The 72,089-nt window shown below is 37.9% G+C and overlaps 1 non-coding gene and 1 pseudogene across 1 annotated transcript; one reads left to right on the forward strand and one right to left on the reverse strand.

The window, feature by feature from the left end:
* Positions 1-12,318: 12,318 nt before the first annotated feature.
* LOC138821727 (U6 spliceosomal RNA) lies at positions 12,319-12,425 on the reverse strand. The gene has a single exon (XR_011370197.1). It is a non-coding gene; the product is annotated as a U6 spliceosomal RNA (small nuclear RNA).
* Positions 12,426-17,841: 5,416 nt separating this feature from the next.
* On the forward strand, positions 17,842-27,773 carry LOC138821690 (F-box-like/WD repeat-containing protein TBL1XR1 pseudogene; annotated as a pseudogene).
* Positions 27,774-72,089: the final 44,316 nt, after the last annotated feature.

The raw sequence follows: 72,089 nt of genomic DNA on the forward strand, positions 1-72,089 counted from the left end.
GTGCGCTCCATACTAAGAGGGATTTCATACTTACTAAGTGCTGGCCATGCTTTGTGTCCCCCTGGGGAGCCATCCCCTGCGGGCCCAACCCCCAGTTCCTCCCAAGCTCCCTCTGCCACCAATCAGGCCCAAGGGAGTAGTCAGCTCCAGGGCACACAGATACCTTGGTCTTATAATTTAATGGTGCTGAGTTCCCATCAAGCATCTCTCCCTTCCAGGTCCCCAGAACTCAGCCAGAACAGGCGGAAGTTACCAAAGGGTCCAGCACTCATTGTTACAGCCCACATCTACACACACACACACACACACACACACACACACACACACACACACACGCATGAACACACACACACACACACACACACACACACACACACACAACCAGCAGGGGTGGTTCATGTTTGTCTTCCTTGCTACTCAGAATGCTGAGGTTTGAGGATCACGTTTCAAAGCCAGCCCATGCTGGAAAGTCTGTGAGGCTCTTAACAACAGTGAACCACCATAAGCCAGAGGTGGAGCTGTGGCTCAAGTATCAGAACAATATCTTTGAGCACAAAAGCTCAGGAACAGAACCTAGGCCCTGAGTTCAAGGCCCAGGTCTTCTACCTCCAAACACACACAGACACAGACACAGACAGACAGTCAGAAAGACAGACAGACAGACACACAAGCACACACACACACACACACACACTCACACACACACACACACACACACACACACACACACACACACACACACACACACACACGGACAGCCCAAGGATTCAGCAGCTCCTGAGAACAGAACCATGAACTCTCTCCATTAGGATCACATCCCACCCTCAAGAAGGTGGCACTACAGACATCAGACCCACTATAGACAAACCAGTAAGCCTCTCACGTATCTGGAATGTCTCATAGTCCACCATGGCAGTTCCTACTGTACACACTACTATGCAGAAAACTTAGCCCCCTCTTTTTTGTAGTTGGTCATTGAAAGACCCCAGACTCCTGGGATACTTTCGTCAATGGGAGGGCACCCCAGAAAACTCAGACTCCAGGCCAGGAGATGCAATAAGCAAGAGGTGTTTATTTGACGTTTGCGCAAACGGACTCTCTGTCCCGAGCAGACAGGGAGCCCCCAGCAGCAGTTACAAGCCTTTTTAAAAGCAAAAATCACAAGATTAACGCATAACACAAAGCATCCCATGATTGGTCCATTTAAAGGTCATCATATATGCCAACAGTCACTTTGCCACGTGGGAAATTTTGTAACACTCTTTGTAAAATGACTGGCCCATGGTTGGTTTAAGGGGGGGTTTACATGGTTACAGGCCTATGATTGGTTGACATTTGGATTAGCTTGTGGTCTTGCCAGGTGGTCGTTAAATCAAGGTCCTGTCTGGGGAATTTCTAAATGGGAACTGAGGAACACATACTGTCTGTTCTTTATCTACGACCACTGACCTTGTCCTGGGGCCGGCATCTGGTCCCTGAAACTTCTTTACTCATTTTTGGGAAGGGAAGGGTCAGTGCCAGTGTAAACAAGTTTACAGAAGCAGAATCAGCAGTTAGCAAATTAGCAAATGCTAAAATGGACGCAGCCCTATTTTTTCTAATTCTTCAGTCATGAGGATTGAACTCGGCCAGGGCGCTGTCCCTCATCTCTTCAGCTGAAGGTGAGTGCTCTCCCACTTGAGCCACAGAGCCAATTCCTGTTCTCTGGTGGTCCATTGGACATCAGTTCTCACAGACTTTTCTGCCCATGATAGCCTGGAACTATGTTTTCACATCTCAGACATCTGTGTAGCGAGGATGTGAGTTGTGAGGCATCAGCGGCTTCTGGCTTCAGCCACCTTCACATACCCAGAGGAAACCCATCCTGGTCAGGCCACAAAATTCTTGCAATCCTTGACTTCAGACTTTGTCACCCAACATCCAAATCTATCCTTCAATGGAGAGAATACAGACACAACAATCCCACCCCTAAAACCATTCGCCCACTCCCTGCCTGTCACAGGCCATGACTTCTTGAAGCTGTGGCTTCAAACTGGGGCAAACTTGGGGAGTTCTTAGAAATGTTTGTATAGTGAAGCCTGCACCTTGTCTCTCAACCAAAACACCCCCCCTCCTCTTCCCCCCCACCCGGCCACACTTCCACCATCCTTTGCAGTTGTGGAGCTTGAACTCTGAGTATGGGTGCTGTCCCTGAGCTCTTCAGCTCAAGGCAAACAATCTATTACTTGAGCCACAGCACCCCTTCAGGTTTTCTGGGTGGTTCATTGGAGATAAGAGTCTCAGGATCTTTCCTGCTGAGGATAGCTTTGAACTGTGATCCTCAGCTCTCAGCTCCTGAGTACCTGAGATGACAGCCATGAGCTACTGGCACCCGGCCAAAGATACTTTTCCATTCCTTTCACCCTGTCCCCTCAGGTAATTGAGATCTAAGGATTACAGTTGAATGCCACCCGTGGCAGCAAAGTCCATGAGAACACTTTTCCTACAATTAAACACCCAAAAAGTTGGAAGTGGAGCTGTGGCTCAAATGGTAGAGTGCTAGCTTTGAGCATCAAAGACAAGGGATAAGACCCAGGCCTAGCTTCAAGATTTTTCTAGCAAAGACTCACCCAAGAAAGTGAAACAGGTGGGCACACAGGAGCTCAAAGCTCACACATAATACTCAAGACTTCCAGAACTGACCCCATTCTCTGATTCTCTAGATTCTATGTCTTACACAGTGGCAGTCTTATATGGGACTGACCATGCACCAAGTTATGATATTAAAGTACAATCTCATACTGAGGATCCCCTGACCTTATCAAGGACTCAGGATCTCTCATTGTCCTGCCTTGACACTGGGCAGCAAGGTGAGTCCTAGTTATCCAACCACAGGATGTGGGAATGGAAGGATTTCTCGGCCAAGGGACTGGAGGGATCTAGGTCCCTCTCTCTAAGGAAAAAGGAGAAAAGGGCTGATCCATCCCAAGAAAGTTCGTGGGTTTTGAGTATCCTCAAAGCAACAACACTGCTCCGAGCCCAGTTCCTCTTGTTTTCCCACCAGCCTCCCCATGCTTGCCCCACCTTCAGTCAGCCCTCTCTGAATCCCAGATCTGCCAGGTAGACTAAAGGCTGAGCCAGCAAAGAGACCCACATCTGCCTCTGAGAATGGCAGTCACGTGGTCCTAGCACCCCCTAGAGGAAGTCCCGCGTCCCAACTCCCACCTCATTCCCTGGCTGTCCTCTGCTTTGTCTCTGGTGGAGGAATGAAAACCGGGGGTGTCATCTTCAGATTCAGCCATTGAAAGTCCCAGTCCCCAAAGATGTACTGCACAGGCATCCTGCAGTGGACAACAGCCAGGCAGTCAATAGTGAACCCAAGGAGGCAGGCTCTTAATAGAAGTGTGGCTGGGTCAAGCACTCTATAACTTGTGATCTGTGTTGTCAGGCAAGGTCATGGCTCCAATGTCCTGACATACCTGACCTACGATCGTCCTCCCCCTTCATCTTCCTGCTTATCCCTTGCCCTGCCCCTGAAACTCCCTCACCCCAACACCTCCCTAGCCCTTAGACACTTTCTTATTATCTGACTAGAAAATAACTTGCTGGGGCCAGGATGATTGAAACTTGGTGACTCACCGTGAGCCCTGAGGCTGCTTCTCCCCAGCAATTGGTGACCACAGAGCTCCTGGATATCATGAAGTTGCTGAAGGTCAGTGGTTTACTCCTACATACTGGCTTTAGGCTCTGAAATGCTACCCACAGGAATTGTGAATGGATGGCTCTCTCAATCCAGGGACTCAAAACCAAGGCTCGCATGCTCTCTTCTTCCTTCCTTTCCTCTTTTTTCCCCTTCATCCTTCCCTCCACTCTCTCTGATTCCTTTTTTTCTTTTTATTTTTTTATTGTTAAAATTATGTTCAGAGGGGTTATAATTACATGGGCAAGATAATGAGTACATTTCTTTCTTTTTTTATTGTGAGAATACCATACATAGGAGTTACAATTACATGGGCAAGATAACTCGTACATTTATTATCAAACATTGCTGTCATCTACTTGTTTCCCCTTCCCATCCCTTCCCATACTCCTCCACTCCCACACCCAATCCTCCCCCCCCACTCCCAAGCAAAGTTGTTAAATTCGTTTTTTCGACATAATGACTTGTACATCTCATTGTTGCAAAGGTTCCACCTGTATACCTAGTAAAATGATTTGTTTCTTTCCCTCCACAAATTACACCAATATCAAATACAGTGAAATACATAGGGGAGGGACATTCAAAGCAAGATAGAAATCATCTGATAAATATGATAGTAACAATTGCATGAAAGGAAAAAAAAAACAAAAAAAATATTTGAATACTTATCTTGGGGTATATTCCACTAACATCAACTTCTCTGACCTTTTCTGCTTGACTCAGACATATACTAGTTATTGCAAATAAGGGAAACCATGGGACCTATGTTTCTTTGGGACTGGTTTATTTTGCATAATAGAATTTTTTCCAAGTTTTTCCATTTCCTAACAAATGGGGCAATATCATTCTTTCCGATGGAGGCATAGAATTCCATTGTGTATATATACCACATTTTCTTGATCCGTTCAACTACTGAGGGGCAACTGGGTTGCTTCCATATCTTAGCTATAGTAAATAATGCTGCAATAAACATAATTGCGTAGGTAGCTTTAGTGTGGCCTTGTTTGTGATAATTTGGGTAAATGCCCAAAAGTGGGATTGCTGGGTCATAGGGAAGCTCTATGTGGAGTCTTTTGAGGAACCTCCATACTGCTTTCGAAACTGGTTGAACATGTTTACACTCCGACCAACAAAGCAGTAAGGTTCCCTACTGTCCACATCCCCTCCAGCATCTATTGTTATTAGAGTTCTTGACTATATCCATTCTAACTGGGGTGAGGTGGCTAGGGAGGTTGAGCATTTCTTCATGTGTCTATTGGCTAGCCTTCATTTCTCTTCAGATAAGTTTTTCTTTAAGTCTTTAGCCCACTTAATTGTTGGGAAGGTGTTTCTTTGAAGATTTGTTGTTGGGGATTTATTTTTTTTTGAGTTCTAGGCATATTTTAGATATGAGACCCTTGTCTGTTGTATGGCTCGTGAAGAACTTCTCCCAATCCGTGAGCTATCTATCGATCTTGGTAGCTATGTCCTTTGCCATGCAGAAGCTCTGCAATTTCATGCAATCCCATTTGTCCAACTTTTCTTTGATGTGTTGTGTTTCTGGGTCTGTATTAAGAAAATTTCAGCCTGTGCCAAGGAGTCCTAGGGTGTCTCCTATTCAGAACCAACACTGTTTTGTTAATTCTTTTTCTTTTTTGATTCTAATTCATTTAATTCTGATTTAATTTTAATTATTTCTTTCTGTCTAGTAGATTGGGGTTTATCTTGCTTGTCTTTTTCAAGGAGGCTCAGCTGTTCATTAAATTGTTAGTTTCAGATCTCTCCAATTTGTTGATGTAGAAACTCAGAGCTATAAACTTGCCTCTGAGTATTGCCTTTCTGTGTCCCAGAGGAGCTGGTAGTTTGTGTGCTCATTTTTGTTGAATATCATGAACACTTGAATTTCCTTTCTAATATCTTCCATGACCCACTGGTGATACACAGTGAGTTGTTCAGCCTCCATGTGTTACTTTCTTTGTTGGCTTTTGTTGTTTAATTCTAATTTTATTCTCTTGTGGTCTGAGAGAATGCAAGGTATGACTTCAATGTTTCTAAATTTGGACAAGTTTGCTTTCTGGCCTAACATGTGCTCTTTTTTGGAAAATATTCCATGTGCTGGTGAGAAGAATGTGTATTCTGATGCTGCTGGGTGAAATATTCGGTAGATGTCTGTTAAATCTATTTGATCTATACAGTTATTTTTGTCTGCGGTCTCTCTGTTGATTTTTTTGCTGAGTTTATCCATGTAGTGGAGATATTGGTGTGTTTATGTCCCGGACAATTAATGTCTTTGGATCTATTTGAGATTTGATAGAAAGTGTTTCTTGCACAAATTTTGGTGCTCCATTGTTTGGAGAATAGATATTTAGAATTGTAATATTCTCCTGAAGGAGAGATCCCTTAATTAGTGTATAGCGACCTTCTTTACCCCTTCTAACTAATTTTAATTTGAAGTCTATTTTATCTGATATTAGGATTGCAACTCCTGCCTGTTTATGAGGAACTATTTGCTTGGTAGATTTTGTTCCAGCCTTTCACATTCAAAATGTGTTTGTTTTTATGGGCAAGGTGTGACTACTGAAGGCAACAGATAGAAGGATCTTGCTTTTTAATCCAACTAGACAGTATATGTTGCTTAATTGCAGAGTTAAGCCAGTTAATGTTAAGAGATAGGATTAAGAGGTATTTAGGAGTTCCTGCCATTTTATCCACTTTCTTGGGAGTTGCGGCACCTGGGTTCTTCCTATGGTTCTTGAATTCTCAGTTTGGGTGTGGTATCATTGCCTTTACTGTGGTCCTGTTGGTTTTCTATGTTTAGGACATTTTAAGTACCTTTTGTAGGGCTGGTTTGGTGGAGATATATTATTTCCATTTTTCTTTGCTATGGAAGGTTTTTATTTGACCTGAGTTTATGAAGGAGAGTTTAGTTAGGTAAAGTATTCTTGGTTGATAGTTGTTTGTCTTTAGTGCATGCCAGGCTCTTCTTGCTTTGATTGTCTCTGCTGAGAAATCTGAGGTGATTCTAATTGGTTTCCCATTATAGGTGATTTATCTTTTCTCCTTCACTGCATTAAGGATCCTTTTCTTGGTCTGAATTGATTCTTTGCGGATTATAATGTGACGGTAGGATGTCCTGTTCTGGTCTGGTCTATTTGGAGTTCTAAAAGCTTCTTGTATCTGAATGGGCCTATCTTTTTGCACGTTTGGGAAGTTCTCGGCTAGGATCTTGTTAAACAAATTTCCTAGACAATTAACTTCTGTCTCTAGGTGTACCTCTACACCCATTATGCTCACATTAGGCCTTCTGATGGTGTCTTCCAAGTGTTGAAATAGATCTATCTTATTTCTTGGACTTGTCTTGGATGGTATATTCTTTCTCTATAATATCTAGGTTGTCTTAAATCCACGAGTTTTGATCTTCTGCATTGTCTAACATACTGCCAAGACTTTCTACTTTGTTTGTTTTTTCTCTTCTAATTGATTGGCTTTAATGGCTTCAAATTCTTTGTTGTAACTTTGTTTTAGATCTTGTGAGAACTTCTCTACTTCCTTAATTTGATGTTTCGTGTTTATTCTCAAATCAGTTAGTAGATTTGTTATGGTTTCCTTGGACTCTCATTCCTTCTGACTGGCTCCACTGAGCAGCCCCTTCCCGGTCTCCCTGATTTTTTGGGGGGGAGGCATCAGGTCATGGGGCCTGAACTCTGGGCCTGGGTGCTGTCCCTCAGCTCTTCAGCTCAAGGCTAGCACTCTACCACTTGAGCCACAGCGCCTCTTCTGGTTTTTTTCTTTTTGCTTATGTGATGCTAAGGAATTGAACCCAGGACCTCATGCATGCAAGGCAAGCACTCTATCACTGAGCCCCCTTACCAGCCCATGTCTCCCTGATTTCTTTCAGCTCTCTGTTTTTGTATTCCATGAATGCCTCCATTGATATTTATCTATTCTCAGCCCTATCTCTCAGTCCCTGTATTTCTCTTTGATTAGCAACCTCATGTTCATGCATTTCCTGTAGTTCTCATTGTATGTTCTCAGCCTGTTCACACCATTGCTGACTTGCTCTTTGTCTGTTCTCAGCCAGCTCACATAATCGTTATCTATCTCTTTGACTGATCTGAACCTGCTCACACAATTCCTTTATTTCTCTTTGAGTGTTCTCAATCTGCTCAGGAAATTCCTATATCAATCTTTAAGTAGCTTCCTCATGCTCATGAGACTCCTGTACTGATCTTTGGTTTGCCTCCTCTCTCTCCCTATCATGCTCACACTGAGAACTTTGCATGTCTTCACTCTTTTCATTTATACTGTTTACATGCAGTGTTTGTAGAGCTTTTTGGGAACTCTCTTCTGCATTATTCATTATCTCATCTCTCTCCTGATTGTAAAGAGTGGGAGTTGAGATCCCCGGGATTGCCATTTTTCTTGTGTTTCTCCAGCTTGTTCCGCCCATTTGGGATGAGAATAACACCAGTTTTGTGCTAGAACACTATAAAATAGTGTTTGATAGGTAACTATCAAACAAAGTCTGTAGTTGCACAGTCAAAATCTGCAGATACAGTCTTGCTCAAGAGATACAATCTATTGAACATTAAACAACTATGTCTTAATGGCCTAAGAATAGCAAAGGAGAATTTGGCAACCAGAAATTATTGTATTTAGTGAAAATGTGGGGAAAAATAGTATTAGAGGGATGTGGGAAGATGAGGGAGAGTTGAATTAACCATGTCCTCATCTCAAAGAGGGAAATGGATTGGACAGAATGATAGCAGAGAGAGGAAAAAAGGAAAAAAGAAAAAGAAAGAAAAAATAAGGAAAAAGAAGAAAAAGAAAAAAGAGAGAGAAGAAAATAATGGAAAAACAAATATTTACAATTAAAAAGTGAAACCCTTAAAAACTGCAAGTTTGACGGAATAGTATTCAGAGAAGAATGAGGACGGGATGAGAGGAGGGAGGGATAGAAAGGAGACATGAACAAGTAGAAAAATGAAAATGTTTAAAATATTATATGTTTATAAAGTGGTAATACTGCTATTAAAAAATTAAGTCTAAGAGGTTTTGAATTAACAAATTTCTGGATTAAGTGTGTACACAATGGAGGATAAGATCTAATAATCGATGACGGGTATATTTGAGAGTCAGCAGAACAGCAATTAAGTCATGCAGAAAAGAATGACAAAGAAGAAGTGAAAATAATGAGAAAAGAAAGAAAAAGAAAAGGATCAAAAGGTCAATACAGAAAAAAAAGCACACACATATACACCTAAAATAAAATTTATATGAGGAAAAAATAATATAAAACAAAAAGTTTTAAAAATTAAAGTTAAAAAAATTAAAAATAAGGTACAAAAAAAGGTCTATTCTGTATCTCCCTTGTGTCCATAACCAGTCTCTTGGTGGAGTCTCTGGTCTGCTTGTGGTGTTTGGTTTTCCTGCGGCTTGATCGGTTAATTAAGTCAGTTTGTTTGGGCATGCTGAAAAATGCTCTGCTTTTCCCAGGATTTTGTGATCCTCCTCCCAGGCTAGTTCAGTGGGAGAGGGATCTGTTTTGAGTATCGCAGAAGAGGGAGATGGCTGTGCCATGAGGCTAGGTTCTGGGTTGAGTTGAGGCCTTTCAGCAAACAGTAGGTCTTCCTTGAGGGGCTAGCTTCTGAGACATTCTCAGAATCCAGCCTCGAGCCTTTCTCAGGGTTATGTTTACTGAATTTCAATTGATTGTCTAGGCTGCTGTAGTGAGGGGCAGCCTGTGGCTCTGTTTACCCAATGAAGAAAGCCACTCCTGGGGGGAGAATTTCCTCTGCTTGGGGTGGGTGATTATTTCCTGGGAGGGGTTGAGCCTGGTAGGTCTGGGCAGGTTCCTCTGACCTGCTAAATGACTGTCTTGTTTTCTCCCAAGGCCTGAGTTGGAGCTGGCAGCTCATCCAGGCCTTTGTGTGTATCAAGATGGAGATTAGTTTTGAGAAAATTATAATTAAAAGCACTAAGTGCATAGCCTAAAGACACACAGTGAGGAAGGAAATGAGTCAAAGTTTCCAAAAACCTTTCAGCAATACAAAAATGGTAGGTAAAATCTCTCGATTCTCTTATAGTCTCAATTCAATACTCATATTGTCCAATAAATACTAACATAACAATTATGCTCATGGTAATTGCTTTTTGTCACATTTTGTCTTCAACACAGACTGTGTTGGTGACATTGGGTTATCATGCACAAACTGAGATTATAAATTGTGGTCCAAAGAGAGCCAAATTTCTTCTGTTCCACAGTTTTAGTATCCTTTTTAAAAGCACTAAAACTTTTACATACCATCAGTTACTGTCTTGCAAGAATCCGAAAACGAAATAATTTCACATATAATCACTCCAAAATGCTTTAAAAGTAGGAAATGATAAAAGCGGACTTTGTGAAGTAAAGTTTCTTCTACTTTTAAAATTATTCTTAAAGCTATGTGCTGGTTGGTCACTCCTGTAATCCTGTCCACTCGACATATCTACTTAGGAGCTTGACATCTCTGGATAAGTGTTGGAAGCCAATCAGGGCAAAAACAAAAACAAAAAAAAAACCATAAGATTATTTTTCAAAAATTTAAATGAACTAGAAAAGGGCCAGGAATGGAGATGTAGCTAATATATTAGCTGACCAATCTAGAGAGGCAAGGCTTAGCGAGTCCTTGAAGCCCTTAGTTCAAACTCTGTGCACACCAACAATAATGTATGCACACACACAAGCATGCATGTGCACACACACAAACACACACACACACACACACACACACACATTCAAAATATCTTCTGGTCAGTGTACTGCATTCATTTCTTTGTTAACGATATTATATGGGTAAAATAATAGAAATAAACTCTTTCATCTGAGAACATTTTTAAACTTTTTTATTGTAAAAATACTGTACAGAGGGGTTACAGTTACATGAGCAACGTAATGAGTACATTTCCTATCAAGCATTGTTACCTCCCCTTTGTTTTTCCCCCACCATCCCTTCCCTTCCACCTCCACAAGTACACTCCTCACCACTCCCCATCCCAACCCGGCCTAAATTGTAAAGTTCGTTTTTCAACATAGTGTCTTGTGCATCTCATTGTTACAATGGGTCAACCTGTATCCCTATTTAAGCATTTTGCTTTTTCCCTTTCCCTCCCCAAATTAGAGAAGTGTATATACAAGATGCAGGCACAATGACATCAAATACAGTGAAAACAGGAGTTATGTTGTGTGTAAGGACCATATAAAGATTTAAAAAATCACATTGTACGTTATAATTACGTTAGAAACAACAGCAAGAAAGAAAAAAAAAAAACACCCGTGTTCCTATCTTGAAGTTCATTTAGCTTAACATTACCTTATCTAGTCATATGCACATAGTTGTGTTTTTTTTTTTTTTTTTTTTTTTTTTTTACCATTACTGCTTATACCAGACATATATTTACTTAATGCTAATAAGGGATACCATGGGTCCTATGATTCTTTGGATTTGCATTTTTTCCATTTCGTAACAAATTGGGTGATGTCATTCATTCTGATGGATGATAGAATTCCCCCCCACACACACACACCATTTTCTTGATGCATTCATCTCCTGAGGGGCATCGGGGTTTGTTCTATATCTTAGCTATGGTAAATAATGCTGCAATGAACATAGTTGTGCTGGTAGTTTTAGTAACGTCTTGTTTGTGTGGATCATTTCGGTGAATGCCCAAAAGTGGGATTGGTGGGTCATAGGGGAGCTCTATGTGGAATCTTTTTTTTGTGTGTGAAAATATTGTACAGAGGGGTTACAATTACATGGGCAAGATAATGAGTAAATTTCTTATTAAGCATTGTGGCCTCCTTCTTTGTTTCCCCTTCCCATCCCTTCCCATCTTCCTCCTGCCCCCCCATCCAATCTTCCCTGCTCCCCCACCCCCACCAAAGTTGTAAAGTTTATTTTCGAGTTGTACATCTCATTGTTGCAATTGGTCCTCCTGTATCCCTATTTAAACGATTTGTTTTTCTCCTTCCCCTCCACAAATTATAACTACATCAAATACAGTGAAAGCAGGGGTTATTCTGTGGGGGAGGGACATACAAAGCAACAAAGAAATAATCTTATAAATGTGTTAAAATCAATTGCATGAAAAAAAAACATGTGAATACATATATTAGGGTTCATTTACCTGACATCAACTTATCTGAACTTTTCTGCTTGACTCAGACCTATACTAGATACTGCAAATAAGGGAAACCATGGGACCTATGTTTCTTTGGGACTGGTTTATTTTGCATAATAGAATTTTTTCCAAGTTTTTCCATTTCCTAACAAATGGGGCAATATCATTCTTTCCGATGGAGGCATAGAATTCCATTGTGTATATATACCACATTTTCTTGATCCATTCATCTACTGAGGGGCATCTTGGTTGGTTCCATATCTTAGCTATAATAAATAGTGCTGCAATAAAAATATTCGTGCTGGTAGCTGTAGTGTGGTCTTGTTTGTAAACATTTGAGTAAATACACAAAAGTGGGATTGCTGGGTCATAGGGGAGCTCTATGTTGAATCTTTTGAGGAACCTCCATACTACTTTCCAAAGTGGTTGAACAAGTTTACACTCCCACCAAGAATGCAGTAGGGTTCCCTTCTTTCCCCATCCCCTCCAGCATCTGTTGTAAAAATGTGGACCGCCTCACGAATTTGTATGTCATCCTTGCACAGGGCCCATGCTAATCTTCTGCGTATTGTTCCAATTTTAGTGTATGTGCTGCCGAATTGAGCACAGACCATTTTTTATATATAAAGTGTAATTGATTTTCTTAAACTAGATAATTCAACAAAAAGTAAGTTCAAAAGTATTGTCGTGAAATTTTAGAACTATATATTTCTTACATAAGCACACATTTAAGAATAAAGTCAAGATTGATAATGTCAAAAACAAAATAATTCCGTATATTAGTTGTTCAAGAGATGTGTAGCTAGAGGAAATCAGTTATTCTATACAAGTCACCTGTCATAATGAACACTGCAGCAAGTGTTATAGTTTGTTAAAAATTTTAATGTTTTGGGCTGGGAAGGTGGATCAATGGTAGAGCACTTGCCTTGCTTGCATGAGGCCCATGGTTCTATTCCTCAGCACCACATAAGCAGAAAACAAAAGCCGGACATGGTGCTGTTGTGGCTCTAGTGGTAGAGTGCAAGCCTTGAGCTGAAGAGCTGAGGGATAGTACTCAGGCCCAGAGTTCAGGACTCACGACTGGACCTTCCTCCAAAAAATTTAATGTTCTAAATATGTTTAATTTTGGGAATTTGCTTATATATGCCAAAATTAAGACTTTTTGTCAGGTCATAAAACTTTTCCATAAAGTATTTAAGATTTATGGTACCAGACATATACTACTAAGTATGTCCAATTCAGAGTTTATAGAAACGCTACTAATGAGAAGTTGCAAAGTCTTGTGTAAAGAAACAGAGCAAAGAATTAAGACTTTTACTACAAAGCTTCTGTTACAACTTTAGGGCTTCCTTTCTTTATATGTTAGTGAGGAACAAATGATGACATAAGCCATATATAAATTATGAGATGAGAAATAAATAGTAATCTTAGAGGGCAACTTTAAAGACTTCTCATAGCCTATACAATTCATTGAACATCATAATTTTAGCCAGTTTTAAATGTACAGGAATATCAGAAATAGTAAAATCTAATATGTAGTACACTTGAAATACTGGAAACACTGGTATTTGGTTTTTTATTTTATTAATCATTAATATTTAATTATTGCTTTTCTTTATTTGTAGCATTGTTTTCTTGTTATAATATAATACAAATTTTTGTAAGTCGTCATTACGAGGTACTTTGAGAATGTTACTAGGATGGCCAAACTATTTTTTACAGGTGCATGTGAATTTACAAATTTACAAAATTAACGCAATATTGATTAAAAATTTTCTCAAGTAGAGTCTGAATCAGGAGTGTTGATAAATGTCCACACCGAAAATCTTAGCCCTAGGCTGAATCAGTGGTATTACAGAGTTGAGGCCACAAAAGTGACTAATGTGTTTTGGTTAGTTTTTTGTTTTTGATTTTGTTGGTTGGGGGGCTTGAACTCTGGGTCCTGGATCCTGTCCCTCAGCTCTTCAGCTCAAGGTTAGTGCTACCACTTGAGCCACAGCACCACTTCTGTCTTTTTCTCCTTATGTGATGCTGAGGAATCAAACCAAGGACCTCATGCATGCAAAGCAAGCACTCTACCCCTGAGCCACTGACCCAGCACCTGAGAGACTGTATTTTAAAACACTCATCTAAACAACATTTGCTTTCTGCTTTGGGTTATATAATGAAATATATGAATAACTTTTTATATTTTTATGTATTGTCATACTTCTAAATTTATACTAACTTCAGCCACTTTGTCCATTTAAAAGTCATGAAATATCTCTGAGTGTTTGCTTCTGTGAAGATTGTTTTTGCATTTATATTTTCTTCTGAGTAATCTTTATTTTTTATCAAAATCACTTTATATTTTATGTTGATGGGTTATCATATATCAAATATCTTCAAATGTACCTGTAGAGTCTAAAGATTTCAGTATGAATATTCTCATACAGCTCTTGTTCATCTGTTATGCACTTTAAGAATTATATTTCTCTCTCTCTTTCACTCTCTCTCATTTCCTCTCTTTCGCATTCATGCTCCATGTCTGCTTCTTAGAATATCTGCTGGTCTACTATTATCCTTCAGAATCCACTGGTTTTGTGGGAACATGATAAGGACCATTAGTTCCCCTTGCATTCTTTAAGAGTTATAACAGTGCAGTGAAATTATTCTTTGCCATTCTAAATGGCAAAACAACAGATCTAGGAATTCCGTTTCACTTTTAGTACTATTATAAATTTTATCTCATAGGAATCATTGGAACAGATAAGATACTTTAACCTGTGACCTAAAAGTTCTTTTTCTTTTACAAACATCCTTTTTCTTTTATTATCAGTAAGTAACAAAAACAAAGCTATCCTATGGAAAGTAGGCTGAAGTTGTTCACAGGGATGAAAAATAAGGTAATGGGGGAAGTGAGCACAGATGCTCAGAGCAGTTTATCATGTACATTTTGTGAGAATGACAATGTGATGTAAACTGTAGATTAAATCAATCACTGAACACCTGATATATATATATATATATATATTTGTATATGTACATTTATTTATGTATGCATATATGTGTGCAATTGTCCTTATATATGTATACATGTATGTTATACACACAAATACACACATAGATATACACATGTATACATGCACACATGAGAAAGACACATAGATACAGTCAACACAAATTTCAGTACCTGTTGAATATGCATTAGACGAAATGCTTGGAACCAAATAGGTTGACAATGTAATTGTCTCTAAGACTTCTTTTAACCCTCCTCCTATCTCTTAAAACTGGTAGGTTTTGACAGATTCGACTTGAAAAATGCAGTACATGTGACAGCAAATCACTCAGAAATCTCAGTAAGTAAAGTTCATATGGTGTCTCCTTGCTCCCCATGGAATGCTTGCTCTTGTAGACACTCTCAACAACCAAAGTAGCAGGAGAATACCCTGGTAAAGAATAAAGTTTTAAGGCTTTAAATGATATCCTTCCTTGAGCTCTTTTCCAACAGCCAACATCAATTCCTAAGCAGATGAATGAGTTCTCAGAAGACTGGAGATCAGGTCAACATTCAACCAACCCATGTGAAAAGTTCTATGAGAGAAATGTTGACTGAGGTTTTGCTGATTTCCTGGCCAAGAAAAAAAGAAAGTTTTTTAATTTATTAAAAATTCAGAATAATTGGTAACTAGTCAATAAATGTGTAGAATACAATTATACTACCTGATGGATAAAATGGTAGAAACTCCCAAATACCTCTCAGTCCTATCTCTCAACATTAACGGACTTAACTCTTCAATTAAGCAACGTAGACTGTCTAGTTGGCTTAAAAAGCAAGATCCTTCTATCTGCTCCATTCAGGAGTCACATCTTCCCATAAAAACAAACACATTTTGAATGTGAAAGGCTGGAACAAAATCTACGAAGCAAATGGGCCTAATAAACAGGCGGGAGTTGCAATCCTAATATCATATGAAATTGACTTCAAATTACAATTAGTGAGAAGAGATAAAGCAGATCGCTACATACTAATTAAGGTATCTCTCTTCAGGAGGATATTACAATCTAAATATCTATTCGCTAAAAAACTGAACACCCAAATTCAACCAAGGAACACTACTTTCCCTCAAATCCCACATAGATCCAAAGACATTAATTGTTGGGGACTTTAACATACCACTTTCCTCACTAGATAGATCAACTTGGCAAAACCTCAACAGAGAAACCGCAAATCTAAACAACTGCATGGATCAACTAGATTTAACAGACATCTACTGAATATTTCACCCAGCAGCATCAGAACACACGTTCTTCTCAGCAACAATGGAATATTTTCTAAAATAGACCACATTTTAGGTGGCAAACTTGTGCAAATTTAAAAACATTGAAGTTATGCCTTGCATTCTCTCAGACCACAAGGGAATAAAATTAAAACTCAACAGAAAAAGTCACCAAAGAAATTCCTGTAACACATGGAGGCTGAACAACACACTGATGAACCATTAGTGTGTCAGGGAAGAGAATAGAAAGGAAATTTAATGTTCATGATATTCAACAGAAATGAGCACACAAATTACCAGCTCATCTGGGACACAGCAAAGGCACTACTTAGGGGCAAGTTTATAGGTTTGAGTTCCTACATCAACAAATTGGAGAGATCTGAAACCAACAATATAATGAGACAGCTGAGCCTCCTTGAAAAAGAGCAGCAAGATAAACCCCAATCCATTAGACGGAAAGAAATAATTAAACTTAAATCAGAATTAAATGAATTAGAATCCAAAAACAACCACAGAAAGAATCAACAAAACAAAGATTTGGTTCTTCGAAAAAATTAACAAAATTGACAGACCCTTAGCAAATCTTATCAGGAAAAGAAGAGAACACACCCAAATAAATAAACTCAGAGATGAGAATGGAAACATCACAACAGAAACAACCAAGATTCAGAACATTATAAGGGAATAATTCTCAAAACTTTATGCTAAGAAGTTCGAGAACTTGGCAGAAATGGACCTTTTCCTAGTAAATATTGACATGCCATAATTAAACCAAGATGAGTTAAACCATCTTATGAGCCCTAAATCAAGCATTGAAATAGAAACAGCAATAAGAGACCTCCCATCTAAGAAAAGCCCAGGAGCAGATGGTTTTACATTGCAACAATGAGATGTACAACACATTATGACAAAAAACGATCTTTAAAACTTTGGTGGTGGTGGTGGGAGATGGGAAGGGATGGCAAAGGGAAACAAAGGAGGAGACAACAATGCTTCATAAGCAATGTACTCATTACTTTGCTCATGTAATTGTAATTTCTCTGTATGTTATTTTCACAATTAAATAAAAATTGACATAACGTTTTGTACATCTCATTGTTGTAATAGGTCCACATGTAACCCTATTTAAAACTATTTTCCCTTCCCCTCCACTAATTATATCAACATCAAATACAGTGAAAGCAGGGCTTACACCCTGGGAGAGGTACATACAAAGCAATAAAGATATCCTCTTATAAATATGTTGGAAACAATCTCAAGAAAGAAAAAAAAAACATTTGAATGCTTATCTTGGAGTTCATTTTGCCTAACATCAACTTGTAGGGGGGGTGTGGGGTTGGGGGGGTGGCGAGGGGAAGGGATGATTTTGGGAAACAAAGGAGGAGGCAACAATGCTTGATAAGAAATGTTCTCACCATCTTGCCCGTGTAATTGTAACCCCTCTTTATAGTATTTTCACATTAATAAAAATATTTAAAAAATAAAGATTCTATGCAGAATTATAGTTTAAATGATGAGTTAGTACATATGTTTTGTAGATTCTGACCTCACATGTGTCAGAAAAATATCCATGGATTCATAACTAGAAACTCTGAAGTATAAGTTATAATAATTAGGTAAGTTTCATTAGATAGTTAATGAAGAGAACACCATATGATATTCAGTCAGGTCAAGTAGTTTATATACTGATCTGCTGCCTATGCCATACATGGTGGAGAGGTATGTAAACAAAAGGGGGGGGAAGCGAAACAACCTTGGGCCAGGATGTATCTAGGCCAAGGACGGAATGAGGTATTGCCAGGTGGGGGAGAATTCTGCCACACTGCATCTGGATGTGACCTCAGGGCCTGGGACTCTCCTTTGGTCAGATGGAAAGTGTGATGAGAGGCTGACCAGGTTGTGACATAGCAGGAAGGACAAGTGGCTGCCTCCAGGTGTGCCAGATGCCTAGGTAACACATAAAGAGTGGAAATGTAGCCAAGACATGTACAGGTGTCTGCATAGGGTCTGCATGGCTGGGGCAGACCTAATACCTTTGCCATCTGACACCTGACTCCAAAACATTCATTTTTATTTTCTTTCTTTCTTTCTTTCTTTCTTTCTTTCTTTCTTTCTTTCTTTCTTTCTTTCTTTCTTTCTTTCTTTCTTTCTTTCTTTCTTTTTTTCTTTCTTTCTTTCTTTCTTTCTTTCTTTCTTTCTTTCTTTCCTTTCCTTCTTCCTTTTTTCTTTCTTTCTCTTTCTTCCTTCCTTCCTTTTTTCTCTTTTCTTTCCTTCCTTCCTTCCTTCCTTCCTTCCTTTCTTCCTTCCTTCCTTCCTTCCTTCCTTCCTTCCTTCCTTCCTTCCTTCATTCCTTCCTTCCTTCCTTCCTTCCTTTTCTCTCTCCCTCTCACCCTCTCTCTATCTCTCCTCTCTTTCACTCACCCTCCCTCCCCCCCCTGCCTCAGTATTCTCAACTATCAAATAATGAACACTTGGTGAGTTGAAATCACAGGTTGTGAAGAGCAGATCAATCGGCAAATGTGAAACTAATTTAATGTTTCCTTACACCTCTACCACAGGTCACTGGAATCAAATAATGAACACTCAGCAGCATGGCATCTCAAGACATTTGAATGAGGAAAGCAAGTATGTTCACTGCATTCTGTGAGGTCCACCCTGAGAAGGTGGGGCAGACTCTTCCCTCCTCTTGGCTAAATCTCAGCCCAGTTTCTGCATCAGGAGATGTGACTGCCTCCAAGTGAGCCAGTTACCTAAATGACGCAGGAACTGGGCAGAAATTAACCTCTTGTGATGAGATTAATGGCATGATTAAACATGATCCACTAGTTTGTCGAGATTGAGACTTTCTAAATTTTTGGTTAGGTTATGTACAAATTGTGATCTATTTATTTATGTTTGCTAACCATGATTATAGATGTGAGCCAGCACATCAGACCATTCAAAGTCCTTTATCACACATGGAAGACATGAAGCTTCCCAAATGACATACAAGTTGACAGACAGCAAATAAGTCCTTAATTCTGGTCGAGATGTGTTTTTAATGTGAAGCAAAATTTACTTAGCAAAATATCTGGCTACTCTGATTATACTTTCAAACTTAACCTACATTTTAGTATCAAATCACCTATTAGCCAATGATTCACTCAAATTACCTGTAATCATTCATTTCTGCCATATTTTCTAGAGGTAGAACAGAAGCACACACTATTAACTAAAGTGGTAGAATTTGGGAGGATCACAGTTCTGAATCAGTTTAGAAAGGAAAGTTTCACCAATATCAACTTACTAGGTAGGGATATTGGAATGCCATCACGATCCTTGCTTTTTAGTCTAGGTGCAAAAATTGCTACTCTATGAGTAAAGTAACTTAAACAAGAAAGGATTGGTGGAGTGAGTCCAGTGGTGGAGTACCTGTCTGGCAAACAGTACATCAAAACTGAAATGAACTTCCTAAAGATAAAATAAGAAAAGTAAAGAAACAGCAACTCATACTGAGCATGTTTTCAATGTAAAGATTTACAATAATTTATTATAGTTATAATGCCATCATTTATTTCTAAGGGCAAACACATTTTGTGTCAAGCCTAAATGAAAAATAACACAGTATATACAAAGCTTTGATAAAACACAGGTATGGCTTACAATGGTGAACACTTAAGTTTGCATGTGCAGTGGTGTTGCAGGGTTGTTAAGGTTTATGGAAGTCCATACTTTTGATGAACTTGACATGATGTAATTACCTAACCATACAGTTCACTGGACAGATACTGCTGTTATATATATACACAAACACACACATATATAGACACATATGTACGTATTTATATATTAATTGGCATATAAATAAAAATAAAAATTTACAATGAATAAATTTAGTAAACAGATAACCTTTCCCAAATAATTATCTTACCTGAATAAATTCATATCTTATAGCCTCCAATGGTATATCACACTTTAATGGTTGCTGATCCTCTTCAGCTTTTTAATAATGTTTTTTTTTGTTTTCAGATTAAAAAGCCTGTCAATAAATATACTTGTATGAAATTCCTTTCTTTAGAAGATGAAAAGCACATTGTGTAATCTGGCTCTTTATGTTTCCTCAAAATCACCTTTTATAATTTCAAGTACATATTGACTTAGATCTCTCTCATTTTCTTCCAATAATACCTATGGGAAGGAGAAAATGAAAGATCATTCTGTTACTTTGGGAGCTTCTGTTATTAATCACTGCAATAAATATTATGAAAATGTATCTCTGAAATTATTTAGAGAGATGACTTGAAAGTTACCTTTCTACACACTCATGGTAGTCCCCCAACTAAATCAGAGAACTTAAAATAAGTAACATTTTAGCTGGGAGCCAGTGGCTTATGCTTGTAATCCTAGCAACTCAGGAACTAAATTCTGAGTGTGGTAGTTCAAAGCTAGCCCTGGCAGGAAATCCCTGACACTCTTACCTTCAATTAATCACCAGAAAACCGGAAGTGGCACTACGGTTCAAGTGGTAAAGTGCCAGCATTTATCTAAAAAGCTTAGGGACATCGCCCAGGCCTGGAATTCAAGCCCCATGACCAAGAAATATAAAAAAGGAAAAAAGGAGGAAAAGCAACATTTTAATGCTAATGTGCACATATACACAAAATTGTCTAGAAATAAAATTATAACAACCCCTGGACTGGCAAAAAAAGAGATTAAATTGAAATTGCCTTCAATCATTCATGTAGACAATCTATACTGAGGCCAGGCTATTGGAGCTCACATCACTAACTAAAGGTGTAGAAATTGAGAAGATCACTGTCCAGAACCAGTGTGCAAGGAAAGTAATATGATTCTCATAACATCTTAAAGCCTGGCATGTTGGAATGCATTTGTGATACTAGTTACTTGGCAGACAGAGGTGAAGAACTTAGCCTCTTTTCAGGCCTCAGCACAACTGATAATCCATGAGCAAAGTAAATGCATTGAACAAAGGATTGTTCTAATGGTAGAATACTTGTTCAGCCAACAAAATATCTAAATTCATACTCATTTCTTAAAAGAGAAAAAACAAGGGAGGAAAAAAGAGAAAGAAAGAAAAATAGAATAGGAGGAGGAGAAAAGGAAAGGAAAGAATGAAGGAAGGAAGGAAAGAAGGAAGGAAGGAAGGAAGGAAAAAAGAAAGTATGGGAGAAAGAAAGTAAGGGAGAAAGAAAGAAAGAAAAAAGAAAGAAAGAAAGGAAGGAAGAAAGAAAGAAAGAAGGAAGGAAAGAAGGAAGGAAGGAAGGAAAGAAAGAAAGAAAAAAGAAAGAAAGAAAGGAATAAAGAATAGAAAAGAAAGAAAGGGTGGAAGAAAGAATGGGAGGAAGAAAGAAAGGAAGAAAGAGAAGTATAAATAAAAACCTCAGCAGGTGTTAGATGTTAATAATGACCCTAAATATTTTAGTTATAAATGCCATCATTTAATTCCCTGGGAAGAGACATTTTGTATCAAGCGCTGTTGTATGGACTTGGGACCCACGAAAGACCACCAGAAACCACGACCAATTCAAACAGCAAAAGAGACATTTATTTGCAAGCTCAAGTTTGGTCCTCCGCACATCAAGTAATCGATGACGTTAAGAGTCCCAGAGCACACAATCAGTACAGCTTTTATAGTATTGAACAAACAAATTTAGGGAATTTCCACACAAGCAGTTACATTATTGGTTTGAGTCCACCCTAACTGCTCTGCCCTTTTTCTGAACTATTGGTTTATCCTGTTCCTGGAACACTTGAGCAACTGTTCTTCTTTCTTAAGGGTGGGCAGGGTTGGTGGCAACCTGTATTTTTTCTATATCTTGGGGTTAATCTGCAGGCAGCTTAGCAAAATATGGTGTGGTTAATCTCAAATTGGACTTACTTTGGCTCTTCATTCTCTCCTCTTCTAGAATATTGGGGACCAATCATGGTCTCCTAATTAGCACAATCTTCTATATTTACAGCTTGGTATTGGGATCTCAGAACTAATAGATGTACTGTGCTGATTCTCTTTTTACAAAGGACACCAATCTACAAGGTCTGATCATGAGTAACAAAATTAACAGTAACAAAGGCCCTTACATTTTCTTCCAGCAATCCTGACTCCGTATACCACACCTAACTTACCTTTATACCAGCTGTACTCATAAGCTCCAATTTTAAGACATACTCACACCATTTGCTACATACTTAAACTTTCTGATGCTTGTCTTCTTTAGGAACATTTTAAGACAATCCTTACTTTTTAAATCCTTTCTTATCTAGAGGATACCAATTTTTCCCTAATTCCTTTCCTAAGTCTTTCTTTACTACACCCCTCTTCTTTACAATTCCTTGAGCTCCTTTATGGCTAGAATTTAAAACTGCCCATTTTTCCTTCGACTTCAGGAACCAAGTTATCTCAGAAAGCCTCCAGGCACTAGTGGAATGAAAATCTTACTAGATATTAAGGCTAAGATTGGGGCTGGTACTCATTCCTCCTCCTACTTCCATTGATTTAAAAAAATCTCTCCTTTATCTTTAAAACACACCCAGGAGGAAGCAGGTTATTACCATACCAGAGCCAAACTAGGCTGTGACCCTGATGTATGTAAGGCAAGCCACTGATATACTTGACCTCAATATCCACTGTGGGAATAGAGAGGTTACTGGATATCACCAAAAGAATGTCCCACAAAATCTTAGTATTAGTAGCGGTCAATCAGGAAGCATTTTCAGGTGATGGAATCAGGCAGGAGTGGAGTCTAATTTTACCAGGGTGGGGGTGTCTGGGTGATGATATAGATTTCCTCCAGATGACTGTCAAGCTGTCATTGAACTTTACTCATTAGGGTGTGCAGCAGCAGCAGCAGTAGCAGGGTCTCTCAGTGGCTCCAAGGGACTCTCACACCTAATGCTGGGCTGCAAATTCCTACACAGACCGGTTAAGGATACATTGCATAGGCTTGGCAGGCTATGACCCCACTAGTTTTTAAGACTATTTAGACAATAGCACAGGACATTTAACAAATATAACAATTTTTTAAATGAGATAGTTCTTTTAACAATGCTAGGATTTTCTAGGCAGATATAGAGGGCTCAGGATTGTACTATTTTTTCCCATGTCTTTTCCTTCTGTCTATTTTGCCACATTTTTAAAAAAATTGACTGTGGTCCCTTGTTCTTAAAAGAGGATGATGGGCAAAGATTCATCTTCTCTCACTTCTTCAAGCTGACTCAGGGGTGTTGATCCTACCTAACCAGGAACCTATATCCTTAGCCTATTTTACAAAGAGGTTACCAGGATTAGATGTCATTAAGAACAACATTTTAACTTTTGACAAATACACAGACCTTTTTTCTGACTACAGCAGTGTAGATTATTTAGCCTTCTGGTTTGCAAAAGGATCTTTCTGGATGACTTAGTAATGTGACCTCTAGTAACCAAAGAATGTCTGAGTTACCTATGCAGGCCTTCAGACACATATCAATAGAAATACACTCTCAGGTTTACAAACTTTTTCTTGAGCAGATGAATTTCATGTAGCTGGAGTCAGCTCAAAAGTTACTGCCAATTAGAGCTTTGGGCAAATACAGAGGTTGGGATCTAAACTATCCTCCACATTTTACAACATTAGCTTTTTAGTACTATCACAGATGACTGACTAGTTCCTGTCCCCTACAAGGTAGATAGTCATAGACTTTAGGCATGCTTACAAACTATCTTCCCATGACCTCCTGATTCTGACCAATTTGTGAAGGGCCACATACAAATGACTCTAGGATCTGACATTATTTCTGCCATTCAAGCAGTGTCTTACAATCTATGGATGCTCCTCCATTGATTTTTGTCCCAGGAGTGTCTTCTCCACACTGGGAAAAATGCCTCATTGACATTTCCCTTAGTTGGTTGCTGGACTTGAACTCAGGGCCTGAGTTCTATCACTAAGCTCTACAGCTCAAGGCTCACATTCTGCCACTTTGAATCCTAAAGCAGCTCTGCTTACACTTTAAGCCTTCTGGTGGCTGAGTAGAGGTGATAGTCTCACCCGGACCTTTTTCTGCCCGGGCTGGATTCGAACCAGTTGCAAATCAATGAGTCGCAAAAATGCCACTTTACTCCAATTAAAAGTAAGAAGATGGTCAACATAGAAGTAGTTTTTAAGCATATCCTTACCTGAAACTTACTAAGAACCAAAGTTACATCTGACAAACTTACAAGAATCCTCACTCCTTTTTGTGAGCCTGCTGGGAACTGTTTAAAAAAAATACCTATGAGAGCAAACTGAAATAGTAATTACGCAATTATTTTGGTAATCCTAATTTTTCCTTTTTGTACTTTGAGAGAAATGTTTAGAAAAATTTTACTTTTAAACTTTTTATACAGAAATCCATTCCTAATTTATGAGCCTCCTATTAATCTGTTTTAATATTCTATACTTTAGTTTTTAGCTGCATTTTGAAAAATCCCTTGAACTCTCAAGGCTAAGTGTGTTATTAATTTCCTCTTGGCTGCTTGTTTTAAAACAGATGCACATGAATTCGTGTAAACTCAAATAACATATTTTCTTAATGCAAAAATTACAATCACCCTCATTTTACTAAGAATCTAGACTTAACACCTTTATGCCTTAAAAAAAGCATATCCAATGGCAGAATATCATTGAGAGCAAATCACGTCATACAAATAAACTTTGTAACCTTCTTTTTAAGGCCTTCTTACTTTTAATTTTAACACATCCAAGGGGCAGTTTTAGCAGTGCTAATCGGATCTTCACATCACTCATTTTTACCATCATGTCTCTAGTGTGTATATGCAGGAAAAAGTGACAGAATAAAGATGGGCCACTTGTCCCTTCCTGTGGTAAGGGCACGCACCCAATCCGACTCTTTAGCTTGAGATGAACTGTGTTTGTGCCAGCTTGCCCTCTTTCACCATGCATGGACTCCTCCCGTGGCCTGTTCCACCATGCATGACCAGCTAAACTGCACTTCGGCCTGTTCACCATTCACTCCTAAAGATAGGTTTTCTGTTAGCTTCTAAGTTTCTTCTTTTTGTTAACCCAGATATATTGATTACAGTATAAACAGCTTTATGCATTCTAAAATATCAGATTTTCTAATTTTCAAGTTAAAGAATCCTTAAAAACCTATTTTAACAATGTAAAAATGCTTTAAAAATGTTTTGGTAATGTCCAAACCTCATAACCTTTTGAATTTTAAACTTAAACTCACACAAGTGTTACAAAATGCTAACAATTTCTATCATGAACTTGTTCACAAACACATACAAAACACACTCAAATATTTAAGGGCCCCCAAATCAAAATCAGTTGTACGTACGTTTTCTAAAGTTTTCAAACAAAAATTTAAGACAATATTTCTTTTAACTGACGTAATTTTGTAGAGCTTCATTTTCCCAGGGCTTGCTTGCTTAGCAAGGCATTTCACCAATTGGTATTTAATCCATTCTGTTGGAGGAAGGATGGGGGGGGGGGGAGGGGGAGAGCCTGAAACTAAACTGGCCTGATTTTTATCCAATTTTATTTTTATTTATTTATTTTTCTTAATGTGTTTTTTTAATTGTGAAAATACTGTACAGAGGAGTTGCAATTACATGGGCAAGATAATGAGTACATTTCTTATCAAGCATTGTAGCTTCCTCCTTTGTTTCCACTTCCCATCTCTTCCCATCCTACCCCCGCCTCCTCACCCAACCCTCCTCTCTTCCTCCCCCCCCCCCCACCAAAGTTGTAAAGGTGGTTTTCAACATAACGACTTGTACATCTCATTGTTTGAATGGGTCCAAAAGTATCCCTATTTAAGTGCTTTTTTTTTTCCCTTCCCCTCCACATATTATCCTGACATCAAATACAATGAAAACAGGGGTTATACTGTGAGGGAGGGAAATACAAAGCAACAAAGAAATAATCTTATAAACGTGTTAGAAACAATCGCATAAAAGAAAAAAAAACATTTGAATACATATCTTAGGGTTCATATCCCTAACATCAACTTATCTGACCTTTCCTGCTTGACTCATACATATACTATTTATTGCAAATAAGGGAAACCATGGAAACTATCTTTTTTTGGACCTGGTTTACTTCAATTAATATAATTTTTTTCATTTCTTTCCATTTCCTAACAAATGGGACAATGTCATTCTTTCTGATGGAGGCATAAAATTCCATTTTGTATATATACCATATTTTCTTGATGCATTCATCTACTGAGGGGCTTCTGTGTTGGATTCATATCTTAGCTATGGTAAATAATGCTTCAATAAACATAGTCGTGCTGGTAGCTTTAATGTGGTCTTATTTGTGAACATTTGGGTAAATGCCCAAAAGTGGGATTGCTGGGTCATAGGGGACTCAAGCTGATTCAAACTTTGCAAAGTATCAGGGTATAAAATTAACCCTCAAAAATCAATGGCTTTTCTGTATGCCAACAATGAGAAAAGTGTGTCTAAAATTAGGAAAGCAACTTCATTCGTAATAGCCCCACAAAAAATAAAATACCCAGAAATTAACTTAACCAAAGAAGTGAAGGACATCTATGATGAAAATTTTGAAAACTTGAAAAAGGAAATCAAAACAGAACTTAGAAATTGGCAAAAACTTCCACGCTCCTGGATTGGAAAGATCAACATCGTGAAAATGGCAATACTTCCAAAGGCTATTTACAAATTGAATGCGATACCTATCAATATTCCAACATTCATTCCTCAAGGAAATAGAAGAGGCAAACCAAAAATTCATATGGAATAATAAAAGACCCCAAATAGCAAAAATGATCCTCAACAGAAAGAGCAGTGCTGGAGGAATATCAATATCAAATTTCAAACTCTACTACTAAATCCATTGAAATCAAAGCAGCGGTACTGGCACAAGAACCACAAGAACAGACCTCAGGCCCAAAGGAATAGAATTGAAAACCCAAATAATTGGGAAGCCAAGCAGCAGTTTCCTTTTCATTCGGCACGAGTATTGGATGTTGACTGGCAGAGCAACAACACCTTTGCTTCATGTAGTACAGATATGTGCATTCATGTCTGCAAATTAGGACAACACAGATCTATGAAAACATTCCAGGGACATACAAATGAAGTAAATGCTATCAAGTGGGACCCCACTGGCAATCTTCTGGCCTCCTGTTCTCATGACATGACTTTGAAGATATGCAGCATGAAACAAGATAATTGTGTACATGATTTGCAAGCACATAATAAAGAAATTTATACTATCAAATGGAGTCCAACAGGACCAGGGACAAATAATCCAAATGCCAACCTTATATTAGCAAGTGGGTCCTTTGATTCTACTGGTGGGTTATGGGATGTAGACCGAGGGATTTGCATCCATACTATGACAAAAAACATCCATACTTTGACAGAACTTGTGTACAGTGCTGCTTTCAGTCCCGATGGCAAGTATCTGGCAAGTGGTTCTTTTGACAAATGTGTGCACATCTGGAACACAGACAGTTGCTCTAGTTCACAGCTATAGGGGAACAGGTGGAATTTTTGAAGTTTGCTGGAATGCAGCAGGAGACAAATTTTGAGCCAGTGCATCAGATGGTTCAGTTTGTGTATTAGACCTTCAGAAATAGCGCTACTAGTTGGAAGCCATGGACCGACTATGAATGTGTACATAGCAAAAATGACTGTCCCTGACCCATGTACTGCTACAGTCCCACATGAACCATGGCCAGTCCACTACAGCCAAATCTAAGAGAAGTATATCCGTGCAATGTATATATACAAAATTGCAACCTGAATATGACAGAGTTTTGTCAGAGCTTGTGAATTCTGTTCACCAAGTGCTGGAATCTAATCTGCTGTGCCTCTAAAATAGCATTTAGAAGTTTGGGATATGAAAAACAGGAGAGAGAAATAAATATACACTATAAAAGCCGACCATATATGTACCAGAGTTTGGATACTAATGACAGCCTTTTTTCTACCCTTTGAATCAATCAGCAGACACCATTGATTCTATTCTTTTTTCCCTTCAGTAGTGAGAAGTTTGTATGTACAGAGAAAATGGACGTAACAAAACTCCAGCTGTAGTTTGTTCTTGCTTTTAAATTTTGTTTTTGGTTTGATTATGGATGCATGAAGTAAGGGAGGGAATCAATTTCTTGTTTATATTTTTTTCACCTTTTAAACAATAAAATTTTTCTTAAAAATACTTTAAAGCATTCTTTAGAAGAGGTAGATTTTTGGTACATTTTTGGCTCCCAGAACATATATTCAACTGGTGCATATTGTGGAAGGGGGCATTGGAAGTTAAATGAAAGCATAGGACTTTGGTCATGTCAACCTAGAAGAGACAACCGTAAATAAGGATATTATGCTCTGTTTCTGTTTCTATTTCTCTCTCTGTCTCTCTGTTTCTATTTCTCTCTCTGCCTCACTATATTTTATTTTAGTGATATGGCTTAAATACAGTAGGTTATTTTGGGGGACATATTTCTGCCAATTAAATACTAGAAGGGCACAAATGTTTTGTTTATCTTTAAGTACCACATTGAAGATACAAAAAAATCTTCTGATGTTTTGTAACAATAAGTAAATTATAGATAAAATGTGCACTATTGTGAAAAGGAGCAAAGTAGTTTGGGGCTTTTAAAAAATTGTTTTGTTTTGAGTTTTAAGAGATTAAAATGTTTCTCGATGAGGAATAGCTTCTCAAAGTGTCCATCATTCTGTATAGAAGCTTAAATATGTAATGTAACCAAACTCCAGTATTAAAAATCTCTCGTTATTTTCTTTTATACAAAGCAAGATAACGGCATGTAACATCTGCCATTACATGGCAAAATGTTTACTACCTTAGTTTAAAAACAATCTTTAAGACAAAAGACTTGCTTCAAGGTGTTTTTAAATAGAAGTAATTCAGAATTTTATAAAGAAAAACAAGTGATTGCACTAACCTCACTGCTGCTCTGACTCTGCATTTGTGGTACTCGTGACTATATTTATATATATACATACATATATATATATGTATATATATATATATACATATATATATATATGCTGCTTTTCCCCCCAGAAATCACTACTATATCCTGTCCCTTATTCTGTTTATATCAAGTATTTTCTTACAAAATATAGGTATCATATCAAATCAAATTTCCTCTTGTGCTCATGCAGCTAAAAGTAAAGTAATAGATAAATGTTAGCTTGAGCCATGCCTATGTGTGTGATTTAATAGGGTTTGTCATGATCTGCATAAGAATCCAGGACTATCGATTTTAAATAAAGTAGTTGTCAAATTTTTATCTTAATATTTTTAATTAAGGAATTGCCTATAATCAAGCTTAGAAAATTTATAGCATTACTTTTGTTACTAATTATTTTGAGGGCTATACTAGTAAAAGTTTAACCTATGTTCTGAGTTGAACTAGAAATTGATTTAACCCAAGTAATGCAACTTTTTATTTTCAACATGTTGTTTTGTTATTTTTACAAAACAGCATTGATTGAAACACGTCTTAATTTACTAAGATCAATAGCATTTGTTATTGGTGAAAAGAATACGTATACTTATTCACTATACTATGATACTGTAATGTTTTTTTAAAATTTACATCCAGAGAGGCAGTCATTCACGATGGTTTCGTGCTAGTTGTTTTTAGGGTTTTGGATCACGTTAGAGGTATTTAGAACTTATCTGCCCTGTGACTTATGTAGGAAACCTAATATGCTGAGTATCTGGCACTTGATATCCTGCTTTTATTGCTAGAGGTCCATATCTGTTTTTGAATTCTTTTGTTGTTTAAAAAATGAATAAAAATAAAAAAAATCTGTGCAATATTTTTTAAATGTGTTCCCAGGAATAGACACAAATGTTTTGAGCATGTTTAAGCTGGATTTCCTTTAGGGATGCGTTGTCAATTGCACTGAATTCAAATCTGAAAGTCAGAGGTGATTATTGATAGTACTTTTGTATTTTGATATGGAGAATTTATTCATTTGGATACAGTTAATGACTTTTTTCCTAGCTGATTTAAAAGATAATCAAGAAATTCTGCAATATAGCTGCCAAAATAGACAGTTACATTTTTATGATATTGTCATCTTTTCTGTTTTTTTATTCTTCTGCTATTTTACTTAGATCATAATAGCCAAGATAGGACATACATTTAAAGATTATAAATTCAGAGCTTTATTATCCTGAAGTCTAGGGTCTTTCAAGTATAACCTTCTCTGAAAGGTGTCCATCTCATAAGCTGGTTCTTCATGAGCATCATTGTGTTGGGTTTTGCTGTTGTTCTCAACATCACTAAGGCCTGCTGTGTGCCACCATGCAACTCCAATATACATGAATAAGATTGTCTCTAATTGAGCAGTAACATGATTGCAAGAGACCAAGTTTCACAGCCTGTAAAAGTTCTATACTTGAAGTTCTTACTCATTTTTCCTCCCATTTGCTCATGAGAACAATTTGTTCCTGAAGATCAGCTGAATGCAGTAATTTTTCTATAGTATTAACTGCAAATCATTATTTTTATGCTACCATTATGAAATTTAATCGTAAGGAAAAATAGGAGGAAAAACTTGACTGAATTCTTACGATTTAAATAAAATAAGGAGCAACTGCCATTCTTAAATGTCATAAAGGAACATTTTTTTTCTTCTCGATGTAGGAAGTCTCTTAAGTACTTATCTTTCTTCTAATCTCCCTTTCCTGTAATTGATCAGGTAATATCATTGATTTTAAAATGAGTTTTAGAAGTGTTAACTGGTAATTTAATAATAGATCTTAGCATATATCAAATTCTGTTTTAAGGAATTATTCTCTAGGTTAAGTAAGTTTTAGGATTAAACACCTCTTACAGATACTGAAAGTGCTTCCTTTTGTGGTGTAAAAAACATATTAGGGTGCAAAAAGTAATCATTAGATTGAATTACATGAAGGTTATTTTTTGTTTTTTGACATAAAAATATCAAGAGAAAGGCCAAAGATTTGTACTTTTTCACTTAACTTATAAATCACACCTTTTTTCCTTAAACTTCTTTCTGTAAAATTACATTTAATGAGAGAGTACTATTTTTAAGGAGATATCTGTTTATGTAGAATGATTTTGTTAAGAGTAATGTAAATTATTAATGATTAGAGGCCTAAAGAGGGCTGTGCATTTTTGCTATTTGAAGGAATCATAAATGACCATACTTTCAGAGAGCGAAAATGACAAGCTTTACTAGATGCTTAGAAAAACAAATCTCATGCAGTGCTATTTACTCTCTTAAGACCACTTTCATTTTCTTAAGCACATTGTATGTTTCTACAGAACCTGTGTTCCTGCTCACATATGAAGGACGGTACTTGCAAATGGTGAATTACGATTGACAGTTTTGCAGAAATCTTGTTGCACTGGACCAACATTGTGGCACGGCAGCAAATGCCAACATTTTAGGGAACAGCAGCAAACCTACAGAGACCCTTGTTGTTGTTGTTGTTAGTTTTGTTGCTGTTGTTTGTTTGTTTGTTTTAGGTTCCCTTCCCTTCCCTTCTCTGAATCAGCAGGGGTGGCTGGAGGGTAGGGAACTTATGAATTTCTCTTTCCAGTAGTAGCTCTGAGTGTCACGTTTAATATCAATTTTAACATGATTCTATTTCATTGTAGAAGAGAGAGAGAAAGAGGGAGGAAGTATTAACTTTTTTAATACACTGATTTAGCAATTCGATGTCTTATATCAGAAGTTCTGAGGCATTGATAGCATCCTTTATTTCTGCCTTTACGTTGACAGTGTTGACGCAAGATGAATAAGTAAACTAGGGCATATTTTTCTTTTCTAGTGAGCTGCTTAATGATGTTTACTTTGGAATTTCTGGATAAGTTCAAGAAAATGTTCTGCATGTTGTATCTAGTCTGATGTACTTATCCATCTCATTACAGACAAAAAAAACAGACTGCATTTTTTAGCTCTGTAATCCTTGAATACAGAAGTAATTTTCTTCTTTCTTAACCTTGACATTGTAGCTATAATGTTTTCATTTAGATTTTTTCCAAATGCTTTGGAAAAAATTCTGTGAGCCTATCTGTAGCACTGGATTAAAGATGTCTGCATCATTTCTTTAGTTATCCGGTTAACTTTAAAACTGTTGTAAAAGTGTAAACCAGCCAATGACAGTGTTTTGTACATGTTAAAGTACTTATTGTTCAATTTTCATGATTATAGTGTAATGAAGACTGATGAAGATGTCCTATGTTGCCCTGGACCATGTTAATTACACTTACAATGTATTTGGTTCCACATCACAATGGTTAGTCCTCAATGACTCTTTTATCCTTTCTAGGCACATATTTTATTGTTGTTGTTGCAGTTTCCCTTTGCATTGTATTGCTTTGACAATTGTAATTTGAATCAGTTCTGAAAGAGGTCCAGAATAAAAGATATTTTTTGATATTAAAAAAAGCATTGAAAACCCAGAAATGAGCCTACAAACCTGTAGCCATCTAATCTTCGATAAGGGAGCAAAAAAATAGAATGGAAGTAAGACAGCCTCTTCATTAAATGGTGCTGGCAAAATTGGTTAACTACTTGTGCAAAACTAAAGCTATATCCATATATATCACCCTGCACCAGAATCAACTCCAAATGGATCAAATACCTCGGAGTCAAAGCAGACACTCTGAAATCATTACAGAATGTAATAGGAGAAACCCAAGGTCTCCTTGGCACAGGCTGAAATTTCCTTAATAGAGACCCAGAAACACAACAAATCAAAGAAAGGTTGGACAAATGGGATTGCATGAAATTGCAGTGCTTCTGCATGTCAAAGGACATAGTCAGCAAGATAAAAAGAAAGCCCATGGATTGGGAGAAGATCTTCACTAACCATACAATGGACAAGGGTTTCATATCTAAAATATACCTGGAACTCAAAAAATTAAGTCCCTTAACAACAAATCTTCAAAGAAACCACTGCCCAATAAATAAGTGGGCTAAAGACTTTAAGAGAAATTTTCTGAAGAGGAAAGAAGGATGGCCAATAGACACATGTATAAATACTCAACCTCCCTAACCATTAAAGCAATGCAAATCGAAACACCATTGAGATACCACCTCAGTCCAGTTAGAATGGCTAGAATCAAGACCTCTAATAGCAACAGATGCTGGAGGGGATTTGGACAGAAGGGAACCTTACTGCATAGTTGGTGAGACTGTAACCTTTTTCAACAACTTTTATCCAATTTTAGACAAGAGCACTTTACATTGTTGAAACTAGCTGAAAAGTTAAAACAAGGCACATATCCTTCTATGTGACTGAGCCCAGTTAGAGGCTGGAAATTTTATTTCCCCCGAGATGTTCAAATAAATAACAAAAAACACAAAAACCAAAACACCACAATTAAAACTAGTACCAATTCTAAAACCGAATTAGAGAAGAAAATAACCAAAGGCTGATTTTATTCCTACCTGAACTCTGTGCCATTCTCACTCAGCAAGCTGAATCCAGAGTCTGCTGAGTGAGCCTGCCACTCTCAACCAGAATTTCCCTATCTCAGGAAAAATAGAAAAGAGAACAATCAGGTCTCAGTGAATGGGGTGACATCCCACCAATATTTATTGACCAAGGATCCTTCCAAGTTGGAAGAGAAGTCCCAGTCATTTGGGGACAAGGGAAATAAATCCATAGCGACCATCCTCTCCAACTGGTAGATTCTCCCCCATACTCCGTCCCCCCGGGGCCAAGGCCTAAAGCTAAGATAAATCCCAAATGGCAAACAACACTCAACACAAAGACACTACTTACAAAGACACACCGCAGCGTTGTAAATTGCCAACAATCAGAAAGTGCCAGTCTACAGACTGAGAGTTTCCCAAAAAATGTCTGTACTAAACAGCAATCTACCCAGGAGGGTCTGGGGACGTCTCCTCATAGACCCCATTGGCAGTCTTAAAGTGTGTCTACCAAGACTCCTTGCCAATCAGAGTACAGACCCCTCAGGAAACCAGAATTTCAGATACAGAACCTGCAGGAAACCAAATATACAGAATGGCAATGTCTTGACTTAACAGCTGGGTTTTTGGGATTCTGTGGTGGGGCGTCTGGAGGGTCTTATGAGGCAGATTCCAGATGAGCCACCAGAAATGTTTATGGACTTAGGATCCCCAAAGATCACCAGAGACCACGACCAATTCAAACAGCAAAAGAGTTGTTTATTTGGAAGCTCAAGCTTGGTCCTCCATGCACCTAGTAACCGGTGATACTAAGAGTTCCCGAGCACAAAATCTGCACAGCTTTTATAGTATTGAACAAATAAGTTTAAGGAATTTCCACACAAGCAGTTACATGATTGGTTTGAGTCCACCCTAACCGCTCTGCCCTTTTTCTGAAGTATTGGTATGTCCTGTTCCTGGAACACTTGGGTAACTGCTCTGCTTTCTTAAGGGTGGGCAGGGTTGATGACAACCTGTGTTTTTTTTATCTCTCTCTTGGGGTTACTCTGAGGGCAGCCTAGCACAAGATGGTGGGGTTCATCTCAAATAGGAGTGACTTTGGCTCTTTAGCCTGAATAAACCATAACATATCTCATACAGAGCTTTGGTAAAACACAGGTCTGGATTACACTGTTGGACCAATAGGAAGGTATGTCTAATGTTGTTGCAGGTGTGTCTTAAGGTGTGAGGAGATTTTCATTCTGATGTTGTTGAAATGATGAAATAGACTAACTACAGAATTACCTGGGCAGATCCCTGCTGAGACCTATATTAAGTCACAGCTTAACAAAGTGCAATTTTTGCAATGAAATATATTGTACAAGAAGACAACGCGACCAAAATTATTTTTACGTGATTCAATGTAATTTTTACACTGTATATGACATGTACAAGTTCCTCATTCCGATCTGTTTCATTATGTTGTCTTTGTTTGTTTTTGTTTTGTTTTCAGAACTATGGTATAACAGGGAATTTCTTGTATTTTTGTCTTCTAGTCTTCAGAAGGTCTGCAGTTAAATAGGCTTATGTTCCCTTTTAGAAAATAAAAAGCACTTTGGGTGAGGTCTTCATCATAATTTTGTTATGATCTCAAATACGTTTTTATTTCTGGTATTTCACCTGTATAATCTCATTTCAACATTTTCCAAAGAGCACTTTAGTGGAAGGAGGAAATTAAAAGTGGATTCTGGTAGAAAATTTCTGTTACAAAAATCTCTGGTACATAGTAAGGTAATCAGCTCAAAAATTATTCATTAGAAAGATGAGTTGAAAGTTATCTTTTTATACACTAAAACTCTTTCCTCAACGAAAACAGAAGATTTAAAAGAACTAATATTTTTGAAGTTAATGGGCACAAATGTGCACGAATTTTCTAGAAATAAAAATGATCACTCATGAAGCTTTACTGATACTTCAAAGAATGCATCCCAATAAGAGGAATCACTTTTAAACATTTTCACACAATGTATACCTACCTGGTAACAGAACCCCAAACTAGACTAAGGCATCTAATAGCTATCTAATTGTTGTTGTCTTTTAACAATACTGCTTAATTCTATGGCCAGTATAAAATCACATTTGTAATAAAAGTTACTAGCTGGGACCTTCATGGATGAGATGGTGTGGGGTTTCTGGTGGAGCCCTGTCTGGGTCAAGGGAGGAGTGGAATTGGCACAGCCTCTGTGGTGGGGCAAGGTGGGGCTGAGAGGGTGAAGGCCAGTCTGTGTAGGGCTTTGAGACAGCAGAAAGGACTAGACTTGTTAGGGGCGGGGTCTCTTGTGGAGTAGGCGGGATTTAGGATGAAGTCTGGCAGGTGGACGGGTTTACAGTGAAAGAAGGTGGGGTCACTGGGGAGGTGGCTGTTTAGGACAGAGCGTTGAGAAAGAAGAACAAGGCTACAAAGGAGAAGGTGACTTAGAGTAGGGGTGCTGTTAGAGCACTGTGATCCCTTGTAGGATATGTAGGGTGAGGTTTCCCATAAAGCAGGGCAGGGAATGGAAACAAGAAGCTGACAGAAAGTGGGGATTCTGGTGCAAGAATGTGGAGACATGAGAGTGAGGCTTTTCAGGGTCTGGCTTTGAGAGGGCAGGGTGGTACTAGGAATATGTGGACTTGTAAGGGACTGAGTTTCTGGTGAAGAATGGCAGGGCTTTGGGAAATGTATTAGGGTGGAGGAGGGGTTTTTGGCAGAGCAGGATGTAGTCGCATTGTATGGAAGATTTTTTTCAGGACCAGGGCTTTGTGAGAGCAGTGATAGGATCCAGTGCACTAGACTAGTTAAGATGGGGTTTCTCGTGTAGCCAGTCACCACTTCGAAAAGAGGAGTAAGGTTGCGTGGGGATTTCAGGGCATGGACTTGGACAGGGTTTCCAGTAGGGCAAATCAGCCTCCCAAAAGGGACTATGGAGGGACAGGGATATACTGTTGAGCCTGGTGAGCTTCCAGAGGGAAACCAATTTGTGCAGTGGTTTCTAGTGTAGCAATGTGGGTGTCGAGAGATGGGACAATGTGGTGGGGGTTTTCTAGGCTTCAAGAGGAAGGCCAACTTGAGCAGTGGTTTCCGGTGGAACAATGTGGGTGTCGAGAGATGGGATACAGTGGTGGGAGTTTTCTAGTGGGGTATTTCTGGATTGGGACAGGGCTTAGAGCCATAGAACTAGTTGGAGGAGGGGCTTGGAGAAGGAGTGGAAGGGCTACAATGGTGCAGGATAATTATGAGCAGGGTATCTGGTGGAGTAGAGTGTGGATCTGAGGGAGGAGCCCATAGGATGCAGGTTTATCTGGGGAGCAAAGCAGGGTATTAAAGAGTAGATGTGAGAGGTGTAGAGGCTTGTGGTGGAGCAGGGCTGGTTTTCCAGGCAGGAGATAGGCTATGCGAGAAGTTTCTTTCCAAGCAAGGAGGAGCTTCATGGGCAGCTATACCGAGGTGGAGGGTTTTTGGTATAGCATGATGGGCTTTGTGGGAAGAGGTAGGTTCGCGCTGTGTTTGAGAGGTTAGTCCACTTAGATGTAGGCTAGTCATGGGCAGAGTTTCTGATGGAACCAGGAGGGGCTTGACATAGAAGGCTGTTTGGGGGTGGGGTATGAAACGGAAGGGAGGAGCTTGAAGGTACTAGGATATGGGAGCAATGAGAGTATGAGGGAGTAGAAAAGTTAGGGGCAGGGTATCTGATGGATGAGGTGGGGATTCGAGGGAGGAGCCCTATGTAGGCTGAGTTTTGGTGCAGTAAGGCGGGACATAGAAGGAGTTATGGACCTGAACTGATTTCTGGTGGTGCAGAGCAGGGATTCCAGGAAAGAGTGGAGTGGAAAAGGGATTTCCCTAAAGCAGAGGAGAGTTTTCAGGAAGGAGTCTGGTTGCAGTCAGGCCTTTGAAAATTTATAGCAGGTCTACCAGGGGGTAGGTAGTTTCCTATAACACCTCCACAGAGTAGTTCCCAAGATACAATGATGAATGCAATGGGAGAAAATCAACAAGATCTTCATGATACTAAGCATGGGAGAATAGAGAGAACAACAGTGAAAATCCTAGGAGAATTACAAAGGATTCCCTTGCATATTTGGCAGAAGTGTGTGTGACATTGAGGTCTAAACTCTGTGGAGGTGTTATAGGAAACTACCTGTGCTCATATGGTGCCACAAGCAGTGAAGAACTTATGATTTACAGGACATTGAATAATCATAAAAGTCTTGCTTCAGTAGTACAGAGTTAAACCTTGATAAATTCTGTTTTGAAACACCTAAGAAACTATAAAACCAATACCAGAAGATTCAAATTGTATATAAGTGACTTGACTGTTCACAAAAAGTCAAATCACATAATGTGGATGTAAAAGCATAACATTATTAAGGTAACCGTTAAACCACACACATTTTATGGGAGTAGTCCTGATTATAAAAGATTTGTTTTCCTTACACATTTTGGATGTACAAAGCCTACAAAAAAAACAAAACAAAGAAAAGACAATTGGCAATAGAGCTGGATGCCAGTGCTTCCTCCCTATTCTTAGTCACGAGCCTGAGATTGGAATATCATGGTTGACAGATGGCTGGGGTAGCAATCCATGAGACATTTATGTTCAATTATTCAATCAAAGGCAGACTTAAACCTAGGTTCAAATACTACAGACTCAGTCAGTCATGAGTGAAAAAACAAGCAAGAGTTTGAGGCTCTGAGTCAAGTTTCATTAGTGTGCGTGTGTGTGCGTGCGTGCGTGCATGTGTGTGTGTGTGTGTGTGTGTGTGTGTGTGTGTGTGTGTGTGTGTGTGTGTGCGCACAAATGGATTGAGAGGGGAAGAGGGAGAGAAAACAGGGAATATTAAGAGTTTAAGGACTGTCCTAAGCATATATTAATTAATAAAAATGAGGGAAACCATGGAACCTATGTTTCTTTGAGTCTGTCTTCCTTCACATAATATGATTGGTTTACAAGTCTTTCCATTTTATTATGAAAGGGGCTGTGTCATTATTTCTGATAGAGGCATAAAATTACATTGTTTATATATACCACGTTTTCCTGATCCATTCATCTCTGGAGGGCATCTTGATTGGTTCCAATAATGCTGCCAAAAACATAGTTGTAGATTTAGTGGGTTTTAGCTTGAGATCATTTCGACAAATGCCCAGGAGTGGATTACTGGCTCCAGAGCTACGTACATTTGACCTTACAAAATAATGCTAATTGAAATGAACTCCAAAACATGGGAAAAAAACGTCTTTTTCAGATGTTAACCTTGATGTCGGTAGAGTATCTAGATCTTATTTTATTTCATTTGTATTTTACCATTGGTTTATCCCTGGCAATCTCTGTCTTGATTCTGGTTCCTTCCATCTTGTATATACATTTATCTGATTTGGAGAAGGAAAGGGAAAAAATATAATGATGAAAGAAGTACAAAGAGTGACCCATTGCGACAATGATATTCACAAATACTATATAACAGAAATGAACTTTACAACTTTGGAGTGGGTGGGAGGTATAGGTGGTGGGAAGGGATAGGGGAACAACAACGGAGTGGGTAACAATATTCAATAAGGAATGCAACTTACTCATGTAACTGTAACTACTCTGTGCAGTATTTTTGAAATAAAATAAAAATTTAAAATTGAACCTATCCTAGAAAAAATATAGTTTTCAAAATAATACATTTGTCACAGACCTTGTGAATGATTCTAAAGTCAAGCTGTTAGACTTGGAAAAGGATAGATTGGGAAGTCATCTCAAACAGCAATCAAAAGTCTGAGAGCTGTGCTCTGCAAAGGCCAAGCAGTCAAGGGAAGACAGGGGTATGATTTATTACTTCAAGAGTATTTAAGTTCGAGTTGTTGGACACTAAAAGATTAAGACTTCGGAGACAAGATGGATGTCTGTGCTATGGTTGGAATGACTATGGTTCCCTTCTGCTCCCTAACAATAAGGGATTCAATTGTCACTATGTCTACAAACAATACTTCATGTTAATAGTTGTAACCACAAGCTATATTGATGTCTTTGTTTGCAGACATAACTGCAGCCACTGACCACCCCCCACCCCAGTAGTAGAATGAATATAAAGCATGTTAAGCAGGATTTTGGGATCCAGAAAATGGCAACGGGGCTTTTGGTCCTCTGGTGTCTTCTTTCCTATCACTTCCTGTGATTTCTCAGTTCTTTGTCCAGGTATCCCATATCATGGATGTTCCATGGTTGCGGTTAGTGGCAGTACTGATATTCTGAACACCTCAAAACAAACCATGAACAACACTTCCTCAAAGAACATTGACAAATGTATAGAAGCACCTGGAAAGATACCAAACATCACCAGTCACCCTATGATACTCTAGCAAGAAAGTACAATTCAGGAGTATCTTTACTTCTGATTATATGAGATAGATAATTGTCCCTTTTGTATATTTGGTATTTGGTAGTGCATACATTTTCAGAAACACATATACATTGTGAAATAATGTCATTTATTTCATAGGTCACAGACCATGTAACTGGAATGATGACCCTAATATCTTCTCAGTTTCCTGAATCAGAATTAGATGATTGTGAATTGCCTAATTATGAACATTTCTCCATGAAACTCAAGAAGACAAAATGAAGTGTCAGGGTCAAGCCATTCCATACCTGTAAGGATTTTACATATATTAGAGTAATATACGCCTACACTGCTCAGCACTCATGGGACATTGGTGTGTTATAATGGTCTTCAGATCAGAAATATGCTAAAGCTTAAAGTAGAATGATGGGCTATACATTTTCAACGCAAGAATGATAATCACCCCCTGCAATTATTCTCAGTGGAGAATCCTTCCTAAACATTTAACTGTCTTAGCTTCTATTCTGGGCTTTACCATTATCAGGGAGGGTCACGCTGTATTGAGCTACAATACTGCAGCAACCTTAGCTGCCTTTGAATTTTATCTCCAATATTGATACCAAGGTCAACTCTGCAACTCTAATCACATAGTTAGTGGACACCTGAACTTTTCAAGCCTGGTTAAAAATTCAGCTATCACTGCTCATTGCCAGTGTTAAAGATCTCACCCCTTTAGATTTATTGTGTATCTTCTTGTATTTCCAACACTGCTTTAGATGTTGGATTTTGAAGTAGAGCTTTTAGTTTGCATTAGATTTATGGAGGTGCTAGTGGTGCCAGTTGAACTGCATATATTATAATGTAAGTAATTTGATGTTTTGACATAAGAATTTAATTTTGGCAATTGAGGAAGTGAATATACATGACTCACAAAAGTTTCTTTCTGTGTATTCGTATTGCTATATTGTGAACTTCCTAAAAGCCAGCCATGGGAGCACATGTCCCTAATCCCATCACTTCTGTCACTGAGATAAGGCTTGAAAAGTCTAGACAACTTGGCACTTCATAGTGAGAACCTTTCTACAAAGAAGTGGGAGAGAACAGCAAAAAAATAATATGAATCTTCCAACTGTTTTGTTACATATTCCTTACACTTAGCCATTAAGACCACAACAATAGTATTGTTTATGAATTCTTTCCTACACTTTTCGTGTTCTGAGCTGTTTTATTTATGGATCTCTAAAAATCATATAAGAAACAGATAAGAAATCTATATAAATCATATAAAAATCATAAAAAATAGTTAGGGATATATAATCCAAAAAGAGTAATTTTAGGAAAGTAGTAAGCACATATAATGTAATGCATTGACTTTGTTGAAAACTTCAGCAGTTGTATTTTATTTACTCTGATAACAAAGTTTATAAACTAAGTTTCAATAGTATTCCAAATGGAAAACAGAACTAGAAACATGAAGGGTAGCACTAAAGAATGCTACTGCTAACACTAATAGAGTAAGAATGAAATTTAGGCAAAACTCCTTCAGAGTAAAAGCCACAGGTCAGCCCCAACATTACTTTCATTGTTCTTATGAAGAAAAGAACTTTTTTGGTAGTAAAGACAAATTTTCACAGATATTAATATCAAATGGGTATATATTTCTTTTTTTACATGAATATTTTTTAATATTGTGAAAATACCATACAGAGGGGTTACAATTACATGGGCAAGATAGTGAGTACATTTCTTGTCAAGCATTGTTGCCTCCTCCTTTGTTTCCCCATAGATCCCTTAACCTCTCCACCCCCCACCCCCACACACTCCCTACCACCCCCCTACACCCCCACTCCCCAACCACACCAAAGTTGTAAAGTTTGTTTTTCGACATAACATCTTGTACATCTCATTGTTGCAGTGGGTCCACCTGTATCCCTATTTAAACAGCTTGTTTTTTCCCTTCCCTTCCACAAATTATATCAACCTCAAATACAGTGAAAGTATGGCTTATACCCTGGGGGAGGTACATATAAAGCAACAAAGAAATCATCTTATAAATGTGTTAGAAACAATCACATGAAAGAAAAAAAAACAGTTGAATACATATCTTAGCGTTCATTTCCCTAACATCAACTTATCCGACCTTTTCTGCTTGACTCAGACATATAATAGTTATGCAAATAAGGGTAACCATGGGACCTATGTTTCTTTGGGCCTGGCTTACTTCACTTAATATAATTTTTTCCAAGTCTTTCTATTTCCTAACAAATGGGGAAATGTCATTCTTTCTGATGGAGGCATAGAATTCCATTGTGTATATATACCACATTTTCTTGATCCATTCATCTACTGAGGGGCACCTGAGTTGGTTCCATATCTTAGTTATGGTAAATAAGGCTGCAATAAACATAGTCGTGATGGTAGCTTTAGTGTGGTCTTGTTTGTGAACATTTGGGTAAATGCCCAAAAGTGGGATTGCTGGGTCATAGGGGAGCTCTATGTGGATTCTTTTGAGGAACTTCCATAGTACTTTCCAGAGTAGTTGAACAAGTTTACACTCCCACCAACAATGCAGTAAGGTTCCCTTCTGTCCACATCCCCTCTAGCATCTGTTGTTATTAGAGTTCTTGATTATAGCCATTCTAACTGGGGTGAGGTGGTATGTCAATGTTGTTTTTTTTTTTTATTCTGTTTTTTATTTTTTTATTTTATTTGTGAACATACTGTACAGAGGGGTTACAATTACATGGGCAGGATAATACGTACATTTCTTACCAAGCATTGCAGCCTCCTCCTTTAGTTTACCCTTCACATCCCTTCCCAGCCTCCCCCATCCCCCCCAATCCCAACCCTTCTCCTTTCCTCCCCTTCCCCCCCCCCCCCCCGCCGAACCGACGTTGTAAAGCTCGTTTTGGACATGACAACTTATACTTCTAGTTGTTGCATCAGGTCCACCTGTATCCTTAAACAACTGTTTTTTCCCCCTCTCCTCCACAAGTTATCCTGACATCAAATATAGTGAAAGCAGGGGTTATAGTGTTGGGGAGGGACATATAAAGCAACAAAGAGATAGTCTTATAAATGCATTAGAAACACATGCATGAAAGAAAAAACATTAAAATACATATCTAAGGGTTCATTTACCTGACATCACATTATCTGAACTTTTCCCCTTGACTCATACTCTAGTTTTTATTCATTGGAATGAATATTCCAGTTTGCACTCTGAAAATGAGTTTCAATTTGCCCTAATTCCAACAAATTTCCTGACTCTATCTCTGAAGTTATCTTGTTCCCTAACATGAACCATTATATTACTTGTCATCAGATTCTCTTATCAGGAAAAACACTGTAGTTTCCATTGATCCTACCTTTTCCTGAACCACTGCACCCTAAAACAATTTCATATTTACTTATCATCTAATCCATTACTCAATGCTAACTCTCAACCTAAACCTTGCTGGAAAACTCTCATTAATCATTACAAGAATGATCACTGAGAAATCTATCTATCTATCTATCTATCTAGCTAGCTAGCTAGCTAGCTAGCTAGCTAGCTATCTATCTATCTATCAATAATGGTAACACTCTAGGTACTATTCAACCTCACATTTTTGTTTCTACTTGTTAGTGAAAACTCAATTTTACACTAAAACTTTCCTATTCATAACACTAATCATAATCAGAACTAAATACTGACGACACTGATTTTAATCCAAATATGTCAATACTAACACATACTAGTCAGTGTTACCCTAGTTTTCATTCATCCTAACTTGATTCAAATATGCCTTCCAAACATAGGTTTCATTTTATTTCCAATATCTTAGTCATTTTCTAACTCCAAACTTAATCTTAACTGGAATATTGAGAATAAATAAAACCTAATTGCAAGTAGATTCTAGTATTAATAGCAGTACTCTAGTTCACATTCATTCTAATTCTTACCAGACTTATTCCAAATTTACCATCAATTTGAACCTCAATTTTTTTCCTCCTTCACTCTAACCCTAAACGTGTCTTGAATCCTAACCATAACCTTAACACTAATGGTATCACAATTCTAAAATTTATGGAAAATGCTGGTTTTGTGCAATCCTAACTGAAATTCCACTTGTAATTCTTGAAATAAATTGCAAGTTTTACTAAACCCTACAGATTTCCTCATTCTTATCTCTGAACCTATCTTGTTCCATAAGAGGAATCATTAAACCAATTGATCTCAAATCCTGATATTATGAAATACATTGTACATCCATTATCCCAGCTTTTCCTGAATTCTTAGAACCTAAAATAAGTTCAGATTTAATTAACGTTTATCCCATTCCTTTTTTTTTTACTTTTTGTTGGTTGTGGGGTTTCATCTCTGGGCCTGGGCATAATCCCTGAATTCTAGGCATGGGCATGATCACTGAGTTCTTTAACTCAAGGTGTGCACTTTACCACTTGAGCCACAGCACCACTTTCTGGTTTTCTGGTGGTTAATTGGAGATAAAATTTTCACCAACTTTCCTGCCTCGGCTGGCTTTGAACTGCGATCCTCAGAAATCAGCTTCCTGAATAGGTAGGATAATAGGCGAGTTTAATATATTTCTTTACTCAATCCTTAACCCCCTTTAACCAGAAACCTAATCCTAATCACAACCTGAATTAACACCAAATGGTTAATGTAAGGAAAATTTGTCTGGATTCTATTCAATCACACTTATTTTTTGCTTCTACTTCTTAGAGGAAAACTAAATTTTACCCTAAAGCTTATCCTTCCCTAATCCTAACAAGAACTAAAACAGTAACACTTTAAACCTAATTATATATGAATGTTTAAAATAACACTCATACTTGTTTTCACTCATTTTAACTTTGATGTCATTCATTCTTCTTAAAATATGTGGCAGTTTTACACATTATCTTCTATTTTTTCTCATCCTAACCCCAGCTCTAACTGGAACACCTGGCGTAATCCTAAACCTACATATAACCGAATCATAATGTTAATATCAAGCCTCTATTTCACAATTATCCTATCTCTTGATCAGCATGTAGGTCTAAATTTTACTTGCATTTTGAACCTAAATTTTTAAAAGTGTTTTTATATTTCCTGTCAAGTTTTATTTTTCATTTCTTTTTAAATTTTATTTTATTGTAATGAGGCTTACATAGGGATTACAGTTTCATGTGTAAGGTAATGAGTACATATCTTGTTGAGCATTGTTACCCCCTTCTTTGTTGTTGTCCCACTATCCCTTCCCTCTCCCACTTCCATCACTCTTCTTTCCCCATGGTGTAAAGTTCATTTTCAGTATAGTGTGCTATGAGTATTATTGTTGCAATAGGTCATCCTGTGTTGAACCTAATTTTTCTATTTCTCTCATTCCTAATTCTAATTCTGTATAATATCCTAACCCTAACCATAATAATAATGATAACTCAAATCAGAACTTAACAGAAAATACCCTTTTTTGTTCATCCTGATAATACACTGTACGTCTTTGAATTAAGTTGCAGTTTAGCTTAATTCTTCCAAATTACTTTATATGTGCATATATAAAGATGTAATTTTATGTGAAAAACAGGAGATCTTCGGAGAAAGGAGTAACAAAAAGGAAATAGAGTGACTAAAATGAATTATTTTAATATATTATGGAAAGAGAATAATTAAACTGCCACCTCTGAAAATTAATAACCATTAACAAAATAACTAAAAATAAATAAAGAAATAACACACTGCCTTCCAGTGTTCTTGAAGAGAACCATGATATGTCTTGTGAAAGAAATACTTGTGTTAGATAAACTTTGTTCATGCATAATTTATATTGTTATTGGCCAATTATTTAACTTAAATAAATAAAAATTTATCAAATAAGATTTCCTGACAAAATATAAATCAGTTATTTAATAATTGTTTGAGAAAAAGTTATACCCATGAGTTTTAAGAAGCTAAATTTCTATTTCCAATGATTTAAGTTTACTAATCTAGTATTTCTAGTAAGTTTAGAGAACATAATTGGCATGTAAAATAATGAACTGTACATCTTGTGTTTTGGATTTTAAACATTGTCTTTTATTCAAATGAATACTTAGGTTTACTTTTCAAAATAAATGCAATTTTATCTCCTTTCTGAACAAGTACTTACCCTGCAATTAAATGTATTTGGATACTCAGATATTTAAAAGCTAAATTTTCTATGTTTGTTATGTAGCTCTACATATTCAAAATGACATGATTTTTCTATTCGTAAATGTCTAACCTGTGAGATTTTTGCTCCATCAATATATATTATCTCATGAGGTTTTTGTGAAGGCTCCAGTAACCAGTGTGGTCAAAAACATTTCCTGGATTCTAAATTTTAAATCTAATTATTTTTAGCCTTTGATTGTATCAGTTATTGTCTCTTCAGAGCAATTAAACTAAAATAAATACTACTTTTTAAACATTTCACTCACATTGTAAATAATATTAACATAGGTTAAACAGAGACTAATCATTTCAAACTCGCCATATTTGATGATCTTAGCGTGAAGAATGTAGAGAATATAAGAACCCTTTACTCAATATTTTTGTTTAAATTAAATTAAATTATATATCTGGATTTCTAAATTGGAGTAAATCACATGGAAATAGGAAAACAACAAGAAAAATGATTACTTTAGAATCGTTTTCTTCTTAAATTTTTTTTATTGTGAAAATACCATTCAGAGGGGATACAAACACACGGGCAACGTAACAGCTCATTTCTTATCAAGCATTGTTGCCTCCTCCTTTTTTTCCCCTTACCATCCTTTCCCATCTCTACCCCTTTGCCAGCCAATGTTGTAAAGTTCGTCTTTCGACATAACGTCTTGTACATCTCATTGTTGCAATGGGTCCAACGGTATCCCTAAAATTACGAAGCAAAAATATCTCCAAGAAATATATTTTTCAATAAAATGTTTCAATCCTTAGGTAAAGTTCTTTATCCTTCAAATATTGAAGGATACATTTTTTCTCAAAATAGAAATTCTGCAAATAATCTAATGTATGTTTTCATGCACAAAATTCTATGACTTCTAGCCTTGTTATGTGCTTTTCATTTTATTTTTATTGAGAAATGATACCTAATTATATTCATTACAAACTTCTGTATTAGTACAATCATGCCTGTACACGCTAAGTTACATAATTTAATACACAAACAAAATTATCTTTTTTCTTGTCTCCCACAGGTAAGGATGAGATGCTGAAGTATATTAAATGAAAGCACTCTAAAAGAGAGTCTATGTGTATCCTTATTTAAACGACTTGTTTTTACCCTTCCCCTCCACAAATTATAACAACATCAAATCCAGTGAAAGCAGGGGTTATACTGTGGGGGAGGGACATTCAAAGCAAGAAAGAAATAATCTTATAAATGCGTTAGAAACAATCGTAAGAAAAAAAATTTGAATACATATTTTAGGGTTCATTTCCCTAATATCACCTTATCTGACCTTTTCTGCTTGACTCAGACATATACTAGATATTGCAAATAAGGGAAACCATGGAACCTATGTTTCTTTGGGCTTGGCTTACTTCACTTAATATAATTTTTTCCAAGTCTTTCCATTTCCTAACAAATGCGGCAATGCCATTCTTTGTGATGGAGGCAACAATGAGAAGTACAAGCCGTTATGTCAAAAACAAACTTTACAACATTGGTGGGGAGACGGGGAGGATTGGAGGGGCAGCGGGAGGATGTGAAGGGATGGGAAGGGGAAACAAAGGAGGAGGCTACAATGCTTGATAAGATATGAACTCATTATCTTGCTCATGTAATTGTAACCCCTCTGTACAGTATTTTCACAATAAAAAATAAATAAAAATTAAAAAAAAATAAAAGAGAGTCTATGTGTAATGGAAATTTGCAACATGAGGATGAGATCATGAGCACTTTCTCCTTGGCTGAACAGGAGTTCTTGGCTCTACAGTACTTTCTTGCCATTTATTCACACAGGGAAAGCCACATAATTTGAAGTTCATATGAAAAAATTACATTCCTAAAAGTTGTGGCAACCCTGCTCAAAAGCTCAATTTTATCACTAGATCTTTGTGCTTGCTGGCTAATCAATTTCCCTACCAAATTTACATATTATTAAGCATATTAGTCATTCCACTGGCAATACATGTCAGAAGATCCCTGAAATCACGTCTATTGTGGTGTAATAGAAAAGAAAAGAAAGATTATATTGATCTCCAATTCCTCCCTTTGGCCTTCGATATAGTAATTAATTGTCAAACAATCACATAAGATGTTAGTCTATTTTCCAAATATAATTAGAGATTAAGCAAGTGTTTTTTGTAGTAAAGTGATGACAGTAGTATCACAGCTCTGATATGAGCACCTCCCCCCTAACAAGTAATGCTCTATGGACTGTAAATATGGACGCAACACTAAATTCTCTCTCTCTCTATGTCTCTCTTTCTCTCTCTCTCTCTCCTCTCTCTCTCTCTCTCTCTCTCTCTCTCTCTCTCTCTCTCTCTCTCTCTCTCTCTCTCTCTCTCTCTCTCTCTCTCTCTCTCTCTCTCTCTCTCTCTCTCTCTCTCTCTCTCTCTCTCCCACACACACACACACACACACACACACACACACACACACACAAAGAGCTGCCACCCAGACACATCTAAGATCAGTTCTATTCCTCTGTAATTATAGTTGATTGATGTTTGTTCCCTTGCTTTTCTTTGATTCAGGATCTTGTTTGGACCTGTATGTTTACCTGAGATCAAGTCCCTTCTTAGTATACCGTGTATCTTTGTATGCTTCAGGCCAATTAACAGTACCTTGAATACAATATCTTCAAACTTGACATTCAAGTCAAACTCCATGAATTCATACTACTATTCCAAAATACTAAAATATATTGGATCTAGGGACAAAATGCCCACCTTATTATTTTAGAAGGAATTGACATCATGAAAAAGAAGAATATTAATCAGGAACTGAGGTATGAGAATGGGAGTATGTGGGAAAATGTAGAATACTGTATATGTGTTAGAGATACAGAATAATAGGCTCATTTATTGAAAACTTGTCATCCTATATTGAAAGCTCAATTTATGTATACAGTTTTCCAGTTACTTTGCTTACCTATCACTTCTGATCACAAATCCTCTTATTAATGTTGATATTATCTTTGAATAAATCACACAATTTGCAGGTACTTATCATCTTAAGGAAAGACAGTGTGCTTCTACGTTTTTCATTATATGTGATAAACCCTTATTTTTTGTTTCCCTGTTTGCTGAAGAAATGTATTCCTGGAAACAGGATATTGACTGCAAATCTGAGTGCAATTTTCATTTTGTAAATTTCAAATATAATATAAACTTTGTTTTGACTAGTTATTTTTTTAAATGAGTGATATTCATGAACACAATATTTTGGTGCCTTTAAGTCAATTGAGAATTGCTGTGGTATTCTTTTGTCTAATTGTCTTAACCATTATGTTATTCATGTATAAACATTGCATTGTACTTATTTATTTTTATATATATAATAATCCCCAAGGATTTACTTTATAGTGATAATGGGGGGAGGTTGTCTTCTTGTTCCAAACTTTATATTTACGTCAATAAAAGTACTAGAAACACATGATGTTTACTGGAGCAATATAAAAGATGAGAACATATTTCTAAAGAGAATGGATTTATTTATTAAAACATAGAATAGAGTAAAATATGTTTCTTGTTTGTGACTGCATACATTTCATATGAAAGTAGCTCAAGATAAGACTCAAAGATAAATTCATATTTATGTTACTGAGATTTACATCACAAAATAAGAAATATAGGTATTTTAAGGAATTGGTCATTCAAAGTCCTAGATACCTAATGGATGAAGAATGGAATTGAAAAAAAGGAGAGGAAAACAATTCAACATGCAGCTATTATGATTTTATAATACTAATATGAAAGCAATGGAGCTTTTGCCTTTCTGAAGAACGTTTAGGCAGTAATTTCAATATAAGTTAGCAATTGTAATGAGTCTGAAGTCTTTTCCTCCAAGATATCCAATAATACTATACTCATCTTTGAAGAGTAAATAAGTAATTATTTTCATTAGCTTTGCTTAATATGAATTTAATTGTAGTAAATACATTAAAATGTCTTTTTTCTCTCAATGTAATAACATACATTCTGTCTTTTTCTGTTTCTTCATACAAGCCTGAAATCACTACTTCAACGTAATATAAGCAGAAAACAAAAATAACCTGATACAACAATCGCAAATCCTAAAGTATGTGAAAACATGCACAATATAAAAAATAAATCTGAGGAAGAGGAAAAACAATGACAGAATAACAACAGAAAATTACCCTAGCAATCTCTAATGAAACAGAAGTTTATAGTCCTAGCAGATACTCCACTTCTAGAGGGTCACCTCAAATCAGATATAATTATACATATGCAGCTATAAATAGAGACATAACTATAAATATATAATTCATAAGAAGATTTTTATACTGTATTCAAAAGAAAATAGAATTCTATGAAAAGGTGCCAGCCAGGTAGTTGTCTGCTATGACTGGTTGGCCAACACATTCAAAAGCACATCTGCAGTATGGAAATAAATGGCAACATGGAAAAAAGCAGGAACAGAAGCGTACATCAGAGCAAGCCGCATCCATACACATAGACAATTCACCATAGCACTGGACAGTCAGAACTGTCACTGGAACCACAAATATTAACATCACAACATCTCACCACAACTGATTTCTATTCCTACACTTAATGGACCTGACAAAAATGCAATTCCAGAAAAACAAATCATAACAGGAGACCAAACAAAGACCTGGCAAATCAACCAAGAACATAGACAGTCAACTATTAAGGTCATAGATCCCCCAAAAGAAAACCTCCAAATGGACAAAACAAATCAGAAAAAATACAAGAAAAGTGATGTCAAGATAGTATAATTCACAGAGTAAATATCCAGACATTAGAACAGACAATCAAGGACCTAGAAGAGAGTTATCAAAACATATTACAGATACTGCTGAAAAATGTGATTAATGGAAAGATAGAAAACCTCTACAAGGAAATTTGTGAACAAATGAGACCAACAAAAGATTAGCAAAATAATTCATGGAGACTACAAACGGAAAGATAAATAAATTCTGAGAAGTCAAGGGAGTCCAAGAAAAAATGGATGCCTAGTTAAAAGATATGAGAGAAGACACAGCTAAGAAAACAACCCTTGCAACTCCCCCACCCAAAGAAAAAATGTACAGAGGGATGGAAAGATAGCTCAGTGGTAGAGCACTTGTCTTGCATGCCTGAGGACCTGGGTTCGATTCATCAGCACCACATAAGCAAAAAAAGAAAAAAAGAAAAGAAAGAAAGAAAGAAAAAACCCGGAAGTGGCGCTGTGGCTCAAGTGGTAGAGCGCTAGCCTTGAGCTGAAGAGCTGAAGAGCTGAGCCCAGGCCCAGAGTTCAGGCCCCACGACCGGACACAAAAAATATACAGAAAGTCTATAAAAGAACTAAAACAAAGCTTTAATTGAGAGATAGAACCCCTATAAATTACCAACTAGAAGACAGGGAAATCAAAACCAAAGTAGAAAGTCTCCACAGCAAATAGATGACATAGAACATAATCTCAGGGCTAAATACAGGATAGATCTAATAGGAAAGAGGAAATAATCATTTAGAACAAATCCAATAAATAAGAAATGATCTTGCCAGAACGTCAAGACTCAGTTAGAAGATCAAATTTCGGGGAGATAGGTATCAAGAAGGAGAAGAGCAGGAAACTAAATTTCTGGGAAACATATTACAGAATTCTAGCAGAGAACATGCCAAACATCCAAAGAGATAGGCTCATTCAGAGAAGAGAAGCCTTTAGAACAAACACAGAATTATAGAACTGAAAATCCACCATGACATCATAATCCATTAGAGGATCATTAACGATCAAGGAAAGGATTCTCAAAGCTGCCATAGAGAAAAGATTGATTATTTATAAAGGATATACAGTCAGAATAAAAACAGATTTCTTAGGTGATATGGTAAAAAGGAGAGCCTGGAATGATGTATGGCAAACACTAAAGGTAAACAACTACCAACCGTGGAATATGGTCCCAAGCCAAACTTTCCTTTACATTTAAAGGATAAATAAACATATTTCATGACAAAGACAACTTGAAACAACGTATCTCCACCAGATCAGCATGATAGAATTTAATCAAATATATCCTACATAGAGTAGATAAAGAAGAACAGGAACTGGTTATATAAAATGTTCCCTACCAGAGTTCAAGGTAAATTTATTAAGAGTAGATCAAGCACAGCTCCTAACAACTGGTGTATAACATAGCAGGACTTATCAGACATTTCTTTCTTAACTCACAATATCAATGGACATAAATTTCCAAATAGAAGACATATTTTAGATAGAAGACATAGATTAGACTGCATTTAAAAACAAGATGCATCCATCTAGTATCTATGAGAGACACATTATCAAACATATTCTATGAAGCTAGAATTAAACTCTTCCACAAATCACATAGGGACTCACCAAAGAAAGAGAACTATAAACTCAACTCTTTGATAAGCATTAAAGAAGAACTTCTTAATAAAATTCTCACTAACCAATTTCAGCAACTAACAAAAAAATCATATGGTATGATCAAATAGGATTCAACTTGGATAAAAGTGGATTTAATATTCTTGTGACTAAACATAATACAAACTATCAGCAAAAGCAGGCAATAGAAACACATAATCGTCTATAAGGATGTAGAAATAGCTTTTAACAATCTCCAATACCACTTTATGATTAAAAGGTCTGAGAAGCTAGGAATGCATGGAACATTACTCAATATAATACTGAGTATGTATATGACACAGATAATTAGCATTTACCTCACAGTGGAAGCCTGAAGACATTAACATCAGGAATGAGACAAGGATGTCCACTCTCTCTACTACTCTTCAATATGGTCGAATTTCTTACAAGAACAATAGACAAGAGAAAAACATAAAGCAGATCCAAATAAGGAAGAAGTAAAACTATCCCTCTTTACAGATGAAATGACCCTGTATTTAAAGGACCCTGTGGCTTCCTCCCTCAAGTTAGTACAGGTGATGCTAACCTTCAGCAATGTAGCAGGGTATAAAAACCACAAGAATCAGTAGTTTATCTGTTACCAACAATGGGAAGATCCATGCTGAAATCCAAAATACAACCTCATATGTATTAGCCTCAAAAGCAAATCAAATCTAAACAAAACAAAACAACAATAACAGCAAAACTAGGAATTAATTAATTTAACTAAAATTGTGAAGGACCTATATGTGAAAACTTTAAAAATATAAAAAGGGAAATTGAAGGAGATTCAAGGAAATAGAAAGTCGTTCAATGTTTCTGGTTAGAAGAATTAACATTTTAAAAATTGCAATACTTCCCACAAACAATTGGCAATGCAATACTCATCAAAATCCCAACAATATTTTTCAGTGCAGTAGAGGAAGCAATTCAAGGCCGGGTGCTGGTGGCTTACACCTGTAATCCTAGCTAATCAGGAGGCTGAGATCTGAAGATCACGGTTCAAAGCCAGCCCCGGCAGGAAAGACCCTGAGACTCCTATCTCCAATAAACCACCAGAAAACTGGAAGTGGCCCTGGAGCTGAAGTGGTAGAGCACTCGCCTTGAGCTGAAGAGGTGAGGGACAGCACTCAGGCCAGAGTTCAAGCCCCATGACCGACAGAAAGTAAAGAGAGAAAGCAATCCAACTTTAATATGGAATTACAAAATTACAGATGATACACAATGCTTAGAAATGAATTCATGGGCCTATAGTCATCTTACACACACACACACACACACACACACACACACACACACACACACACACACAAACACATACACACACATACAATGGGATTATATTCACCCATCAGAAAGATGACTTTTCACCAGTGGTAAGGAAAATGAAAGGTTTGGGAAAATTATATTAAGAGAAAAGAGAAAGGAAAGCAGACACAGAGCAATATAGGTTTCAGGGATTTATTCATTTATTGAAACTAGAAGGTGTAGTCAAATCTATAAGTAAACAAGACAGATTCTACCTCATCCCAGTTAATATGGCCATTACCAAGAAAACTAACAATAGCAAATTCTGGGAACTCTATTACACTGTTGGTGGGAAATTAAACTGGTTCAACTATTGTGGAATGCAGTACAGAGTTTCCTGAAAAGACTAAACCTATATCTCGCTTAAGAACCAGTAATTTGCCTCATGGGCAGTAATCCAATCAATAACAAACAGCCTCACATGAAAGCTACCAGTATATACATGTTCAGGGCCCAGGCCCAGAGTTGAAGGACTGGAAAAAATTTGCCACTGCTGGTATTTGTTTTCACAAATATGAACCGATGGATATAAGATACCAAATCAATCTATTTCCAGTAGCTAGTTTAGAACTTAAAGGTAGTGGGTGATAAAATGACTCTTTGTTGAATGTTAGGAGAAGATGTAGGCAGTCCATGAAATGGGGATTTGTTGTTGTTGTTCGAGGTGCTTGAAGTCTGGGCTTAGGCACTGTCCCTGAGCTCTTCAACTCAAGGTGAGTGCTCTACCTCTTGAGCGAGTGTCTCTTCTGGTTTTCTGGGGGTTAAATGGAAATAAGAGTCTCAGGGACTTTCTTGCCCAAGCTGTCTTTGAATTCAGAACTCAGTTTCCTCAGTAGCTAGGATTACAGCTGTGAGCCACTGGCACCAGGTAAAAATGGGGGATTTTTAGAAAAGAAAATCGGCCTCTTCACCTATGGCTAAACCTCAGATAATACTATTAGAACACTTCACCTTTAACTCATTTCATCAGACATTTGTAAATTTTCTCTTTTCCTTCATGTGGGAATACTGCAGTCAATATCAACTCAGCTGGGGGACTGAATCAATTGTATGGTAATTGCTAGCACCTAATTTAAGAACTTTTACATCAAAAGAAATAAAACCCTCATTTGGAATAATTGTGTTTTCTTTTGATTACAAATCGGTACTGGATTACTTCCTAATGTGATATTGGACCTCCTAAGAGAATGATGACATTTTCTTTCTCTTCAGCCTTCTCCCACATATGGTCAAATATTTAAGAATTCAAAGATTTGCATTGATAATTAAGCTGACTTCTAAGAAAATATGCATTTCTGGAATTTGGTCTGATGTCTTGTTCTTATATACACAGGTTTTCTATGATTTATTTTTTCTACAAGGAATTCTACTTTCCAATTTGTGTGACCAATTTTAGTGTCTCTGATCAGTCTTTCTGACCCTCTCTCTGGAGTCTCATTTGAGTTTACCTCATAAAAAAATATTTTAGTTATCAGGTGAATGACTCTCAGCTTCTGTTTTTTGCCTGACTTCATTTAGGCTGTGATAGCAACCCTCCCTGGCTGTGCTTCCTGGAGTGCTTTTTGTGTGTTTGTTAGTGTGTGTGTGTGTGTGTGTGTGTGTGTGTGTGTGTGTGTGTGTGTTTATGTGTGTGTGTGTGTTTTGTTTTAGAGGTCTAGGATTATTATTGAGAGCAGTAGTTTCTCTTGGCCCCTGTGATCCCCTGCCATCGAGTCAATGGGTTTTTCTAAAGATACAAAGAACAGTTTACTAAATTCCTGTTTTAATTGTCCCACAATGAGGCAAACAGGTATCCTTACAAAGCCATCAATAATGCTTTGTAACCACTTACAGAAGTTGTCTGTCAAGATGGCTTTCCAATGTTGACTGTGAAAATTGTTCATTTCCAAGTAGGCACCATAAAGCACATCACATTCCTGGGATCAAACTTTTGGATGGAAGGTTCCTCTTCCTTCCTTCTCTTATGATAGATCAAACCATAATATTCTCAGTTGTGGAGCCTGGAGCACAGTTTCTCAAGAATATTCAGTAGTGTAAAAAAGGACCAACTTTCAAAATAAAGGTGCAAATACTTGTCTACAACAGACTGATTTATCTTGCTTATATCTGTTGTTATTTTCATTACTTCAAACACATGCATAATTTATATTGGTATTAGAAAAGTGGCAAAGGATTAATGGAATAAGCATTCAGTTTACTTTCGTATATCCAATATAATACACTTAGCCCGTCATGGAAAATTAACTACAACTGTAGAAAAAATGTCAGGAGTATAAAATAACCCGCAAGATAAGGTCAGAAAGATGGTGGAGGAGAAGCTGGAGGCTAAACAAGCTCTAGCATAAAAAAGCAGTTTTAGTGTTCCAGTGAACAGTACTAGGCCAGAGAATTACACCAAGTGTGCAATCACAGTACAGAGAGTTTGGCCAGAGAGGGAAAATCAATGCAAACAGACAGATCTGAGCACTTGCCAGGAGCTCTGGCAGCGGCAGCAGCGGCGGCACCCATAGCCGTCATACCTGCAACACAGAGGGTCTGGGACAAAGGCACCAGATGCAGCTGGCAAGCTGATTCTACTCAACACCAGCAAGAACTGTCAAGGAGCAGATATATTCACACTGCAGAGCGCAGACCAGAGACGACCCAGGAACCAAGACTCCGGTGGCATGAGTAGAAGCCTGACATCCTCACTTCTTCTCAGGGATCAGAGATGGCAAGGCATTCATCCCCCATGCCACAACTGGAGATCTCCATCTTTGATACTGACAAAGACTTGGCTGAGCTGCCAGTTCCAATTCAGGCCTTGGGAGAAAACACGAAAACAAGGTCACAGGAACCTGCCCAGACCTGCCAGGTTCAACTCCACCCAGGAAAAAGTCACCCACCCCAGGCAGAGGAAATCTTCCTCGTGGGAGTAGCTTTCTTCACTGAGTAAACAGGCTGCCACTCCCTACAGCAGCCTAGACAGTCAATTGGAATTAAGTAAACATAAACTGTGAGAAAGGCTCTAGGCTGAGCTCTGTGAGTGTCTCAGAAGCTAGCCCCTCAGGGAAAAGCTACTGTTTGCTGAGAGGCCTCAACTCAACACAGAATCTAGCCTCATCAAAGCATCTCCAAACAAGATTAAACAGACATCTCCCTCTTTTGCGTTATTCAAAACAGATCCCTCTCCCACTGAATTAGACTGAGAGGAGGATCACAAAATCCTGGGTAAAGCAGAGCATTTTTCGGCTCGCCCAAACAAACTGCCTTAAGTAACCAATCAAGCCACAGGAAAACCAAACACCACAAGAAGACCAGGGACTCTACCAAAAGGCTGGTTATTGACACAAGGGAAATACAGAATCTTCCATCCCTCAGCCCACAAAAAAATCAAAGAACTTTCTTTTTGTTTTTGTACCTTATTTTTATTTTTTTTAATTTTTTGTTTTTTTAATTTTTGTTTTTATTGTTTTCTTCCTCATATAATTTTTAATTTAGGTGAATATGTGTGTGTGCTTATTTTTAATCCCTTCTGAACTTTTGAGCCTGTTCTTTCTTTCTTTCTTCCTTCCTTCCTTCCTTCCTTCCTTTCTTTCTTTCTTTCTTTCTTTCTTTCTTTCTTTCTTTCTTTCTTTCTTTCTTTCTTTCTTTCTTTCTTTCTTTCTTTCTTTTTTTCTTTTCTCATTCTTTTCACTTCTTCTCTTTCATTATTTTCTGCATGACTTAATTGCTGTTCTGCTCAACCTCAAATATACCAGTCCTCGATTATTAGATCTTATCCTCCATTGTGTACACACTTAATCAAGAAATTTATTACTCAATTCAAAACCTCTTAGACTTAAATTCTTTAATAGCAGTGTTACCACTTTATACCCATATAATATTTTAAAACATTTTAATTTTTCTAGTTTTTCACATCTCCTTTCTATGCCTCCCCTCCTTTCTTCCCATCCCCATTCTTCTCTGAATACTACTTCTTCAAACTTGCAGTTTTTAAGGGTTTCATTTTTTAATATTAAATTTTTGTTTTTCCATTTTTCCTGTGTCTTTTTTCCTTTTTCTTCTTTTATTCTTACTCTTTTTTCTCTCGCTTCTATCATTTTGTCCAATCAATTTCCCTCTTTGAGATGAGGACATGGTTACTTCCACTCTCCCTCAACTTCCCACTTCCCTCCAATCCTATTGTTCCACAAATTTTACCGAAACCTAATAATTTCTGGTTGCCAAGTTCTCCTTTGCTGTTCTTAGGCCATTAAGACATAGTTGTTTGATGTTCAATAGATTGTATCTCTTGAACCAGATTGTATCTGCAGAATTTTGACTGTGCAACTACAGACTTTGATTGATGATTACCTTAAAATAGTGTTCTAGCAAAAAACATGTTATTCTCATCCCAAATGGGCAGAATAAGCCGGGAAAACACAAGAAAAATGGCAAGCCCAGGGTTCTCAACTCCCATTCATGACAATCAGGGGAGAGAAGAGATAATGAATAATCCAGAGGAGAGTTCCAAAAAAGCTCTATAAACACTACAGGTAAACAGGGTAAATGAAAAGAGTTAAAACCTGCAAAAGTCTCAGTGTGAGCATGATAGGGAGAGAGAGGAGGCAAACCAAAGATCAATACAGGAGACTTATTAGCTTGAGGAAACTACTCAAAGGTTGATACAGGAATTTCGTGAGCAGATTGAGAACAGTCAAAGAGAAATAAAGGAATTGTGTGAGCAGGTTGAGATTACTCAAAGAGATAGACAGGAATTGTGTGAGCAAGTTGAGATCAGTCAAACAGATAGACAGCAATTACGTGAGCTGGCTGAGAACAGACAAAGAGCAAGTCAGAAATGGTGTGAACAGGCTGAGAACACTCAAAGAGAAATTCAGAAAATGTGTAAACGTGGGGATGCTAACCAAAGAGAAATACAGGAACTGAGAGATCGTGATGAGAAAGGACAAAGATCAATGGAGGCATTCATGGAATACAGAAACAGAGAGCTGAAAGAAATCAGGGAGAACGCAAAGGGAATGCTCAGTGGAGAACAACAGAAGGAATGGGAGTCCTAGGAAACCATAACCAATCAACTAAATGATTTGAGAATAAACACTGAACACCAACTTAAGGAAGTAAAGAAGTTCTTACAAGATCTAGAACAAAGTTCTAACAAAGAATTTGAAGTCATCAAAGTCGACCAATTAGAAGGAGAAGAAATAAAAAACAAAGTAGAAAGTCTTGACAGTAGGTTAGACCTTGCAGAAGATCGAATCTCAGGGATTGAATACAGCCTAGATATTATAGAGAAAGAACATAAAACCATCCATGACAAATACAAGAAATATGATATATCTATTCAATTCTCTTTGGAAAACACCAACAAAAGGCCTAATCTGAGGTTAATGGTGTAGAGGAACACCTAGAGATAGAAGTTAATGGTCTAGGAAATTTGTTTAACTGGATCCTAGCAGAGAACTTCCCAAACATGCAAAAAGACAGGGCTATTCAAATACAAGAAGCTTTTAGAACTACAAATAGACCAGACCAGAACAGGACATCCTACTGTCAAATTATTATCCGGACAGGATCAATTCAGACCAAGAAAAAATGCTTAAAGCTGTCAAGGAGAAAAGATCAATAACCGATAAAGGGAAACCAATTAGAATCACCTCAGATTTCTCAGCAGAGACAATTAAAGCAAGAAAAGCCTGGAATGATGTATGCCATGCCCTAAAGACAAACAACTATCAACCAAGAATACTGTACCCAGCTAAAATCTCTTTCATAACCAAAGGTAAACTAAAAAAATTCCATAGCAAAGAAAAATTGAAACAATATATATCCACCAAACCAGCAAAGAAAAATTGAAACAATATATGTCCACCAAACCAGCACTACAAAGATACCTAAAGATGTCCTACACATAGAAAACCTACAAGACCACAATAAACACCAAGAAACCTCACTCAGACTGAGAATCCAAGAACCATAGGAAGAACCTAGTTGCGGCAGCAGCAAAGAAGGTGAATAAAACAGCAGGAGCTCCCAAATATCTCTAAGTCCTATCTCTTAATATTAATGGGCTTAACTCTCCAATTAAGCGACATAGACTGTCTAGTTGGATTAAAAAGGAAGATCCTTCTATCTATTGCCTTTAGGAATCCCACCTTGTCCATAAAAACAACACATTTTGAATGTGAAAGGCTGGAACAAAATCTAAAAATCAAACGGCCCCCATAAACAGGCAGAAGTTGCAATACTAATATCAGATAAAATAGACTTCCAATTAAAATTAGTTAGAGGAGATAAAGAAGGTCTCTCAATACTAATTAAGGGATCTCTACTTCAGGATGTTATTACAATTCTAAATCTCTATTCGCCAAACAATGGAGCATCCAAATTTATCCAAGAAACCCTACTTTCTCGCAAATCTCATATAGACCCAAATACATTAATTGTCGGGGGCTTTAATACACCACTATCCCCACTAGATAGATCAACTCGGCAAACACTCAACATAGAAACCACAGACCTAAACAACTGCATAGATCAACTAGATTTAACAGACACCTACCAAATATTTCACCCAGCAGCATCAGAATACATGTTCTTCTCAGCAGCACATGGAACATTTTCCAAAATAGACTGCATTTTAGGTAACAAAGCAAACTTTTCCAAATTCAGGAACACTGTAGTTAAAACTTGCACTCTCTAAGATCACAAGGGAAAAAATAGATCTCAACACCAAGAGCCACCAAAGGAAGTCCTGTAACCTATGGAGGCTGAACAATACTCTGTTGAACCACCAGTAAGTCATGGAAGAGATTAGAAACGAAATTCATGTGTTCAAGGTATTCAACAAAAATGAGCACACAAAGTACTAGCTCCTCTGGGACACAGCAAAGGCAGTACTCAGAAGTAAGTTTATATCTTTGAGTTCTTACATCAACAAATTGGATAGATCTGAAACTAAAAATTTAATGAGACAGCTGAGCCTCCTTGAAAAAGAGCAATATAAACCCCAATGCAGTAGATGGAAAGAAATAATTAAAATCAGAATTAAATGAATTAGAATAAAAAAAATAGAAAGAATCAAAAAAACAGAGTTTGTTCCTCGAAAAAATTAACAAAAAAGACAGACCCCCCCCCCAGCAAATCTTATCAGGAAAAGAAGAGAACACAGCAAAGGCAGTACTCAGAGGCAAGTTTATATCTTTGCATTCTTACATCAACAAATTCGATAGATCTGAAACTAAAAATTTAATGAGCCTCCTTGAAAAAGAGCAAGATAAACCCAATCCAGTAGATGGAAAGAAATAATTAAAATTAAATCAGAATTAAATGAATTAGAATAAAAAATAGAAAGAATCAACAAAACAAAGAGTTGGTTCTTTGAAAAAATCAACAAAATGGAGAAACCCCCAGCAAATCTTATTAGGAAAAGATGAGAACACACCCAAATAAACAAACTCAGAGATGAGAATGGAAATATCACCACAGAAACAAACAAGATTCAGAACATCATAAGGGAATACTTCTCAAACCTTTATGCTAATATGTTTGAGAACTTGGCACAAATGGACATTTTCCTAGCAAATATCGACATGCCAAAACTAAACCAAGTTGAGTTAAACCATCTTAACAGGCCCATATCAAGCATTGAAATAGAAACAACAAGAGACCTCCCATCTAAGAAAAGCCCTGGACCAAATGGTTTTACAGCAGAGTTCTACAAGGCCTTCAAAGCAGAAATCACACCAATGCTCCTTCAAATTTTTAATGGAATTGAAAGAGAAAGTTCACTACCAAATTCATCCTATGAAGCTATAATAACCCTCATCCCAAAACCAGGCAAGGACTCATCAAAGAAAGAGAATTATAGCCCATTTCTTTGATGACCATTGATGCAAAACTTCTCAACAAAATTTTGTCCAATCGACTTCAACAATTCATCCAAAAAATCATATACCACAATCAAAAGATTCATTTCAGGGATGCCATGCTGGTTCAATATACGCAAATCAACTAACATAATTAATCACATCAACAAGAGCAAGAATAAGAACCACATGGTTACCTCAATAGATGCAGAGAAAATATTTGACAAGATCCAACACCCCTTTATGATGAAGATTATGCAAAGACTAGGAATCCATGGACCCTTCCTCAATACAATAAAGGCTGTATATGACAAACCTACAGCTAGCATTATACTTAATGGTGAAAAACTAAAGCCATGTCCTCTAAACTCAGGAACGAGACAAGGGTGCCCACTCTCTCCATTGCTCTTCAATCTAGTATTAGAACGCGTAACTACAGCAATAATACAAGATGCAAACCTCAAGCGGTTCCAAATAGGGAAAGAAGAAGTAAAACTTTCCCTCTTTGCAGATGATATGATCTTGCATTTAAAGAATCCCATCGAGTCTGCTCCCAAATTCTTCAAGGTGATTCAAAACTTTGGCAAAGTAGCAGGGTATAAAATTATCCTTCAAAAATCCATGGCTTGTCTATATGCCAACAATGAGAAAAGTGTGGCTGAAATAAGGAAAGCAACTCCATTCTTAATAGCTCCACAAAAAATAAAATACCTAGAAATTAACCAAACAAGTGAAGGACATCTATGATGAAAACTTCAAAAACCTGAAAAACGAAATCAAAACAGAACTTAGAATGTGGCAAAAACTCCCATGCTCCTGGATTGGAAAAATCAACATCGTGAAAATGGCAATACTTCCCAAGGCTATACACAAATTCAATGTGATACCTATCAATATTCCAATCTCATTCTTCAAGGAAATAGAAGACTCAATCCAAAAATTCATATAGAACAATAAAAGACCCCGAATAACAAAAACAAGCTTTAACAGAAAGAACAGTGCTGCAAGAATATCAATACCAAATTTTAAACTCTACTACAGAGCCATAGTAATCAAAATAGCTTGGTACTGGCACAAGAACAGACCGCAGGACCACTTGAATAGACTTGAAAACCCGGAAATGAACCTAAAGACCTGTAGCCATCTAATCTTCGATAAGGAAGCTAAAAAATAGAATGAAAGAAAGACAACCTCTTCAGTAAATGGTGCTGGCAAAATTGGTTAACTATTTGTGGAAAACTAAAGCTAGATCCTTATATATCACCTTGCAACAAAATCAACTCCAAATGGATCAAAGACCTCAGAGTCAAAGCAGACACTCTGAAAACATTACAGAATGGAGTAGGAGAAACCCTAGGTCTCCTTGGTGCAGGCCGAAATTTTCTTAATAGAGACGCAGAAACACAACAAATGAAAGAAAGGTTGGACAAATGGGATTGCATGAAAGTGTAGATCTTCTGCATGGCAAAGGACATAGCTCACAAGATCAATAGAAAGCCCACGGATTGAGAGAACATTTTCACTAGCCATACAACAGACAAGGGTCCCATATCTAAAATATATTTGGAACTTAAAAAATTCAATCCCCCCAAAACAAATCTTCAAACAATTGCCCAATAAATAACTTTGCTAAAAACTTGAAGAGAAACTTCTCTGAAGAGGAAAGAAGGATGGCCAATAGACCCATGAAAAAATGCTCAAGCTCTCTAGCCATAAAAGAAATGCAAATCAAAACAACACTGATATACCACCTCATCCCAGTTAGAATGGTTATAATCAAGAATTCTAATAACAACAGCTGCTGGAGGGCATATGGACAGAAGGGAACTTTATTGCATTGTTGGTGGGAATGTAAACTTGTTCAACCACTTTGGAAAGCAGTATGGAGGTTCCTCAAAAGACTCCACATAGAGTTCCCTTATGACCCGACAATCCCACTTTTGGGCATTTACCCAAATGATCACAAACAAGACCAAACTAAAGCTACCAGCACGACTATTTTTTTTTGCAGCATTATTTACCATAGCAAGTTATGGAACCAACCCAGATGCCCCTCAGGAGATGAATGGATCAAGACAATGTGGTATATATTCCCAATGGAATTCTATGCCTCCATCAGAAAGAATGACAAAGACCTGGAAAAAATTATATTAAGTGAAGTAAACCAGGCCCAAAGAAACATAGGTCCCATGGTTTCCCTTATTTGTAATAACTAGTATATGTCTGAGTCAAGCAGAAAAGTTCAGATAAGTTGATGTTAGTGGAATGAACTCCAAGATAAGTATTCAAATGTTTTTTTTTGTTTTTCTTTCCTTTTATGCAATTGTTTCTATCATATTTATAAGATGATCTTGAGCATCCCTCCTTTTTTCGTGTTCTTTGTTTTGTTGAATGTTGTAGATTTGATGGGAGTATTCTTCTGCTGGTGTTCTTGTAGTAGTTCTTGTCCTCAGCTCTCTCACGGAATCTTTTTGTTTCAGATATCTGAGAGCTGTGATGGGAAAGATGGGCTGGCCACATTCCCAGGCTCTGGGAAATCCTCTCTTCTCTCAAAAAGTGACTAAGAGGTCAATATCCTAACCTACTCCAATGTTGCCTCAAATCTCTTGCTCACCACTCAGCCACCTCTACTTTCCTCAATGGCAGGTAGTGGTGTCAACCAATAGAGGGAATTCTGGTGCTACAGGGCAGCATGGAATATGAGCATGGTCAGCATTCTTGAATCCCATTGGTCAGAAAGAACCATGAAAGAATGGGGTTGTGGCTGGAATCCTGTGATACAGGCAAAATGGGCAGAGTAAAGATGACAGTGGCTTCGCCAGACCCTTTCCCAAGGAACTCTGTCCAATTCAGTTGGGGACAAAATTGTGACCCGCTTTACCTGGGTGGCTGTACAAGTTGTTGTGTATGTCTGTTTTTTGCCAGTCTTGGACCTTGAACTCAGGATCTGGGCACAGTCTGTGAGCTGCATTTGATCAAGGCTAGTGTGAGACACACATCTCTTCTTGTGGCTTTGTTGCCACTTACGTTGGACAGTGGTCTCAAGGACTTTCCTGCCTTGGCTGACTTTGAACATGACCCTCCTTTCACAGCCTTGTAGGTATCAAGGACTGCTGACAGCCAGTGGTTCCTGCCTAATTATTGGTCTTGCTGATGTTCTTAAACAGACAGGTGAGTTCCCTATCCTCAGGTTTAAGTGGTGGGAGCTGGAGCCCACAGTTTGAATCCTGGTCCTGCCACTTCCAAATGGCAGCAGATCCTAAGAAACTCGTTTTATCCATATGAATACCAATGGAATGTGATATATGTCATGATTGAATGGGAAGTTCTTGAATGATTCCAGTATAAAATAATACACAATTATAGGACACTGATCGATTTTAGTTAATACTTTATTAAGCATTTAAACAATCACATTCATTAAATGGAGGCAGAATGAAATACCTAAGAATTGGGTGTCAGATTGCATAGAGATGCCATTTTTCTGTCAGGACAGGGATTTGAACTCATGGTCTTGTTAAATATGTTGCACTGTGTAGGAAGGGGAGGCTTGCCTCCTTGAAGTCAAGAAATTCAAGTCTGTTCCTTAGGCCTGAAATCAATCCTCCACACTAGATAAAATCCTATTCATGTATATTTTAAATATATGATTTATATTTACAGACATATGTATGTACATATTGAGTTCAGTATATTTATTCATTTTATTTTTGTTTTGTTCATGTATTGACTGTTTATTTTATTGTCTATTATGGCACATAGAACATTGATTACATTGATTACATAGGATATAGGTGTGCATATGTATTCTACTTCATATATGACACCCAGGACTTTCACAGAAAAGGAAAACATGTGTCACCATCAGCTTTTTACTCTATGATTCATTGTTTGGGAGTTCTGGCAGCTGAACTCATGGCCTACAGGGCAAAATTCATGAATGGGTCAGTGTCAGCATGCCATCCTGGGGCAAATTGAGCTGACAGGAAGTTCCCAGGGCCTGAGATAGAGCCCCTGCGGTTGACAAAATAAGAACAAATTGACATTCAGATGGTAGTAGGCTAATAAACATATATCTTTATTGAGTGCCAGAGGTGTCTATCCATTATTCACTTATATAGACTATATTCCTACCAATTCTTGGGTATTATTATGCCTCCATGTAATTAATGTTATTGTTTTCATCCTCAATGATATGTACAAATCGTTATGTTGAAAACTACTTTTACAACTTTGGTGCAGGGGTGGGGTTGGGAAGGGGGTTTGGGGAGGATTGGGTGGAGAGGTGGGGGAAGGATGGGAATGGATGGGAAGGAGAAAAAATATAGGAGGCTACAATGCTTGATAAGAAATGTACTCATTATCTTGCCCATGTAATTGTAACCCCTCTGTACAGAATTTTCACAATAAAAAATAAATAAATATACTCTTAAGTAAATCGGTGTCCTGATATCATTGCATCCCTGTAAGAAAGAGTATTCTTTTAATGTTTCATATTATATAAAATCAACCAGCCCACTGAAACCATGATGTCTAATTTTATACGAATATCATTCATGAGTAACTCATTCAACCGTGACAATTATAACATTCCATCGTTATTCTTGTAGATTGGAACGAGTCTCTTATGATCTCCCATCATCCAGAAGTGACATGACTGGGATTCGACTCTAGTCCCTGCAGGACTATGGCCCAATAGCCCAATAGCCTACCAGCCTTCAGAAATACAAGATGAAGTACCATTTGGAGCTGTGTCATTCAGACCCAGATGGTCATGGTGTAAAATTTAAAAAGGCCATCCCACCACTTATTTTCTGTGCATCCCTCCCCCCCTGCAAGGCCTGGAGGTCTAGGATCCCAGGATCGTCTCTGGTTACAGTGGCTGCACCCCAGCCTAGGGTGATGGAAGCTGAGGCAGAGATGCCATGAACTGAGTTCAAGAACTTGCTTGGCAAAAAAAAAAATCTCCCTGAATTGCAATTGGTGCCGTTTTATCTGCCAGGCTTTGGATTTGAACTTAGTGTCTAGGTAACCCTGCAGCACTGTGGATGAAAAGGAAGCTCACCATGCTTGAGGACAAGTAAGTCAGGCCTGGTCCCTAGGCTTGAATTCATGCCCCAGCCCTGAGAAACACACTATTTATATACATTGTAAAGATAGGATTTGTACCTACCTATAGATGTTCAGTCCATATCCTGTGTGTTGTGGTTATTTATTGTATTTCTGTTTTATTTATTTATGTACCACTTATTTTATTGACTGTGAAAACACACATTCCATTTATTATTATATTGATGACATCCTATCACATATATATAGATTTGTAGACATGTTCTCCTTCATGTCTTACACCCAGGACACTCAGAGAAAAGGAAAACAGGTGTTACACTCAACTTCTTACTCCACGATCCAATTGTTGGCAGTGCTGGGACCTGAACTTAGGGCCTAGCAGACTCAATTCATGAATGAATGTGTCAACATCGCAACCTCTAGCGAGGAAGCTGCCAGGCAGTTCCCAGACCCTGAGATCGAGCCACAGGGGTGGACAAAATAGCCATAAATGGATAGGCAGGTGGTAATATACCAGTAAATACATTTTGTATAGAGTGCCAGAGACATCTGCCTAGGATTCAAGTATATCAACTACGTTCCTACCAACTCTTAGGTAGTTATTATGCCACAATTGAAGGAATAAGATTCTTTTCATGCTTAATAGACTATTAAGATCAATCAGCGTCCTAGGATCATTGCATCTAATTTTAGACTAGACTGACTGATGCACTCAGAAACTTCTCATTCAATCATGAGTTTGCTGACATCCCATCGGTATTTTGATGCATAAGAACGAGTGTCTTGGGAATTCCACATATTGGTAGGTGTCAGGACCAGGACTTGAACTCAGGGCCTACATTGCGGCATGGGCCTATGTCTTCCCTGGTAGCCCGCTATCCTTCACCAATGCAAGGTGAAGTACTCTTTGTAGGCATGTCATTAAGACCCAGGATGGTCACCTTGGAAAGGAACAAAATGTAAAAATCCATCCCGCAGCTTTCCTCTGTCTCTGTCTGTCTGTCTGTCTGTCTGACTCTCTCTTACTCTCTTACTCTCTTACTCTCTTACTCTCTCTCTCTCTCTCTCTCTCTCTCTCTCTCTCTCTCTCTCTCTCTCTCTCTCTCTCTCTCTCTCTCTCTCTCTCTCTCTCTCTCTCTCTCTCTCTCTGTGTGTTTTCCTGCAAGACTTCAGGGCCTAGTATCCCAGGATCGGCTATGGGCTCATGGCAGCCCACCACCCTGAGATGATTGAAGCTCAGGCAGAGTTACCACAAACTGAGTTCAAATCCTTTCCTTGGCAATAATAATAATAATAATAATAATAATAATAATAATAATAATAATAATAATAATACAACCTCAACCTGGCTCAGAACTCGCACCATTTTTCTGTCACAGCTGGGTAAATCTAAAACACTGTGGGGGAAAGGGAAGCTCACCATCCTTGAAGACTACAATATCAGGCCAGGTCACAGGTCCTGAATTGAAGCCCCAGCACTGGAAAAAATAATGTACCCACCTATTTTACGCATAGGATCTCTATTTACATATATGTATGGAATGCATCATGAGTTCAGTTTAGTTACTCTTTTTATTGTGTGTCTTAGTCATGGATGCATTTGTGTTTTATTGAGTATGATGACAGACATAACTGTGCCAACACGGGTAACAACTTATTCCTATGGTTATAGAGTTGCATATATAGAATTCTCCAGCCTCCCTGAGACCCAGGACTTTCACAGGACAGGAAAACAGGTGGATCAATGGGCTTCTCACATTAGGATTAATCTTTATGCAGTATTGGGATTTGAACTCAGAGCTTAGCAGGCCCAATTGGCGAAAGGGTGTAGGTGAGGATACCAACCTGTGAGCAAATAAGGAGCTAGGGGGTTCCTGGGATCTGAGATTGAGCCCCGGGGTGGGGGTGGGGCATAATATTCATCCATTCATAAGCTGAAGCTAGTATGCTAATAAATACCTATTTGGATAGAGTAGGAGATGTTGCTAGCTGTGTTGGAATCTCATCTACCATGTTGTCGGGTCTTCGCTCATCCCACAAAAGACGGACAGCATCCGAGGAAAGGTTAGTGCGGCCACTTGCCCGTTCCCCAGCCTCCCTCATCCCGGGAGACAATCAGATGAAGCAGGGAGTCAACTGAAGCAGGAAAACTCGTTTATTAACACAGAGCAAGCCATTTTTAAACCAAAAAAGAGCAGGTGGCATGGGAGGGGAGGAAGAGGAGCCAATCATTGTCAAGGTCACACACTATCATGCACCTAAGCTTCCACGGTCTAGTTACATATTGTAAAGCAAATCGGGCTCTGCCCACTTAACTACCCTTGAGTAAAAGGAGCTCAGGGACAGCGCACAGGCTCATAGTTCAACCTCAGGACCTGCCCCTTCAAAAAGAGCCTGTACCTCCACCTCTTTGTCTATGTATGGATGTATTCCTACAGGTGAAGCTCCAGAGTAGAGTAGCTATGATGAATGGCACCAAGCTAGGAAATTTGTATTTAATACTATGAGTTCATAACACAGAGAATGCTTTTATGACATTGCATGTTCCAGGGCTCCCCTCACTGCTCTCAGTATAGCCTGAAGGTTGCTTTGCACCCCAGTCCTGCTGGAAGAAGTCTCTCTCATTGTCTAGACAGGCAGACAAAAGGCCTCAATCCTGTACAGCTGTGTAACAAGCAACGTATCCTGCCTTTGTGAGACTATATTCTGATGTTCAGATACAGGGCTCAATATAATTCAGGAGTCCTTCTGGCAGACAACTAGGGCACGGAACCTAATTAAATGTTTCATAACCTGCGACGATGGGCCTATGATGCCTCTCCTAGCTTTCTGGAAGCTTCAGAACATGTCAGATATCACAAAGTTTCCTGTCATCTAGCGCTGGTGAAGCTCATCAGGTTTTGAAACCTTTGACCTCTCCTAGTTGGGCCCTGAGAGGCAGAAGTCTACTGCTTTCCCATTTTGTGTCACAGCTTCACTTCTACTCTCTGTGTGTGTTTGTGTGTGAGTGAGCGAGCGCACGTGTGAGTGTGTATGTGCATACACTAGTCCTGGAGCTTGAACACAGGACATGAGCACTGTATCTAGTTTCTCTTGTATAAGGATTGCCCTCTCCTACTTGAAACAGAGAGCTATTTGAGGCTTTTTCTTAGTGATGTTGTCCAGAGTAATCAAGCCTAGATTTTCCTGTATGCAAAGCACTCTACCCCTAAGGCACATTCCCAGCCCTCTACTTCAGGTTTGTTAGTTTGCTTATGTCTTTTTTGTTGTTGTCAGTTGTATGAGTTGAAGTCTGGTTCTGGGTGCTGTCCCTGAGCAATTCAGATTTAATCTTGTGCTCTACCATTTGAGCCCCCGGTTTTCTGGTGGTTCATTGGAGCTAAGTGTCTCAAGGACTTTCCTGCCCAGGCTAGCTTTGAACCATGATCCTCAGATCTCCTACTACTGAGTAGCTAGGATGACCAGCATGAGTCACAAGCACCCAGCTTCCACTTCACGTTTCTTAGTCTCAAGGGATCTTTTGTCTGGGATAGTTTGGAACCCAGATACTCTGATCTCAGCTTCCTGAGAAGCCAGGATGACAGACGTTGGCTATCCAACCATAGGCTGTGGCACTCTGCTGCAAGGGGTCCTTGGCTCCACGTGGTGGAGTGCTGGCCATGAGTCCAAGAGGTAAGGATCAGCGCCTAGACCCTGAGTTCAAGGTTCACGACTAAAAACAAAACAAAACAATTGTCTGCAGTAGAAAACTCACTAGTCTTCAGTAATACATAATTTTGTCCCTGCCATGGGGACATATCTGAGCCTCAGTATTCTTGTTTGCCTAATCATCCAAGTTGTGGAGCTATTACAAGGGCAAGATGAAAGAATGCACACTTTGAAGGACAAAACACATTACACTCTTTATTCAGCACACAGCACCCAGCACCCAATGCAGGACTCAGAACACTGCACCCTGTGAAGGACTTAGCACATAGCATCCTGAGCAGGACACAGCACACAGCACCACACAAAGGACCCAACACCTCAGGAAGAACTCATCACATAGCTGTATCCCACAGGCTGTCATTAGTATTAGGGTGCTTTCATCAGTATCACCATTCTTTCAGAAACACATCACAAACTGCACAAAGTTCACATCTAATGTTTGAAATTGGTGGGGTTTTCTTGGGGGGAGGGAGTCAGCCATAGGGATTGCACTAAAATGTTGGGGGTACTGTCCTAAGACCTTTTGCTTGAGCCACAGCACAGAGTTTCACAGACATCCTGCAAGGGCTGGGTTTTAAAATCATCAGTGTCAGATCTCAGCCCCTGAATACCTTGGATGACAGGGGTGAGCAAGCCAGCAGCATGTGGTTCTGTGGAGCTGGGTTGTAGTGGCATACCTCTGGCTAAGTCAGGTTAGATGGCAGCTGTCAGCACCAGACTCATGGCTTGCTCTGTGATGAGGTATTTGAAGCCCTATACTTATAGAGTTGCAGTCACAACATTCAATCTTATTTTGGTGCCAGTCCTGGGTCTTGATTAAGAATCTAGACACAGTCCCTATGTTTTTACGCTCAAAGCTAGTGCTCGACTGCTTGAGTGACAGCACAACTTCTGGATTTTTATGTGCATGTGGTAGTGAAGAATCGAATACAGGGCTGTGTATGTACAAGCCATCACTATACAACTGAACCCCAGGAGTGACAAGTGTATAAACAGATAAATATGTAGATTGACATATACATATATATATATATATATATATATATATATCCATATATATGTATACATATGTATAAAACAAGAGAAAGTTGTATGTATATTATGAAATTACATATATTACTAGTAATTATTGACAAATAAATTATTCCTTCAAGTTTTAAGTATCATGGTTGAATATATAACAAGGTATTAATTGAAAATTAGTCAAAGTAGTATAATTATTGTGTATAATTTTATAGTATACTCATACACTAACTACTAATTTAATTGTTACTTTTATAACATTCTCTTTGTATAGACGTATATTGGCATGCATTTCTTATAATCTCTCAACAATCATTAGTGGCAATCCCAGGATTCTACCTCCAGGCCTAAGTTGAAGTTTTGGTTATGGCTTCCCTAATAGACAGCCAAACATCAGCACGCAAGATCATGTACACTTTCTGGGCCTTTTCATTTACGCCCAGGATGGTCAGAATGCAAAGGGGAAAAATGTAAAACCACCTTCTTGAACTTCTCTGTTTTATCCTTCTCCTTTTTATTTTTTGCCAACCCCGAGATTTGAACTTGGGTCCAAGGATCCAAGGGTCAACTATGGCAGAGATGCCAAGACCTGAGTTCAAGCCCTGTGCTTGGCCAAAGGAAAAAAAAAAAAAGCCCTGGCTTGGAATTGACACCACTTTTGTGGCAGGCCTGGGATTTGAACTCTGGGTCTGGGTAACTCTGTGGCACTGTGGTTGAAGGGGAAGCTCACCGTCCATGAAGAC

Source organism: Dipodomys merriami, unplaced genomic scaffold (assembly GCF_024711535.1).
Source record: "Dipodomys merriami isolate MVZ:Mamm:240054 unplaced genomic scaffold, mDipMer1.0.p SCAF_93, whole genome shotgun sequence".
Classification (NCBI taxonomy): domain Eukaryota; kingdom Metazoa; phylum Chordata; class Mammalia; order Rodentia; family Heteromyidae; genus Dipodomys; species Dipodomys merriami.